We start from the raw sequence: 72,089 nt of genomic DNA on the forward strand, positions 1-72,089 counted from the left end.
GTCAGCCTTGCAATGCCTCATGGGACTTGTAGTTCGGCAACAGATGGAAGGCCACAGGTTGAGCACCCATGATGTACATGCTGGTGCTGCTGCTGATGTAACAGTTAGTCAGCAGCAGTAAAGAGTTAAGGAGAATAGCCACAGTATTACAATTTCTCCACAGCTTGTGTTAAAGTGGATTAATGAGCACCCAGACCTGTAGAAATACTTCTGTGGGCTTTTCAAAGCTTTATGCATCTCTACAATTCTTCTAAAGCTCTGTGGAAATGCTTTTGATTGAGACATGGCTCTCATGAACAAAATCATTACTGAAAGAGCACACTCTGTCCATCACCAAAGGTATGTGTGCCAGGACAACTTCAAACCTCACCTCAAACTACATCTGATTGATTGGAGTAGATGATTGCAAATGCCCTCATTTCATGGTATCCTTATCCTGCGGATATACTTACTACCTCCATCAAGAATATTTTGATTGTTTAACCATGTATTCAACATAGACATTGTAGTGAGATGAAAAAGAAGCTATTTATGACAAAATCCAGGTAACACAAGGATTTTCCAAACATTTTCTTGAATATAATATATATATATATATATATATATGAAATATATAAATATATATTTAATATTATATTTGGATTATGTCTTTGAACTGCAATTTTGTGCATATAAATAAAAAGTGGATTTTGAGACCGCTTTTAAAAACTGATTTGATGGCACTATTCCCTAAAAACGTACTGATGTAGCATTACTTTGCCACTTCCTGTGAGCCCAGCACATCACGGTTCCCCACGGATCTCACAGGAGGAATGCTGCATTTTTTTACTCTCCCCTCACTGCCAGGGAAGGAAGAGGGCAAAGAGATCTTTTGGTATCATCAGACCTGGCTGAAGATACTTGGATACATGGTATATTTACATTTTCGTGATTATGGAGGTGTGTGGATGTTTTACAAATAGGGATCCCAGAATCTACCTTTAGATATCTGTTTCTCAACCTTTTTTCACTAGTATTTCAGGGTTTCTCCTCTCCCTCAGTTCTTCTCTCTCACTAATGGCCCGTACACACAATCCGAAAATCATATGAAAAATACCACTTTCGTGATCATGCGATAATCAGATCGTTAGTACAGAGCTTTCGTGAGCCAATCCCGACAGTCCATCCAATATTATCCGATCGGACAAGCACAACATTTTTTTTCGTACAATGCCAGATCGTACGATTTTCATTTTAATCAGTACAGTTGTCGTCCAAAAATACAATACTAATACACTACAACACATGACATCACTTCTGATTTATTTTTTTATTCTTTCGTACAAAAATGTTCGTAACTATAGTTAGCTCTTCATGTTCGATATACGACTAGCATGCAAAAAAAAAAAAAAAGACGATCTGTCATCCGATTTTTGGATCGTGTGTACGGGGCATTAGCTGATATAACCCTGGTGCTGACGAGGGCGTCAGGGGAGAAGCAAACAAGCATGCTGTGCAGGTGCCTAACATCTTCGGTATCAACTCATGACCTCATTGATTGTTAGGACGTTGTTGACTGGAAGGTTGTTTCGGTGCACAATGAAAACCTGTGACTTTGTGTAACTAAAGGGCAGTCTTGAGCCATCCGCCTGCTTGTATGCATTTTTCGACAATTCTTAGCCCTTGTACACACGGTCGGACATTCCGACGGAAAATGTCCGATCGGACCGTGTTGTCTTATAATCCGACTGTGTGTGGGCTCCATCGGACTGTTTCCATTGGAATATCCGACGGACAAAGTTTTAGAGCTGGGCTATAAAACATTCCGACAACATGATCCGATCGGACTTTGTCTGATTGTGTGTAGAGAATTCCGATCGGACAAAGTGCCACGCATGCTCAGATCAAATTCCTAGACCAAAGCTATTGGCTACTAGCCTGAACGTAGTCTCGTCGTAAGGAAATTACATCATCACAACTTTGTCCGACCATGTGTATGCAACACCGGTTTCGGACAAAATCCGACGGATTTTGTTGTTGGAATGTTCGACCATGTGTACAAGGGCTTAGGCCAGTGATGGTGAACCTTGGCACCCCAGATGTTTTGGAACTACATTTCCCATGATGCTCTGGCACTCTGCTGCGTAGTTGAGCATCATGGGAAATGTAGTTCCAAAACATCTGGGGTGCTAAGGTTCACCATCACTGGCTTAGGCATTTTGCCAAGGCCCCCCTAAAGAAACTTGAAGGAACCCCAGGGAGAATGGGCACCCTTGTTGGAAAAAGGCTGCTTTAGATAAGTGAAGAGCTAGAGATGTAAGAATAAATGTAATACCCGTAGTTCGCAACAAAATGGTTTGGTTAGAGTCTGATTTGGATGGCTACAAAAATAGCTTCATACATAGTGTAGTGTTAAAAAAAAAATGTATAGACTACTTCTGGGAAGCTACCTACATCTGAAACCTTGAACCTTTTGAGGATAGAGAATTAGACATCAGTTAACTCATTAGATGCTAGATCAGAGTCTGGGTGCTCTCTGTTTTACGGTGTCAGTTTATAGAAATTTATAGAAGAGAGCCAGTATCTTTAGTGGTACTATGGGTTTTGGAACTAAAAAGGTTGTTATAAAAGGAGAGAAGTTCTGTGGGAATATCCTCAGTGGAAGATACAGTAGTTCCATCTCCAGTGGCTATATGAAGCATGTAATTGGAGGCATATACCTGGCAGTCAGCCATTATGGCCGGCATATAGGCTATTCACTCTCCCTTTTACTGTTGCTTAACCAACGTTTTTTTTTCCGTTTCTTCCCTTGAAAAGGGAGGTGTCCTTCAACAAATTCTGATACTCCAGCCATATGGATATGGCAGAGCTAGGATTTGTTACAACTCCAGTTCCAACTGTTGTAAAGAACTTCTCTCCTGAGAAGGCCCCATTCCATTCTTTTTTTAATTACTGTTTTGAATCTTTCTAAATATTTGCACTTTTGACACCTTCATTAGACTTGTATCTTGTAAGATTGTTCTGGCTATTGCGATTTAGAATTTTTGCCCAATATCTTGGTTTGTAAAAGGACCACCGTGTGTTTTTATGGGTTTCAGTGGAAGCATATTGTATTGATTTGGGACATATTTAAAATTATTAACTTGGTGCATTTTATATTCTGTGTTCCTTCTAGTGAACTTCTGTTTTATATTGCACACTTTCTAAAACAATTAAGTTTCGAAAAAAAAAATCATACAATAAACCTCCAAACAATATCTTAGATTAGAGCAGAGACAATAAGAATGATGTGATTTTAATTACAAAACCAGTGGAGCTTCACGCGTCTTTTTAATCTACATATCAGCTCAGGGTTACCGCCTACTGCAGAATTCAAATTCTTTCCTTATCCTTGTAGATAGGCAATACTGTGCCTGATATTGTGTCCTCCAAAGTTTGCCTACATGTTTAAAGCGGAGCTTTAGTAAAAATGCTAGGAGATTTATTTATTTGGCAAAAGAAACTACAAGTCTTCTGCTAAAAAAACCTTTTTGACTCCTAGTATTTTTTATTTTTTTAAATATACAATGCAGTACAGTGAACACTCCAGGTCCTTCATGGTATGTTATAGATACCAGCAATTATTTTAGGAGTGATGTAAAAGGACACAGGAGTTCAATCATAGCCTTAATGGCCAAAGAGGAGATATGGCAGCTAAAGAAAGTGGGAGAGAAGATGGTGATGCAACAAGGCACAGCATGAAATAGTTTTGACATATTAATATTTGAAAAGGGCAAAAAAGCAAGGTGATCTGCCATGATGTGCAATTATGAACATGCTTTAAAGCGGAGTTCCACCCAAAAGTGGAACTTCCGCTTATCTGTCTCCTGCCCCCCTCCGGTACCACATTTGGCACCTTTCTGGGTGAAGGGGGAACAGCTACCGATCCCCACTTCCAGAGACGGTGCCGTACCTCAGAAGTTCAGCCCCGTCCTCCTTCTGCCACCGCTGGGCCAATTGGAAAGCACAGCGTGCTTCGCACCAACGCAGTAGGGGGACTGGCTGTGAAGCCAAAAGTCTTTACTGCCGGGTTCACTTAGTAGGAATTGCGGCAGCACCTGACATATAATCTGAAAATCGGCTGGGATGCCAACATCACGGGAACCCTGGACAGGTAAGTATCCTATTATTAATAGTCAGCAGCTGCTAACTTTTTTTTTTTTTTTTGTGGGGGGCCGGAACACTGCTTAAAGCGGGAGTCCGCCGGGACTCCGGGTTTTTTTTTTTTTTTTAAGTCAGCAGCTACAAATACTGCAGCTGCTGACTTTTAAAATGGTGACACTTACCTGTCCAGCGCGCCCGCGATGTCGGCACCCGAAGCCGATCTCTAGATCGACACTCGGGTGCTGCCGCCGCCATCTTGGGTATGGGAATCAGGAAATGGAGCCTTTCGGCTTCATTTCCCGGTTCCCTGCTGCGCATGCGCGAGCCGCGCGGTGCAATCCGGACGGTCCCCGCTGCCTCTGGGAACTGTGTGTTTCCCAGCAGGCAGCGGGGCACTTGCGCAAAGGGGCGGGCAGTTGCGGAAAGGGGCGTAATCTACGCCCCTTTCCGCAGACAGCTATCCCGGAAGTGGGTGCAGTTACCTGGATTATCCAGGTAACTGCACCCCCCTCCCCCCTGAAAGGTGCCAATTGTGGCGCCGGAGGGGGGGGGGATTCCGATGAGCGGAGGTCCATTTTAGGGTGGACCTCCGCTTTAACCAATTCAGCCCCGGAAGATTTGGCTGCTGAATGACCGGGCCATTTTTTGCAATTCGGCACTGCGTCGCTTTTGCTGACAATTGTGCGGTCGTGCGATGTTGCACCCAAACAAAATTGACGTCCTTTTTTCCCCACAAATAGAGATTTCTTTTGGTGGGATTTGATCGACTCCACACATCCTGGATCACTTCCACTCACATCGATCATTCTTTTCATCTGTAATTCATAGGGTTATCCATTCACACACACATGGCCCACAAATTGTCTGTGCTTTGGCGACCGCCGTGCCTGGAGATGAGACCTTGCGATTTTTTGGCGACTTTCGATGCTGCACTGCTGATATATTTTCCAAGGTTTATCTATCTGATGAGCAGCTATAGGGCCGCGAAACCCATCAAGCCTTACATTTTACTACCATTTTACCATGGACCAATTTATATTCTCTATGGTTTTATTCATGTCTATAATCATTCAGTATATGAATTATGCTTATTCCTTTTTATTCCTTTTTATCTTTTATTTTTTATTTTTATGAATTTTTTTTCCCCCTCTTCTCATTTTTTTTGTTATATTTAGTTTTGTTTCTAATTTACCTATGTTTATAAAATGTATCCATTGTCTGTTTTACAACTGTTTCAATGATTGCGGACTACTATTTAACTTATTTTGTAAATAATCAAATGCTTTTGGAGGTTATATACCCATTTCGTTTTAGTATGTTAAATTATACAACATGAATAAACACTATTTCACAGTCACTTGACTTCCTTTTGTGCTACTGTGAGCTTCATATAAAGTCCCACCACTCGCTCTCAATTTTGTGGTTCCTCATTTAAATGCCTCATTTAAATTCCTAAAATTCCTTTTCTTTTCATTATATACTGTAGCACTAACCCCCCGAAGGAGCTGCTGGTTTGATTGGGCTTACCGTTACTTTCTTTTCCTCAATTCACGTCTAGGGGTGTCCTGTGGTAGATGGCCCAGCAATCTTAGAGGCTGATGATAGATCTGCATAAAGGGAGATTTTTTATTTGCAAAAACGTAAACAATGAACAGTCTCTTAAATCGGGATCAGAGGGTTGGAAAGGAAGTTCAGGTACTCTTAGTGTCAAAGTCAATAATGAAGAACTTACTTTGACTGAATCCAGAGAATAGCCATTCAGAACTGGATGTTCATGCAAGTTGGGCAGTCCCTCTCTCACAGGGTCTAGCAGCCAACAAGGTGCTTAAATTCGGGAACAAGTCTCTGCCACAGACGTTATTGTAGGACATACAAGAATAAGTCTCTGCCACAGACGTTGTTGTAGGACACGTAGGAAAACTAAACTTGTAGAACACTCGTGTGATACCTGGATCTTTCAGCCAGTTTGGCGATATCCACGAGACCGGATTCACTTTGGTACTTCAGCCCTTCCAGGCTCTTGCTAAGAAACCAACCCATACGTGGTCTTCTGAAGAGTCCTCCCCTGGAATGCTATGAAGCTAATGAGCACCCAAACAGCCTCAGAATTCTCCTTTTAGTTTCCTTGTCTCGGGCTAGTCAGCCCCGAGACAACAAGTTGGGTGGATCCGCACCCCAGGCCATAGCCTTCTTGGGGGCTGGTCAGGAGGACCAGGACCATGAAGCCAGCACATCCTTCTGGACCGGAAACCCCGAACCACGTGACATTTGCATCTTAAGTACCCTCTCTCAGAAAGCACAGCAATAGCGCCACTCCCACTGGGCAGGCTCCGAGAGAGGATAATCTTAAAGCACCCAACCAGACTGTAGTTCCATGCCTGCCAGAAGAGACCATGCCCCCTGTGGCCAGGCTGAACATCCCATAGTCCAGTCAGACTGATGCTGAGGTCCAAAGGTAAACAATTTCACCCAAACCAAACTGCAGTTCAGGCGTAACCTTAAATTTATAAAAACATATCGCGTGCTCTTCAGGAGCCGGCGCTACATACTATTAATAAATATGTGGTGGGCAAACTGATGCTATCTGGGATTGATGCTAATGCTATCTAGCGTCACCCGTGACACTAATACAGTGATCAGCAAAAAAATCTGTACAATGCACTAATGAAACTGTGACAGGACAGTGAACGGGCTTAACTAGGGGTGGTGGGGGGCGACCAAGGGGTTAAATGTGCTTATTAAGGTGTTTGTGTGCTTTTTTTACTCACTGTGTGCTCTGCTCTCTTCTCACGCTGGAACGGAAAAGGGCTCCAGGAGAGAAGAGACCATTTCCTGTGCCTGGGTTTTGTAAACCCAGGCCCATACCCATCTGTGATTCATCAGAACCAATCAGCAGGTCCAGACCTGAAGACTGATCGGTGCTGGATGGAATCACAGCATTGCAGGGCTGGTAGGGGCAAATGTCCCACCTGCCCCAAAGCGTGGATCATGTGCTAGGTACATTCACCTTAAAAAGGTTTAGCGCTGGAAAAAACGTTTTGATAGATAAAAAGTGCATTTTATATACATCAGACAAAAATGAGGGACAGAGGCGAATTGCTCCAAATCGGGGACAGTCTCTTGAAATCAGGGACAGTTGGGCGCTATGGATAAACTGGTGAATTCAGCAGAATTTTGTGATGGATTCCTGCAGACAGGCCTGCGGAAGGTACTTATTCTGCTTAGTGACCCCCTCCTCTTCACAGCGGGTGGCCGGCCTGTGTCTATAATGCACTTGTTTAATTTAGCTGCTTGTCTGAGAAAGGCTGGTCATGCGCAGCTGCAAATATTTTTGGAGCTTTGTGTTTAAAGCAGCCATTTAACATTTTGCCTATCAGGCACACAGCAGAGCCATCCTTCACCGCTTTGCTGTTACAGCAGACTAGTTAATGAGGACTTCACTATAGATATTCCAAATAAACTTAATCAAAATACTATCTGTGCTGAGAATAAAGATGGACAAATTCCATTCCAAAGATCCTCTTACAAAAGGCATTTACTTTTAATGATGCACGGAAAACACAGTGGTGTATATTAAAAGCTAGTTTGCATCCTTCCCTGTCATGCTGTACCAGCTGCTAAAAAATTACAGCTCTGTATTAGAAGGAATGCTCACTACATGTTGCTTTAGGGGGATCTAACGATTTAGGACACATATCAAAAACATCTAGGTGTCTTCACATAAACACTTATTCATGTTCCTGCTATTAATGCTAACTTTTACATTCAGAGCATCCAGCAGTTCTGATGTTTGTGAAACAGCCTCAAGCCCTTAGCAGCAAAAGTGGCACAGCTAATTGGCATGGAGCAGAACAAATATTGTACAAAAAATCAGTCTGCTTAAAAAAAGAAAACTGAAAATATCGCACAGCCCCATTTTGTAGCTAATCCTTAAGGGGGAGAAGCAACCTAAAGTGGAACTGTGGCTGCTGTGGTAGTAGGAACACTTTTCTTAATGTTCAGGAATGCACAGCATTTGTATCAGTGGTGGCTGGTGAAGTTTCAGGATGGGGGGGGGAAGACCCCGTCCTCCATGTTTGGGCCCTCCCACTTCTCATAAGCCACACTCCTTATAGAATCCACATCATATACCAGGCTGCACATTATACACAGAGCTCTGCACATCATATACCAGGCTGCACATTATACACAGAGCTCTGCACATCATATACCAGGCTGCACATTATACACAGGGCTCTGCACATCATATACCAGGCTGCACATTATACACAGGGCTTAGCGCATCATATACCAGGCTACACATTATACACCGGGCTCTGCACATCATATACCAGGCTGCACATTATACACAGGGCTTAGCGCATCATATACCAGGCTACACATTATACATCAGGCTCTGCGCATCATATACCAGGCTGCACATTATACACAGGGCTCTGTGCATCATATACCAGGCTGCACATCACACATAACTGCATTCTGCAACCTGTAAATTGCACATATCAGCATTCTGCAACATGTAAATCACACACATCTGCATCCTGCAACCTGTAAATCGCACATAACTGCATTCTGCAACCTGTAAATCGCACATAACTGCATTTTGCAACCTGTACAAGGTGCTTTGGGGTTGGGGTCGGGGGGGGCTGGCCGAAGCACCCACCCCCCCATGTTGAGGGCATGCAGCCTGGTACGGTTCAGGAGGGGGACACTCGCTTGTCTCCACCCCCTTTCCTGATCGGCCGGCTGCGTGCTTGGATAAGGGTTTGGTATGTATTTTTGGGGGGACCTCACGCCGTTTGTTCGAAGAGTGTTCCCCTTAAAATCCATACCAGACCGAAGGGTATGGTATCATCCGAGGGGGTAACCCCACGCCAATTTTTTTTTTTTTTTATGTTGGCGGGGGTTCCCCTCCATCCATCCTCAGCACACAAGTAGCACCTCATGTCGGAGCATAATGATCCAACCTCTGGTGCGACTTCTATTCAAATCAATGGGCTCCTATAGGGAACCATTGGTTTTGAATAGAGGCAGAAAAACGCCAAATGAGGCTTAACACTCTTTTTACAGCATTAACCCTTGTTTAACCTTTTACCGGTGTCTGGCGTTTTCAGTACTGCTCCTGAACGCAATTTTATGACGGTCAGAAAACAGCCCATAAACTCCACTGCTGATAAACGTCCAACAACGTCCATGTGTGCATGGACACATAGGATAACTTAGAGTGGAGTTTATGGGCTTTTAAAAGAAAAAACGCCCAAACTCCAAAAAAACTGCCATTTATGAGCTCTAGTGTGCATGGAGCCTTAAGATACGTTCTTTCTATAATTCCCAGTTTTCCCTCCTCCACCAATGAATCATGTGCTTCTCCAGTAGCATCACTGCCATGTCCTCCATGTTTTCCGCCACATATAGTGTTTTGCTTTTAGGGCAAAAAGTTAAATTTTGGTCTCATCTGACCAGAGAACCTTCTTCCACATGTTTGCTGTGTCCCCCACATGGCTTCTCCCAAACTGCAAATGGGACTTCTTATGGCTTTCTTTCTACAATGGCTTTCTTCTTGCCACTCTTCCATAAAGGCCAGATTTGTGGAGTGCAACAATAGTTGCCCTGTGGACAGATTCTCCCACCTGAGCTATGCAGCTCCTCCAGAGTCACCATGGGCCTCTTGGCTGCTTCTCTGATTTAATGCTCTCCTTGCCTGGCCTGTCAGTTTAGGTAGACAGCCATGTCTTGGTAGGTTTGCAGTTGTGCCATACTCCCATACTACCATTTTCGGACGATAGATTGAACAGTACTCCATGACATGTTCAAAGCTTGGGATTTTTTTTTATAACCTAACCCTGCTTTAAACTTCTCCACAACTTTATCCCTGACCTGCCTGGTGTGTTCCTTGGCCTTCATGATGCTGTTTGTTTTAGATTATCTAACAAAATCTCTGAGGGCTTCACAGAACAGCTGTATTTATACTGAGATCAAATTACACACAGGTGGACTCTTTTTACCAATTAGGTGACATCTGAAGGCATTTGGTTCACAAAATTTTATTTAAGGGTATCGGAGTAAAGGGGGCTGAATACAAATGCATGCCACATTTTTCAGATATTTGTTTGTAAGAAATATTGAAAACCATTTATCATTTTCCCTCCAGTTCACAATATTATGCCAATTTGTGTTGGTCTATCACATAAAATCTCAATGAAATACATTTACGTTTTTGGTTGTAACATGACCAAATGTGGAAAATTTCGAGGTGTATGAATAATTTTTCAAGGCACTGTATGTATTCTGAAATGACACAATCCTGGCACATGACTCCACTCTTGCAGTCACACAGTTGTCAATAGTGAACACTGCACTGTACATGCGCCACAAGCAGTGTACACCAAAATGATACTGCTAAATACTAGTACACACAACATTAACGTGGAGTTCCAGCTGTTTTTTTTTTTTAAATACCCATGTGATGGTCGCAGCTATATATATATATATATATATATATATATATATATATATATATATATATAATATATTATCTAGGTATGAGTAATAAATGTAAGTTTTAGCAGTCTTTCTTGTAAAAAAAGGTACTTCGCTCTTCCCCGCTCCCATCTTGTGTGTGGGCATCTAAAGCCCACTCGTTCCTTTTTCAGGATACAGCGTGTGTATATGCGTGTATCGTAGAAAGCATGGTGCACAAATTGCGAGGCTGCAGGCAGAGGATTACCATATGAGTTTGATGAAGCTCATATCCCAGGAGCCAATGCCCAGCCTTTGGCCGAAAATGACATAACTCGCTGTGGTGAGGAACAGCAGAAGCGGAGCATTGCCCCGTGAAAATAAGGTACATATGTTGCTGGAAAAAAAAAGAATGATAAATAGTGCAGTAGTCACGAACGCAGGGGCATAAAGTTGATTCAGGGTACTGGTATTTCCTTTGCATTCATATTTTGCGACGAAACGCGCCGGAAGGAGGGACGTGCTGACGTCACTGTGTTGTTTGATATCCCGGAAGGACGAGCATTTGATTTTGATTTTTTAACTGCCTGTTCATTATCTATGTTGATGTAAGTGCATTACTTTTCATTTGTTAAATGTTAAGTTTGGTTGCCCACTATGGCGAGTCTCTCTTTTTCGGATTTCTAATCACTGTACCTGAGTGATGATCCCTTTACCCAGCGGAAAGATATGCCTATCCAGACTCCCATTGTGCAATGAAAGCTCATCTAATCAGAATGCCATCTCTGATATCCTGTGAGGAAAAGGCCCTGGCTGGTTATTAGCCACAAGCAGTTCAGTTGTGTAAGCTGGTAAGCACGTTATTCATGTGGTGGTGGATATTCACTTTGTTAGTGTGATCTGATACATCACAAGGAGGATTTCCATTCATTATTGAATATTTTTGCACTCCTTATCTGTATGGTGGATATGATGTCATATGTTGCCCAATAAGGAATACTGCGTTTTTGAATTTTCATGGATTTATATTATAGAATAAGGCTCATCATATTTATTATCTTATTCATCACGGGTTTATATACCATTAAGGAATTTGTTTCTTGTTTTAAGCTATTAGAGTGCAACTCTATCTTTTAAACCAGGGGCAGCCCATCCATTAAGGGCGCATGGGTGCCGCTGCCCCCCCCCCCCCCCCAATCCATGCATCCAGCCGGTGGCGCATTGATTCCAATGCGGGGGGGGGGCTAGTTTTTTGAAGCACCGATTAGAGCTAGAGGCTTTAAAAGGCTTCAATATAGGGTGGACTCGGGTCGCAGAGAATGCGCTCCGATCCCAACTAGGTGTGTTACTACAGCAAAAGAATATTCGCTGTTGTAAAACTGATCCTTCTCCCAACCAATCAGGAAGCTGGTTTTGACACGGTCACCCGATTGGCTGAAAGGACAAGCAATCCTATTGGACACCTAGGAGGAGGAGTGGAGGAGCTGGAAGAAGAGGATGCAGAGCTACTGCCTGCCAACCGCCACGGTGGGGTAAGTGCCTGGCCGACCGGAAAACAGCGGGGGGGGGGGGGTACTCGGTGGTTGGTTGCCGCAACCCCTCCACCAAAAAAAACACCAGCCGCCACTGTTTTAAACATTCACAAGGAAGTGCATGGGTAAAAAAGGGCATCTCAGATGGTAACAAAGGCCCTTGTACATGAGCCCCAACAGGCATTTATTGATAAAGGCAGCCTCTTCTGCTTTAGGGTTTTTCTATAGGTAAATTAGGAGAAACCCTTCTTATTGACTGGGCTTTGGTGTATAGGGAGAGTTATCTGCAGTACTTTGTCCTTTTAGCTTTATTTACTGAAAAAAAAAATGAATTCTATGGTTTAATCTAGCAGTATTTGGTGAATATATGATTCACTGAAGGAACATTTATTTTTTGTTTCCTTTTAGTTTGTTTAATTTACCGTTAACATCATTCTGTTATATGATCAAAGAAGCTGACCCTGCCACAAATGATCTTAGCTGATATGTTCCTGTGCTTTCTGCAGCTGTTGAATGTTATTAGTTCCCAGCTATCTACAAAACTTCTACCTCTATGTTATGAGGAAGAGAAGAGGAGGAGGTGTTTTGTTGTCCTGTCCTAGGGTAACAACACTGCTCCACTGTGAGTGAGCTTTTGTTATGGCTGCGATGCAATAATAGCCTATGATAGTATACTGGGCTGTTGACAGCTTCCACAGTAAACGGATGTCTTCATTTCCAACTTGTACTACAAAAGGCCTCAAGTAAATGGGCTTAAAAAAAAATTTGTGCTGCCATGTTTTTTACTGGCAAACGATAGATGCACACACTCTCCAGTGCTCTGGGAATCCTACATCTAGATGGTATCACAATACAGAAATGGGCAGTCATGCTACACTGTAACCCTGCAACCATGTGGATTTTTTTTATCATTTTCTTCACACAAATAGAGCTTTCTTTGTGGTGGTATTTTAACACTTCTACAGTTAGAATCACTCCCTAGGATACACATTTAACCCCTTCCTCGCCCCCTAGTGTTATCCCCTTCCCTGCCAGTCACATTCACACAGTAATCAGTGCATTTTTATAGCACTGATCACTGTATAAATGTGAATGGTCCCAAAATAGTCTCAAAAGTGTCCGAGGCGTCCGCTGAAATATTGCAGTCATGATAAAAATTGCAGATCGCCATTATTAGCAAAAAAAAAATAACAATAAAAATGCCATAAACATATCCCCTATTTTATAGACACTATAACTTTTTCGCAAACCAATCAATATACGTTTATTGTGATTTTTATTACTAAAAATATGTAAAAGAATACATATCGGCCTAAACTGAGGAAAAAATCGTTGTTTTGTTTTTTTAATGGGATATTTATTATAGCAAAATGTAAAAAAAAATTAGTTTTTTTTCAAAATTGTTACCATTTTTTTGTTTATAGTGCAAAAAAATAAAAATGCAGTGGTGATCAAATACCATCAAATGAAGCTCTATTTGTGGGGGAAAAAATGTATAAAAATTTCATATAAGAACAGTGTTGTATGACCGCGCAATTGTCATTCAAAGTGTAACAGCGCTGAAAGCTGAAAATTGGTCTGGGCAGGAAGGGGGGTGAAAATGTCCTGTATTGAAGTGGTTAAAGATCAAAAAATACAAAATGCAGAGGTGATCAAATGCCACCAAAAGAAAGCTCTATTTGTGGGAGGGAAAAAAGACATACATTTTATTTGGGTGCGGCGCCGCACGACCGTGCAATTGTCAGTTGAAATAATGCAGTGCCATATCGCGAAAAATGGCCTGGTCAAGAAGGGGGCTAAATCTTCAAGTGGTTTTGGACCTGAAATGGTTACTTCTCTTCTTTTTGGATTCAGAAGGGCATTCAATGCAGTATGTTTATCGGGCAGCTTTCTGCTAACAGCTCACCTGGGGAAGCCAAAGAAAGGTCATAGGCAGCTGCAGAAAACATTTAGCCCACCATGGTTTCCGAATTCCGACCTTCAAACGTCAACTGAATTATTGGACTCACATTTAGATTCAGTGTTTGCAAAATGGCCAAAATAACTCTACTGGTCATATAAATAACACCTATGGTCATTTTAAGTTTCAGCTGATTAGCTTTCCTCATCTAAAGTAAACCCAATTGTTTGTTGTGTTGAATGATGTGGCTCATTTTGCCTACCAAGCTGCCAGGTCATTTTCTGCAGAGTAATGACACTTGGCAGTGCTTTCTGTAGTTGGAATAAGGCAAAAGTCCAGTGTTTTAGTCTCCTTACTAATTTTTTAAAATCTGCCGGATTCTCTGCCCCTACCGGGGGTTCTTCTAGCTGTCCCAAATCACATCTGCATTGCAAAGCCTTTTACCTAGAAAACGGCATTTCCTCAACGCCACTGAATCTCATTGAATGCATTTTTGTTTAACAAAGAAAAATGGACTGAGAATAAGGAAAGAAGACGGGTAAAACTAATGAGGTTGGTGAGCAGTCAGGAATCTCAGGGAGCGAGTCAATGTGTTGTGAAATCTATACCAGCCTCCTCGCAAAGCCACAAATCTCTGCAGAGCCGGCAAGCCAACCTAGCGCCCGCCACAATTTGCTGACAGAATGAACACACACAATTGCTGCAAATAACTGCCTGCGTTTGGCTTAAGATATAATTGCGTATTGGTTTTGTAATTCCAGACTGAGGTGCTGTAAGGATCAATGGCAGATCCTTATATACCGTAATTACAGGGTTAGATGAATGGAGGAAGCCATTATTTTTGGTGGAGCAACTATTCGTCTCCGCTTGGTTTCCTCTAACCTAGGCAAATGTATTTTACGGGAAGCAGAGAATGCATACTGTGAGGAAGAGAGTAGAAAAAAAAAATAGATACAACCTCAGTAGAAAATTGGATTTTTGTCGTCTTTAGTACTATAGATGTTTACATATGAGCTTACAGACGTCTGTTAAGATTATGTAAATGTCTACACTCCTCAAGGGCTGTTAAGATGCACTGAGAATTGTTCAGAACATAACATATTTCAACGTACCTATAAATCTACCTGCTGAGATTGAATTTCGGCAAGCTTCTGCAGATGGGGATGCTGAGCTGCAAGGCAAGGTGAAAAGTAGAGAGGATAGGCAAATCATATGCATATGCGTATCGGTATGCATATATTTTTTGTATCCTGTAATAACCTATGGTTGAGCATATTTAAAAACAGAGTCCATGTACAGTATTTTTCTCTGCAAGATTTTTTTTTTTTTTACTTTAGGTCTTGTTTACACCATAGGTGCATAGCAACTGATGGAAAAAAAAAAAAACACACAAATTTTGACTTGCGTAGGCTCGTGTAGAGAAGTGTATATTTATTATGTACAGTGCCTTGCAAAAGTATTCACCCCTCTTGCCATTTTTCGTGTTTTGTTGCTTCACAACCTGAAATTTGTATCATTTAATTTACAGAACATGCCCACAACTTTGAAGATTTTTTTTTTTTTTATTGTGAAGCAAACAACAAATAGGACAAAATAACAGAAAAAGTCAATGTGCATAACTATTCACCCCCCTAAAGTCAATACTTTGTAAAGCCACCTTTTGTGGCTATCACAGCTCCAAATCGCTTTGGATAAGTCTCAATGAGCTTACCACATCTTACCACTGGGATTTTTGCCCATTCCTCCTTGCAAAACTGCTCCAGCTCCTTCAAGTTGGATGGTTTGCGCTTGTGAACAGCAATCTTCTAAGTCTGACCACAGATTTTCTATTGGATTGAGCTCTGGGCTTTGACTAGGCCAATCCAACATATTTACATGTTTCCTCTTAAACCACTCAAGTGTTACTTTAGCAGTGTGTTTGGGGTCATTGTCTTGCTGGAAGGTGAACCTCCGTCCTAGCCTCAAATCACACACAGAGTGGTACAGGTTTTGCTCAAGAATATTCCTGTATTTAGCACCATCCATCTTTCCCTCAACTCTGACCAGTTTCCCAGTTCCGACTTCTGAAAAACATCCCCACAGCATGATGCTGCCACCACCATGTTTCACTGTGGGGATGGTGTACTTTAGGTGAGGTGATGTGTTGAGTTTTCGCCAGACATAGCGCTTTCTTTAATGCCCAAAAAGTAAAATTTTTGTCTCATCAAAGCAGAGCACCTTCCTCCATACATTTTGGGAGTCTCTCACATGCCTTTTTCGCAAACTCAAAATGTGACATTTTTTTTTTTGCTGAAAGTAATGGCTTTCTTCTGGCTACTCTGCCATAAAGTCCAACTCTATGGAGCATACGGCTTATTGTCGTCCTATGTACCGATACTCCAGTCTCCTCTGTGGAACTCTGCAGTTCCTCCAGGGTTACCTTATGTCTTGATGCTGCCTCTCTGATTAATGCCCTCCTTGCCCAATCCATGAGTTTTGGTATGCAGCCTTCTCTTGGCAGGTCTGCTGTTGTGCCATGTTCTTTCCATTTGGTTATGATAGATTTGATGGTACTCCTAGGGATCATCAAAGATTTGGATATTTTTTTATAACCTAACCCTGACATGTACTTCTGAACAACATTGTCCCTTCCTTGTTTGGAGAGTTCCTTGGTCTTTATGGCAGTGTTTGGTTAGTGGTGCCTCTTGTTTAGGTGTTGCAGCCTCTGGGGCCTTTCAAAAAGGTGTGCATATGTAATGACAGATCATGTGACACTTAGACTGCACACAAGTGAACATCATTTCACTAATTATGTGACTTCTGAAGGTAATTTGCACCAGATCTTTTTATGGGCTTCATAACAAAGGGGGTGAATACACACGCACATACCAATTATACGTTTTTTATTTCTGAAAAATAGTTTTATGTATATATTTTTCTAATTTTACTTCACCAGCTTAGACTTATGTGTTCTAATCCATCACATATGTTTCAGATTTAAAAAAAACATTGAACTAAAGGCTGTAATGTAACAAAATAGGTAAAAAGCCAAGGGGGGAGGGGGGGGGGGTGGATACTTTTGCAAGGCACTGTATCTGTATGTCTCTGCAAGGACTCAAAGCAGACTGTTGTTTTCTATGTGACCTGTACACACCATAACACTGGTATCACAAGCTTTTTTTTTTTTTTTTTGAAACATGTAACATAAATTCACTGCAAAAGGTACAAAAGACAAGTGTTCTCAATGTGCCCTGTTCACACCGCAATGTTAATGTCACTTCAGTTTTTTTTCCATGTAGAAAACTGCGTACACGTTGCAGATTCCTGCACAGAAAACAAACCACACATAATGCCAGTGTTGTGATGTATACAGGGCACATAGAGAGCAATTGTTTTCTTTGTGCCCTTGAAGAAACCGGCTCAGGTCTCTGCACGTGGTGTGAACAAGGCTTTTCTGTATGATTGGATGACATTGAAAATGAGTCCCATGACATAAACACTAGTTTAGAAAGGAATGCCAGTCTTCTTAACAATGGTAAGAAAAAAATAAAAATGTTGGACAGATGTCAAGGTTGCCTCTGATTTTTCTTCCCCACACTGAGAACAAGAAGTATTGCTTTATAAAAAGAAAAAAATATGTGTACACAGGTGAAAACAAATGCCTAATGAGTTAACAGTGGCTTAAATGAGAAATATGCGTTTGGGTTTTTTCCCCAATCATACTTATCTAGGTGGATGCTGCATCTGTCCTCTGGCACCTCTACACTGAGAACCGAGCGAATAAACACCGCCGATGGCTCAGTTATCATAGCTCCAGGAGCAAAGAATTGCCGACTGTCAATCAGCATCTCTCCTCTCTGCTCCTCCACACTCACTGGAGCACTGAGCTGTGGTGGGGCAGGGAGCGGCCATCTCAGGCTCTCAATGGCTCACTGAGAGCCTGAGACAGGTGTCACTCCAGGCACCTAAAGGATCCAGACTTCCATTGTTGGGATGACGCGGTGCCTGGACTGATTTCTGTGACGTCAGCAGAGAGCAGACTTCAGTCCACGCTCTGCTGAATATGGTTCACAGGAGTGCAAACTAATTGCACTCCTGTGACCCATAGGAGATGCCCAGCCAAACCAGGCTGGACTTCTCCTTTTTAATATTGTCCTTTTCAAGTGAATAATTCAAATAGTTGCCTCATTTTCTTTATTAAAACATCCTAGCTAGGGGATTTGGGTTTTAAAAGTGAAGCGAAGCTGTGAAAATGAACACTTAATAACATTCTAAAGATGTTGGAAATAAATTATATAAATATATATTCTGAAATGTCTACAAAGCAACAGGGCAGCACAGTGGTGTAGTGGTTAGCATTCTCACCTAGCAGTAAGAATCAGGTCGCTGGTTCAAATCCCAACCACGGCACTACCTGCCTGGAGTTTGCATGTTCTTCCTGTGCCTGCGTGGGTTTCCTCCAGGTACTCCGGTTTCCTCCCACAATCCAAAGACATGCAGGTAGGTTAATTGGCTTATGTCCAAAAATTGGCCCTAGCATATGAATGGGGACCTTGGATTGTGGGCTCCTTGAGGGTAGGGACCAATGTGAGTGTGCAATGTACAGGGATAGGGACAATTGTAGACACTCTGAGTGACTACACTCTGAGTGTCTACAATTGTCCCTATCCCTGTATGTTGCACACTCACATTGGTCCCTACCAGGCTGAACTGGATGGACTGGTGTCTTTATTCAACCTTACTAACTATGAAACTATAATATCTAAGTGTTTGGATATCCAAGTGGGCATTGTTGGTCTAATTATTAGGAAGCAGAAGTTGTCTTAAACTTCTAAATATAAAATCTGCCTGGAAAGGTTTATCCGTCAAAACACCCTATGTAAAGAAGTGGAGGACTAGTTAGAGGAGCCTCATAAAGACTAGTATACTCTTATGCCCCGTACACACGATCGGACTTTCCAACAACAAAACCGTGGATTTTTGTTTGAAGGTTGTTGGCTCTAACTTGTTTTGCATACACACGGTCACACAAATGTTGGCCAACAATTACAAACGTAGTGGCGTACTAGATGTAGTACGTGTTTTATTTTTCCAGCTCTTTAGCACCACCCTTTGCTAATTTGATGTTAGTAGAAGTTTGGTGAGTGTTGATTCACGCTTTTCTTTTTGCGGTTTTTATTTTGCGCTTTTATTATTATTATTGTTGATATCACTTGGAAAAAAAAAGCCTTTGAAAATTTGTTTGCAATAACTCCATCAGTATCACCAGCAAAACAGCTTCATTATTATCCCATTAAAGAAGAAGAAAATTGTGCATAGCATTTGGAGATTTCATAATTTGCCGCGTCACCAATGTTAATTCTCCATTATGAACAATAGTTTACAAGACTGGCCACTTCTGCTTCTGAGCATGCATGGACTTTTGTGCGACGGACTTGTGTACACACGATCGGAAAGTCCGACAACAAAATTTGTTGGTCGAAAATTTGAGAATCTGCTAGCCATCATTTGTTGGCGGAAAGTCCGACAACAAATGTTCTATGGAGCATACACATGGTCAGAATTTCTGCCAACAAGCTCACATCCAACATTTGTTGTTGGAAAATCCGATCGTGTGTACGGGGCATTAGGAAAAAAAACTACAGAGTTTAGAAGCTGAAGTGACTGAGGTGACCCTATCATGAACTGTAACGTTTAGGCAAACCCAAAACAGGACATTTTGGTCAAAGTTTGGAGCCACGTGTTCATAGAAATGTTACTCCATACCTACGTTGAAGTATGGTGGTATTATTCTATGGGGCTGCTTGAGACTGGGCACCCATATTTTTGGAAATGCAAAAGCTGTAAAGGATAGGAGGGTTTAGCTGCACTTTAATTATTTAGACAATGAGTCTCAGTAGTGGTCAAATAGTGCAAGGACCAAAAAGGCCATGTCATGCAGTGTCCCTGACATAGCTTTGGTTTAAATTGGTTGTAAAGATAAAAAGCTTTCTGTGTGCAGCAGCACCCCTAATACTTACCTGAGGTCCCTCTAGGGCCAGCGATGTTGTAGGAATGTCTCGGCTGTCCGGGACTTCCCTCCTCATTGGCTGAGACAGTAGGGCGGTGCCATTGGCTCCCGCTGCTGTCAATTAAAGTCAGTCAGCCAATCAAAATAGAAAGGGGATAGGTTCGGGCCACAGCTTTGTGTTTGAATGGACACAGGGAGCTGTAACTTCGGCTCGGGCACCCAACAGAAGGGAGGAGCCAGGAGAACTCAAGAGGGACCCAAGTAGAGGAGGATTCAGGCTGCTCTGTGCAAATGCACTCCCTGGGGCAGGCAAGTATAACCTGATTTTTTTATTTTTTTTTTATTAAGAATAACAGACTTTACAATCACTTTAACCACTTGCCGACCAGCCACCGTCTTTAAACGGTGGCAGGTCGGCACGGTATAGCTATGACAGCACGTTCCCACGAGCCGTCATAGCTATACGTCGGCTCCTTTAAGCAGGATCGCAGGTGTGCTGCTGCCGAAGGTGCGCGCACGCACTTGCTACACTGAGGGAGTGCGATCCTCGTGGCCAATGGTCGCGATGACCGCTGGCCACGAGCGATCACGGGCACGAGAGGCAGAACAGGGACGTGTGTGTGTGTGTGTGTGTGTGTGTGTGTGTGTGTGTGTGTGTGTGTGTGTAAACACACAAATCCCTGCTCTGTTCTGTGAGGAGAGACAGACCATAAGTTCTTAATAGCTAGGAACCATGATCTCTCATTTCCTATAGTCAGTCTCCTCCCCCTACAGTTAGAACAGTCCGGGAACACAGTTAACCCCTTGATCACCCCCTAGTGTTAACCCCTTCCCTGCCAGTGACATTTATACACTAATCAATGCATTTTCATAGTGCTGAGCGCTGTATAATTGTCAATCGTGCCGAAAAATGTGTCAAATGTGTCAAAAGTGTCTGATGTGTCGCCATAATGTTGCAGGCATGATAAAAATCGCAGATTGCCACCATTACTAGTAAAAAAATAAAAATAAAATGCCATAAATCTATCCCCTATTTTGTAGACTCTATAACTTTTGCGCAAACCAATCTATATATGTTTATTGCAATTTTTATTACCAAAAATATGTAGAAGAATACCTATTGGCCTAAACTGAGAAAAAAAATAGTTTTTTTAAAAAAATTGGGTATTTTTATTATAGCAAAATGTAAAAATTATTGTTTTTTTTTTCTTTTTTTTTTTATTGTTGCTCTTTTTTTGTTTATAGCGCAAAAAATTAAAACCACAGAGATGATCAAATACCCAAAAGAAAGCTCTATTTGTGGGAAAAAAAGGACATCAGTTTTGTTTGGGTACAGCTTCGCACGACCGTGCAATTGTCAGTTAAAGCGACGCAGTGCCGAATCGCAAAAAATGGCCTGGTCATTAAGCAGCCAAATCTTCCGGGGCTGAAGTGGTTAAACAAGATTCTTTTGTTGTTGGCCATGAAGTTGTCTAATAATAAAGCTATATTGAAACGGAAAACCTCATGAATCTCTGCTCTGCTAAAAAAAAAAAAAAGTAGCGTGGTGTCTTTGACTGTCTTTGTCTCAGGAAGATGCCATAGTTGAAGTTATTTTTGGACTGTTCAATAGAGACTGTAGAGTAGGCGGAATTGTAAGATTGACTCCATATGAAGTCTTTTTATCTTTCATTATTCTGAACAAGTTAGGCTTCCCAGTGGTAGTGTTGGTGATTCTTGATTTGAACACTAAAAATACACCTTCTCTATTAAAGAGGCATTGTCACAAGTTCCATGCTGTGCTGTAACTTGCTGCAGTTTAAACTGTACTGCTATAATCCTGTTTTGGGGCGTATGTCTATTTTGCATTTACCAATATGTCATATAAATTGGCTTAAACTTTTGCCTCCAATGATCATTGCAGGCACAAGATTTACCCCCTTCATGACCAGACCATTTTTTGTGATTGGGCACTGCGTTACTATTTTTTTTTTTTTTTATATATAATTTTATTTATTTATTTTTATATCACAACAACATATACACAAAAAAAGTAGACTGCATTATTTAACTGACAATTGTGCAGTCATGCGACACTTTACCTAAATTTTTGTAATTTTTTTTTCCCACAGAGAGATTTCTTTCAGTGGTATTTGATCACCTCTGCGGTTTTTATTTATTGCGCTATAAACAAAAAAAGGACCGACAATTTTGAGAAAAAAATAAATATTTTTTAACACATCCAATAAAAAAAAATAAAGTTTCTTCAGAGATTTAGGCCAATATACAGTGGTGTGAAAAAGTGTTTGCCTCCTTCCTCATTTCCTGTTCCTTTGCATGTTTGTCACACTTAAGTGTTTCGGAACATCAAACCAATTTAAACAATAGTCAAGGACAACACAAGTAAACACAAAATGCAATTTGTAAATGAAGGTGTTTATTATTAAAGGTGAAAAAAAATCCAAACCATCATGGCCCTGTGTGAAAAAGTGATTGCCCCCTAAACCTAATAACTGGTTGGGCCACCCTTAGCAGCAACAACTGCAACCAAGCGTTTGCAATAACGTGCAATGAGGCTTTTACAGCGTCCTGGAGGAATTTTGGCCCACTCATCTTTGCAGAATTGTCCTAATTCAGTTACATTAGAGGGTTTTTGAGCATGAACGGCCTTTTTAAGGTCATACCACAACATCTCAATAGGATTCAGGTCAGGACTTCCAAAGTCTTCATTTTGTTTTTCTTCAGCCATTCGGTGGTGGACTTGCTGGTGTGTTTAGGATCATTGTCCTGCTGCAGAACCCAAGTTCGTTTCAGCTTGAGTACACGAACAGATGGTCGGACATTCTCCTTCAGGATCTCTTGGTAGACAGCAGAATTCATAGTTCCTTTTATCACAGCAAGTCTTCCAGGTCCTGAAGCAGCAAAACAACCCCAGACCATCACACTACCACCACCATATTTTACTGTTGGTATAATGTTCTTTTTATGAAATGCAGTGTTCCTTCTACGCCAGACATACTTGGACACACACCTTCCAAAGAGTTCCACTTTTGTCTCATCGGTCCACAGAATGTTGTTCCAAAAGTCTTGGGGATCATCAAGATGTGTTGTGGAGAAATTGAGACGAGCTTTGATGTTCTTTTTGCTCAGCAGTGGTTTTCTCCTTGGAACTCTGCCATGCAGGCCATTTTTGCCAAGTCTTTTCCTGATGATGGAGGCATGAACGCTGACCTTAACTGAGGCAAGTGAGGCCTGCAGTTCCTTGGACGTTGTTGTGGGGTCTTTTGTGACCTCTTGGATGAGTCGTCGCTGCGCTCTTGGGGTAATTTTGGGCGGCCGGCCACTCCTGGGAAGGTTCACCACTGTTCCATGTCTTCGCCATTTGTGGATAATGGCTCTCACTGTGGTTCGCTGGATTCCCAAAGCTTTGGAAATGGCTTTATAACCCTTTCCAGACTGATAGATCTCAATTACTTTCTTTCTCAATTGTTCCTGAATTTCTTTGGGTCTCGGCATGATGTGTAGCTTTTAAGGATCTTCTGGTGGACCTTACTGTGTCAAGCAGCTCCTATTTAAGTGATGCCTTGATTGTGAACAGGTGTGGCAACAATCAGGCCTGGGTGTGGCTATAGAAATTGAACTCAGGTGTGGACAACCACAGTTATAGTATGTTTTAACAAGGGGGGCAATCACTTTTTCACACAGGGCCATGATGGTTTGGATTTTTTTTCACCTTTAATAATAAACACCTTCATTTACAAATTGCATTTTGTGTTTACTTGTGTTGTCCTTGACTATTGTTTAAATTGGTTTGATGTTCCGAAACACTTAAGTGTGACAAACATGCAAAGGAACAGGAAATGAGGAAGGGGGCAAACACTTTTTCACACCACTGTATATTCTGCTACATGTTTTTGGTAAAAAAAAAAAAATCACAATAAGCGGCACAACATTATAGCATCTACAAACTATGGTATGTATTTATGGATTTTTCTTTTTTTATACTAGTTATGGTGGTGATCAGCAACTTGACAATAAATGTGATGGAATGCGATTTGACAATCGGACGCTTTTTAGGAACCAGTGACACTAATACTGTGATCAGTGCTAAAAATAAGCGCTGTCACTGTACTAATGACACTGGCTGGGAAGGGGTTAAGCATCTAGGGTGATCAAAGGGTTAATTAACTGTATGTCTAGCAAGTGTTTTTGTGTACTGTGTTAGATGCCTTTACTAGGGAAAGAGATGGATTTTGTTCACTGCTATAAAGGAACACAAAGTCCACCCCCCCAATCAGATCGGAGATCTGGCTTGTTTACATAGGCAAGTCCCCATTCTGTGTATTTTACCTGCCAATAATCAGACATCCAGGGCACCCGCAGATCGACTTCTGCTGTGAATAATTGCAGCAAAAGCATCCCCTGCAGGCAGAAGTGCAGAATCGCGCGTGTGTGTGTGTGTGTATATATGTGTATATATATATATATATATATATATATATATATATATATATATATATATATATATATATATATATATATATATAAATTATAAAACCTGATTCTGCACAGGAGAGCCACCCTGTAGCAGAAAACTGCTATGGGGCAGTCTTCAAGTGGTTAAGGCCAGTGTGGACAGACAGGCTTTTATTCCCTTCAGAGCGGCTTCTCTTACCATACAAGTAGGGTGGACCGAAATTTCAGCTACCGAAAATTATCGGCCGAAATCGGTGTTCTTTTCATTCGGCCGAAGGGGGCGTGGTCCGCCTCGGGTGCCGTCCATTATGGGAGTGTCATCCTGGTGCGCCCAATCCTCCACTCCTCCCCTCGCCGCGATCTCCGCTTGTCATGGAGCTGAATTGCCCGGCCATAGTAACAGTGTCCCACCTCCTGTGATAGACGGCTAGATAGAAGTGATCACAGGAGGCGGGACATTGTTACTGTGGCCCAAGCAATTCAAATACAGCTCTGTGACACACAGAGATCGCTGCTGATGCGGGCACGGGCAGGCTGCATGTGACGGGCACTGGCGAAGCTGCATGTGACGAGCACTGGTGAAGCTGCATGTGACGGAAACTGGTGAGGCTGCTGGGCACAGGCAGGCTGCATATGATGGGCACTGGTGAGGCTGCTGGGCACAGGCACTAGTGAGGCTGTTGGGCACTGGTGAGGCTGTATGTGACGGGCACTGGTGAGGCTGTATGTAATGCAGTGTACAAACGACCGGTCTGACGGAATCATTCCGTCAGATATTATGATCGTGTGTGGGCTTCATCTGACTTTTTCTTCAAAAATTCCGATGGACCTAGAAATAGAACATGTTTCAAATCTGTCCGATGGAATCAATTTCTGTATGCTGGTCCGGCAGACCAAATATGACTCTAGGGCAGATATTGGCTACTGGCTATTAAACTTCCTTTTCTAGTCCTGTCGTACGTCGTCACGTTCAAAACAAACGGACTTTGGTCCGTTCATGTGTGGGCAAGTCTGTTTGGTCGGAAGTCCGCCGTAACTCTCTCGAAAGTCTGTCGGAACTCCGTTGTAAAGACCGTCTGACCTTTTCTGCTGTAAAGTCCGGTCTTGTGTAAGCGGCATAATGGGCACTGGTGAGCAGGCATGTACTGGCCGGTGGGCCGATGGCTCAGTGGGCCGGTTTCAGTGACATCCAGTGGCATCGCTAGGGGGAACTTTTGGGACTATGGCCTGAATCTGGGGCCCATAGCCCCGAGTCAGTCCAGGAGTCCCCAACCACAGGGTCCTGGCCCACTACCTGCCCTCTTTCTGGGGACCCTGATGTAAGGAGGGGCTCTCTGTGGATCCAGATGTAAGGGGGGCTCTGTGGGGACCCGGATGTAAGGGGTTGGCTCTCTAGGGACCCTGATGTAAGGTGGATGATCTCTGGGGACTCTGATGTAAGAGGGGCTCTCTGGGGACCTTGATGTAAGGGGAAGGCTTTATGGGGACCCAGATGTAAGGAATGGCTCTCTGGGGACCCTGATGTAAGGGGGGCTTTTTTGCGCAATTGCATACAGTTTATATACTGTTTTTTGCGTGTTTGCAAAATTTAAGTGGGCCGGTCTGGATGAAGTCCAGGGCCAAATTTTTGTCCCAGTCCAGCCCTGCTGGTGAGGCTGAATTGATCTCTTGTATCATGTCTGCTAGAGGTGCACCAAATGGAAATTTTGCTAATACTATTAGCAGTGTGTTTAAGTAAGAGATAGCAGACATGATACAAGAGATGGTTAGAGACGGTGGACATGATACAAGAGATGGTTAGAGACTGTGGACATGATACAAGAGATGGTTAGAGACTGAGGACATGATACAAGAGATGGTTAGAGACTGTGGACATGATACAAGAGATGGTTAGAGACTAGGGATGAGCTTCGTGTTCGAGTCGAACGTACGTTCGACTCGAACATTGGCTGTTCGGGCGTTCGGCGAAATCCGAACTCTTGGTCCGTTCGCGTCAAAATTCGTATGGCGCGCGCGGACCACAATGCACTGCGATGGCGCAGTGCATTGCTGGCTCATGATTGGCCAAGCATGCACTGTGACCCCGCATGCTTGGCCAATCGCAGCGCCAGCAGCGAGGAGAGCCATGATTGGCCACAGGCAGGATGCCTGTGGCCAATCATAGCTCAGGCTGTGTAGTGCACGCCCCACACTATATAAGGCCGCCTTTGAGGCGGCCTCGTGTAGTGTGTTGGCATCGGAAGCAGTGGGTGTTCTGTGTACCTTCAACACAGTTACACACCAATCGTTTTTGGCTGATTTCCTATCTTGCTCTTGTGTAGTGGTTATTGTCTGTGCCCTGACCGCAGTATACACCACTATATTCACCTCACCTATATAGCTAGTGATCTAGCTTTAATAATAGAGCTTGCAGTCAGTAGTGTCAGGAGATAGTGCGTGCTGTCTGCGTGCTCTGTACCCAGTACATACCGCTATAATCCACCTACATAGCTGTTCTCTATTTGGGCCCAATTGTCATCTGCAGGAGTTATTGGAAGTTGTGTGTGCTTCCAGCACAGCACAGTATACATCTGTATATACCCCTTTATCTCTGCTGTTCTATAAAAAAGGCATCTGCAGGAGTTAGTGGGTGTTGTGTGCCTCCAGCACAATATCAACTACCCAACTACTGTTTTACCCAACTCCATTCAGGCCATTACCATGTCTGGAAGGCCAGCAAGGAGAGGCAGACAGGCGCGAGCCGATAAAAGAGGGCAAGCAGGCTCTGTGTCTAGAGACAACAGTGCTGGTCGTGGACGCGGTGCATTGTCATCAGCACGTGGCCATGGGACATGCTTATGCATATTACCGCTGACTCATGGTCCAGCAGGCATGGACAGGGACGTTACCTGTCTTTCACGGCCCATTGGGTCACTCTTCTGGCTGCTGGGAAGGATGCAGGACAAGGTGCAGTAGTGTTGGAGGTTGTTCCGCCACCACGCCTCCAAAATGCTACTATTGGTTGTGACACACCTCTCTCCTCCACCCCCTCCTCTTCTTCTTCCTCCATGGCCTCTTCCAGTGCTCTGTCCTCAGAACCAGCGGTGCTCCGTAGGCGTCAGGGGCTACGCAAGTACACAGGCAAAACGATGCCATGCCGTGCTTGCGCTGGTTTGTTTGGGGGACAGGAGCCACACTGGGGCCGATGTTTTGTCAGCTCTGCAGGGGCAGGCCGAGAGGTGGTTGACGCCACGCCAGCTTAAGCCAGGAATGGTGGTTTGCGACAATGGCACCAACCTCCTCTCCGCCCTCTGACAGGGACAACTGACCCATGTGCCCTGTGTAGCTCACGTCCTTAACCTGGTGGTGCAGCGGTTCTTGGGCAGGTACCCCGGCTTACATGATGTCCTGAAGCAGGCCAGGAAAGTCTGTGTGCATTTCCGCCGATCATTTAATGCCTGTGCTCGGCTGGCTGAGCTCCAAAAGGAGTTGAACCTGCCCAAGAACTGCCTTATATGTGACATGCCCACCAGATGTAACTCAACATTGGCCATGCTGCAGCGGCTGCACACGCAGCAGAGGGCCATCAATGAGTACCTGTGCGACTACGGCACCAGGACAGGGTCAGGGGAGCTTGGTTTTTTCTCACCACGCCAGTGGGGCATGATCAGGGATGCATGCACTGTCCTGTCACCGTTTGAGGAGGCCACAAGGATGGTGAGCAGTGACAGTGCATGCATCAGTGACACTGTACCTCTTGTCCACCTCTTGGAGCATACGCTGCGTGGAATAATGGACAGGGCACTTGAGGCAGAACAGAGGCAGGAAGAGGAGGACTTCCTTGCCTCTCAAGGCCCCCTTTATCCAGACAGTGTTCCTGCTGTGCCACCCATCACACAGGAAGAGGGTGAGGAGGAGGAAGAGGAGGAGGAGGAGGATGATTGTGTCAGCATGGAGGTGGAGGCTGGCACTCAGCATCAGCATTAGCAGCAGCAGTCTTATAGGGATGATTTACAGTCCCAAGAAACACGTGGACTTGTACGTGGCTGGGAGGAGGTAGCTGCGGATCATGTTGTCCTTAGTGACCCAGAGGACTCCGGACCGAATGCCTCAGCTAACCTACGCTGCATGGCCTCCCTGATCCTGCAAAGCCTGCGGAAGGATCCTCGTATTCTTCGGATCAAGGAGAGGGACCATTACTGGCTGGCCATTCTCCTTGATCCACGGTACAAGGGTAAGGTTGCCGACCTTATCTTGCCATCGCAGAGGGAGCAGAGGATGAGACATCTCCGGGAGGCCTTGCAGAAAGCTCTGTGCAACGCGTTCCCAGAGACTGGGAGGTCACAAACTCCTGGTCCTGGACAACGTGTTGCTGAGGCATCAGTCAGAAGGAGCGGTGGAGAAGGTGGCCGTCTGACTGATGCTTTCAGACAATTTTTTAGTCCGCAGCCCCAAGGTATGATTGGTTCCAGCACCCATCGCCAGCGTCTAATTTACATGGTGCAGGAATACCTAGGGGCAAGGTCAGACTTGGACACCTTTCCCACCGAAAATCCTCTGGCTTACTGGGTCTTGAGGATGGATCACTGGCCAGAGCTTGCACAGTATGCAATTGAGCTACTGGCCTGTCCTGCATCCAGCGTTCTTTCGGAACGCACCTTCAGTGCTGCTGGTGGCTTTGTTGCCGATCACAGGGTGCGCCTGTCCACCGAATCAGTTGATCGACTGACCTTTATCAAGATGAATCAGTCTTGGATCACCCACAGCTACCAAGCACCTGAAGCTGATGTAACCGAATAATTTTTTTTGAAATATCACATCCCTTCAAGACTGCCTATGCTGATGCTGAGTGACTGTCCTGTTATGTTGATTGTCTATCCTCTTCCTCCTCCGCTGATATGTTGGAAGAACATTTTTGGTTCTGGGTGATGCCAGCAGCCCAATTTTTCTGCCCCTGTTTAACAGGGGCGTTTAAGTACAATTTTTGATGCAATGCTTTGCAGCAGGGCTAATTCCTGCAATAAAACTAGAGTATATGGCAGAGGTTGCAGTGTGATGGCACCAGTGCCTAAGGCCCAATTTTTCTGCCCCTGTTTAACAGGGGCGTTTAAGTACAATTTTTGATGCAATGCTTTGCAGCAGGGCTAATTCCTGCAATAAAACTAGAGTATATGGCAGAGGTTGCAGTGTGATGGCACCAGTGCCTAAGGCCCAATTTTTCTGCCCCTGTTTAACAGGGACATGTAATTACAATTCTTGATATAATCGTTCACAGCAGGGCGCTCCAGCGCCCACCAAGAGTCACTTTGAGGGCTTACAATGTTGTGGCAAAACCAACACCTTGTTCCGCCATTTCTGCAGAGCATATAGCCCCTACTTTCAAACATCCAACTTACAAACATCTCCTACTTGCAAACGCAAGGAGACAGCAGAAAGTGAGATGAAAAAAGATGGACGAGAAAACAAATTATACAGGGGTGATAACCCTTCCCTATGTTTTCCAAAAAGCTTAAAAAATTTTTTTTTGACTGGAGCTACACTTTAAAAATGTACCAGTTGAAAATTACAAACAGATTCAACTTAACACAACAAACCTACACAGTCCCTGTCTTGTTTGCACCGCCTGTATACTGCTGTTCTGAGTATATAGGGCCTGGGGGCCACACGCATTTCCTTTTTTTAATATGGGTACAGGGTTCCCCTTAATATGCGTACAAGACCCAAATAGGCTGGTAATGGGCAGGGAGGGCTACCCATGCCATTTTTCTGAATGATTTTCAACCATATTGCAGGAACCAGATATAACATTAAAACCGCAAGCAGTTTTAAATGGTGTTATTTCCGTTTAATGTCATCTTGTGCAGGGACTGTTCTAAACACGGGAAACAAGTGGCACTTCACAGGCATACTACAGACACCCCCCAGGCACCATATTTAAAGGAATATTTCACTTTTTTTTTTCACTTTAATCGTCATTAAAATCAGTGCTCCCGCCAAAACGGCCGTTTTTAAAACTTTATTTTGCATTGACCCATGTCCCCTGAGGCAGGAGTCAGGTCCCCAAACCCTTTTTAGGACAATATCTTGCATATTAGCCGTTAAAATTAGCACTTTCCATTTCGAACGTTCGAGTCCCATAGACTTCAATGGGGTTCTAACGTTCGTAACGAACGTGGGGTCCGTTCGAAAGTTCTGGTGCGAACCGAACCGGGGGGGGGGTTCGGCTCATCCCTATTAGAGACTGAGGACATGATACAAGAGATGGTTAGAGACTGAGGACATGATACAAGAGATGGTTAGAGACTGAGGACATGATACAAGAGATGGTTAGAGACTGAGGACATGATACAAGAGATGGTTAGAGACTGAGGACATGATACAAGAGATGGTTAGAGACTGCAGACTGCATTTTTCTTGACCTTTCTTGCACTAAAGGTGCCAAAATGGCCAACAATAAATTCATGCTAATTTAATCTAATGATATTAATTAGAAGTTGAATATAATACAATTAAATATAAAAATATAAATATTTTTTTAAAAACTGTCATTTTCGGTATCGGTTTTTGGCCTAGTGCATCCTTCTTTTTCAATTTTGGCACCAAAATTTCCAAGCAAAGTAGTTAAAGCATGTCAACTGCAAGTCAAAGGCACCTGCAGTGTATTGTGAATGATCTTAGAAGCATCTCAAGCTGATGTCAAAAGCACATTTCATTTGCCTATCGAAGCCCATGGACACAGGGCATTAAACCTGCATAGGGAAATGACAGTTTGAAAAGAATAGTCTTAGGCCGCGTACACACGAGAGGATTGTCCGTCCAACTTAGTCCGCTGAAACGTGTTTCAGCGGACAGTCCGCTCGTGTGTGGGCTTCAGCGGACTTTTTCAGCGGACAGTCTGGCAGACTAAGTCTTTCGGAATTTCCGTAATATTGTCCGCTGAAACACGTTTCAGCGGACAGTCCGCTCGTGAGTAGGCTAGTTCGACGGACTAAGTATGGCGCATGCTCAGAAAGGATTTACACGGCAAAAGGTTGCATTGCAGTGTATTGGACGTCGTATTTCTAGTCCCGTCGTACGTGCTGTACACGTCATCGCGCAAGCTTTCGGTGGACTGTCTGTTCATCGTGTGTGGTCAAGTCTGTTCATTCGAAAGTAGGACGGACTGTCTGTCGGATTGTCTGACGGACTTAGTTGGACGGACAATCCTCTCGTGTGTACGCGGCCTTAGGCTCATGTGTTAATAAAGAGGGTCCTGTGTACTGGTAAGAAGGGGGCTTTCAAAGCTAAATACAGACTGAATGTGGCAGCTCTCATGTTCAAATCTATCTTCTAGCTTTTTCTAAGCAGTTTTGCAATAGCTTTCTTTTCTTTTTTTGTTCCCTGCTTTTGACCTTGTTATGCAATACTGTTATCACTTCCTTTGAAACGTGTTTTTTTTCCACACTTCTTTCCGACACGTTCTTCAGACATAGAGGAATATTGTATGCTTGCGCAGAGCTAATTTTAAACAAAAGAGAGAATTCTTAAAAGAAGCTTCAAGCTTCAATTCCCAAAGCCTACCCTCCCCTTCACCATTTCCATATCCATGAAATTTTGGAAGAAGCCCAGAAAAGAGATTTTGTGGCAACTTCAGCAAAGGTTATTTTAGTGTTTTGGCATCTCCAATCATATAACAGGGTTGTTTTTAAGGTTCTGCACCATTTTCTAAAATTAGAGATTTAAATAATCTTACTAGTCCAGCCTAATGATTTTGAAAGGTTAATATGCATAATAGCATGACTTTACTGAGTAGATGAAATTGTAATTTTGTGGTTTCATCACCAATCATCAAGTGTTAATGCCAGCGTTGTACCCTTGCTATAGTTTTGTCATTGATTGTTGCATTTTATTTAATACAAATATCTAATAAAATATCTTCAGGATTCTAATAAAGTTTCCTCAATCATCACATTACTGCTCCTGCTCTGTAGAGCTCTATTTGCCGGGCTTAAACACTTTGCCCTTAAACAGCAGAGACGAGTAAAGTTTGGGATGTCTTATGATTTGCTGTCTTATGCTGTATACACACGAGCGGAATGTCCGACAGAAAAAGTCAGAAGGCTTTTTTTCATTGGATATTCTGATCGTGTGTATGCCTCATCTGACTTTTTTTTTTTTTTTTTTTTAAGAAAATTCTGACGGACCTAGAAATAGAACATGTTTTACATTTTTCCGACGGAACCAATTCCTATCGGGAAAACCGCTCTTCTGTATGCTGTTCTGACGGACCAAAAACGACACATGCTCTGAAGCAAGTACGAGACGGAAGCTATTGGCTACTGGCTATTGAACTTCCTTTTTCTAGTCCCGTCGTACGTGTTGTATGTCACCGCGTTCTTGACGGTCGGACTTTGGTGTGATCGTGTGTACGCAAGACAGTTTCAGCGGAACTCCGTCAGAGAAACCTTCGGAGTTTATTCTGATGGGAAAAACGGTCGTGTGTACACGGCATTAATGATGGTGACAATGAAGAGGTTAAGGCTCGGTTCACACAGGGGGCGATGCGAGGCGACACGACTTGCCTCGCCGCGACCTGCCGCGACCTCAGCGGCGACTTGCAAATTACTTCTGTATAGAAGTCAATGCAAGTCGCCCCGAGGTCGCCCAAAAGTAGTACAGGAACCTTTTTTCTAAGTCGGAGCGACTCGAGTCGCTCCTCTTAGAACGGTTCCGTAGTACAGAACGGGGGCGACTTGTCAGGTCGCGGCACGGCAAGTCGTGTCGCCTCGCGTCGCCCCCTGTGTGAACGGAGCCTAAATCTCTCCAGTACGGATACAATTAGATCGGTAGTAAACCGCTGCAATAAAAAACAAAAACAAAAAACTTTTCCTTGCAAAATAGAAGAAAGTTCTAGTAGACATGTGCACACACTGAAATATTTTGTTTTCGGAATTTCGGTTTTGTCTGAAAAATACATTTATTTGTTTACTACCAAAATCCAGTTTAGTTTAGTTAAAAAATGCATTTGTGCGAAAATCCGACTCAAGGTCGAATCTGTCAATTAAAGGCTTATGGTGTCTGTCGGATGTTCTAAGGTTCGACGAAGCAGCTAAACTGTACAACGCCAGGATTGTACATTTCCGGCCGATTGCTCCGCCCACAAGCTATAGTAGAATTCTAATGTTGTTTGACTAGTAATGATTATTAGTTATTATTACTAGTCAAACAGCATTAGAATTCTTCTATAGCCTTATAGCGAAGCATTTGACCGCAAATCTCCGCTCGCAGCGTTCGTATGTCTTTAGCTGCTTCGTCGAATCTTCTTGTCAAACGGTATTATACATATTTTTGATCGTATCAAATGATACCATACTTGTTTTGTTTCTGTTCACGTCGAAGAGTCTACCCCAACAGCCAATGAAATTGTGTTGTATCGAAATTCAAGCATATAACTTCCTTCCTGTTCGCTCTGCGCTCCTAACGCTTCTGGTTCACACTCCTACTTCTCCCACCCATTCCAGCAACGACCACTAACAACTCTTTTACTATTGTCTCTATTATGTCGAATATTTTCTTTCTATGTCAAATAATCTTGGACTAATAGAGATCGCTTAGGCACATTCAACCGCAGGTTCGATAGACACAGATCGCTTTGGTCACCTTCATGTCGAATCTTCTATCTATCTATATCGTAATGTTGTCGCAATGATACAAACATATAATGGACGAAAATAAAGCATTTTTTCATTTCGGATCTTTTGGATTCTGCACGTTAAAACGAACATGAAAATCCCCGATTTCGGACGATAACTGATATCTAGTATACATCGCATATTAGCACATTATGAAATGCTTACCTGAAAACTAAGCCCTCCAGCAGGGCACTGTCACTGCTGAGAGGGCTTCCATCTTCCCCTGGTCTTCTCCTGGTCTTCCATCCTGGGTTCAAGGACTCCGACTGTGTGAGTGACCAAGGCCACAATGACGTCACTCACATATGGCCCGATGTTCTAAGCACATGCCGCGGTGACAATACCAGCTGCATCCAAGGTAAATATATCCTAAACAGTGCACTTTTAGGAGATAATCATTTTACCTACAAGTAAGACTTATTATAAGCTTACCTGTAGGTAGAAATCACAAAGCAGACTTTACTACCACTTTAGAAAGGGCTTACAGATGTTCAAACCCTTCAACACTTTATCCAGAGCCAAAAAAGAAAAAAAAGTTTGGGCTTTAGAATAACTAAAAACTGTGAAATATTGGACCACAACCCTTGCAACCTTTATGCTCCGTCTCCATCTACATCTCTGCGTTCAGAAACGTGGGCGGAATCGCCGCAATTCTGCCCGTGATTCTAAATAGCGGCAAATTACGGGACACCCGTGTGTTCCCTGCCACTTTCAATAGCACACCAAACACAGCTCGATGTTGCTGCAATTCGACTATAAGGCTCCGTTCGCATCTTGGCGTATTGGGAGACAATCACGGTAAAATCACGCAAACAGAATCGCAAGATGCCTGTCACCCAAAAGAAGTACAAGAGCTTCTTTTGGGCGACAGGTGTCCTGCAATTCTGTTTGCACAATTTTACCGTGGTTGTCTCCCGATACGCCAAGATGTGAACGGAGCCTTATAGTCTTAGGTTACAGCTCTTCTGTAACTTAGTATACATATTATCTCCAGCCTTTCTTTAGAAAATCCTGAAGTTTTAAAGGAGAAGTAGAGCCTAAAAAGCTCTTTTGGCTCTACTTCTCCTGGAGATCACAAGAGTGCACTTAGTTCTGCATTCCTATATTCAGCTGACAGCAGGCTAATGTCCGCTGACTGCTGATGTCATTTAGCCAGTCCAGGCTCTGCAGAAATTTCTACTTTAGTTTCTAGATCTGCCCAGATGCCTTACCGTCAGCTGACCGTCAGTTGGCTCAAGCTCTCAGCATGCTGCTGAGAGCCTGAGACTAAACCTCTTTCTGACACTTGTTGCTTACAAACTAAAATCTGAATTTTTTGCTAGAAAATTATTTAGTACCGCCAAACATTATATATAATATATATATATATATATATATATATATATATATATTTTTTTTTTTTGCAGAAAACCTAGAGAATAAAATGGTGGTTGTTGCAATATTTTATTTTATGTCACATTGTAGTTGTGCAATTTTTTTGGGGAAAAAAATACACTTCAACACTTCAATGAATTAAAAAAAAAACCAATCAATATACGCTTATTGCGATTTTTATTTTTAGCAAAAATATGTAGACGAATACATATCGGCCTAAACTGAGGAAACATTTTTTTTTTGATATTTTGGGGGATATTTATTATAGCAAAAGTAAAACATTTTGCATTTTTTTCAAAATTGACGCTATTTTGAATATATATATATATATATATATATATATATATATATATATATATATATATATAGATAGATAGATAGATAGATAGATAGATAGATAGATAGATTTTTTTTTTTTTAGCAGAGAACCTAGAGAATAAAATGGTGGTTGCTGAAATATTTTATGTCACACTGTATTTGCACAGTGATCTTTCAAATGCAATTTTTTGGGAAAAAATACGCTTCAATGAATTAAAAAAATAAAAATAAACGGTAAAGTTAGCCCAATTTTATTTTTTTTGTATAATGTGAAAGATGATGTTATGTCCCGAGAATCTTTATTCTAAGCAAGAAAATTGTGCTTCTCATTTTAGCCAAAATCGTGCAGCTCTACCAAGCACACATACAATAGTCTTGTTTGTTTGCTGCTATTAGTTTGAATTACTTCCCAGGTTAAGGTTATTTATTATATTTTTTCTGACATTTTGTACTAAGGAAAGAGCCATGACAACCAATAGAAAAGGCAAGCGTTTACTTTCATCGTCGCATTGGTTTCACCTTGCAGATTAAAAAATGCCATGTAAACGAAAGGCAATGTGTATGTAGATGGCAATACTGGTAGAAAAGATACAAAAGGGGTAAGTACTGAAGCCAAACTAGGAAGAGCTGAACAGATGCGTTAAACCTGGTAGGCAATACACCTAAAAGTACAGCTTTTTTTTTTTTTGCGGTCTCTTTTCCTGTCTGGTGAAACCATTGTCATTGTGATGGTAATTAGAGGAAACCTCTCAGTTCTAGATAAAAGAAAAATCCAATAGGGGGTTCTAATCTCTTCCCACCTAAAGCAAAGATACAATCTGCAGATACTTACCTTTATTCCAGCGATGCAACCATTAGATCCCCCGCTGGGTGTTGACATCTCCTTCCTGGCTTCTTTCAGGGGCCGCTCTTCAGTCATCCTGCATACCTCCCAACTGTCCCTGATTTAGAGGGACTGTCCCTGATTTGAAGCAATGTCCCTCTATCCCTCATTCCTCCTCATGTGTCCCTCATTTTGCTCTGATCTATATAGATGTATATAAAATGCACTTTTTATCTATCAAAAAGTGTTTCCCAGTGCTAAACCTTTCATCTGATTTCTAAATTGCTGCATTGTAAACTCTAAAAGCCAATATAAAGGAATAGTAGTGGTAAAAAAAAGCATTTGTGGGTTTAACAAATCTTTTTTTTTTTTTTTGTACAATTCTCCTATAACCGTTTCAGCTGCGGAAGATTTTACCCCATTCCTGACCAGAGCACTTTTTGCGATTTGGCACTGCGTCGCTTTAACTGACAACTGCGCGGTCGTGCGATGTTGCACCCAAACGAACAAAATGGACGTCTTTTTTTCCCCACAAATAGAGCTTTCTTTTGGTGGTATTTGATCACCTCTGCGGTTAATTTTTTTTGCGTTATAAACAAAAAAAGAGTGACAATTTTGGAAAAAACGCAACATTTTTTACTTTTTGCTATAATAAATATCCCCCAAAAATATATATAAAAAAAACATTTTTTTTTCCCTCAGTTTAGGCTGATATGTATTCTTCTATATATTTTTGGTAAAAAAAAAAAAAAAAAACGCAATAAGTGTATATTGTCTACAAAATAGAGGATAGTTTTATGGCATTTTTATTCATTTTTTTTTACTAGTAATGGTGGCGATCTGTGATTTTTATCGGGACTGCGACATAATGGCGGACACGTTGGACAATTTTGACACACTTTTGGGACCATCTGCATCTATTCAGTGATCAGTGCTATAAAAATGCACTGATTACTGTAAAAATGTCACTGGCAGGGAAGGGATTAACCCTAGGGGGCGATCAAGGGGGTGTTCTAACTGAAGGGGGGAGGGGACTGACTAGGGGAGATGACAGATCGCTGTTCATACTCTGTATGAATGGATGATCCGTCTCTTCTCCCCTCAGAGAACCGGAAACTGTGTGTTTACACACACACAACCTGGTTTTTGGTATGCCCTGAGCGATTGCGGGAGGATCAAGGGGGTTAATTGTGTTCCCTAGTGTTTGTTCTAACTGAAGGGGGGAGGTGACTGTATAGGGGAGATGACAGATCACTGTTCATACTTGGTATGAACGGACGATCTGTCTTTTCTTCCCTCAGAGAACCGTAAACTGTGTTTACACACACAGATCCCGGTTCTTGGTATGCTCCGAGTGATTGCGGGAGCTCGACTGTGATCGCGACCGCCAGGCACTCGCATTGGCTCCGTGGGCGAGCATGGGGCACGAGCGTGCCGTCCAAGGGTGAAGCGTTGTTACATAACATCGTTTTGCCCAGCCATGCCATTCTGCCGCAGTACGACTGCGGCGGCTGGTCGGCAAGTGGTTAGGGGGCGTGGCAAGGGGTGTGTCCTATGACTGCATACTTTTGATAATAGGTTTTTCTTCTCAAAAAGTTGGGAAGTATGATCTTGGCCAATAGGAAATGTGAGTTCTAGGTATGCACACAGGCAGGGGAGGGCTGGCAGCCTTAGGCCTGGGGGGCAAATCTAGTCAAGTGGCCCATGAATCCACGAATCAGCTCACCATCAACAGTGCCCATCAATGCAGCCTCACCAATGCCCATCAATGCAGCCTCACAATGCCCATCAATGCAGCCTTACTAGTGTCTATCAATGCAGCCTCATCAGTGCTCATCAATGCAGCCTCACCAGTGCCCATCAGCTCAGCCTTGTCAGTGCCCATCAAAAGCTGCTGGATAACACAGAGCGGAGATCTCCCGCTTACCCAGTGCGGCATCTGTCATACGAAGTCGTGCCTCCTGGACCAGGTTCTATGATAGATGTCACCAGTGTGCTCTTTATCATAGGGCATCCTTGGCTTCCTGGCAGTACACTGAGGTACACGTCACCGAGGAGCCGATGCACGTACCCGGTTGCTGTGATGTCTGCCGGGCACCCGCAATCGCTCATGACAGAGCAGAAATATGGATCTGTGTGTGTAAATACACAGATCCACATCCTGTCAGGGGAGAGGAGACAGATTGTATGTTCCTATTATATAGGATTGGTCTCCTCCCTAGTCAGTCCCATCTCCCCCACAGTTAGAATAACTCCCTAGGTAACACATTTAACCCCTTGATTGCCCCCTAGTGTTAACCCCCTCCCTGCCAGTGATATTTATACAGTAATCAGTGCATTTTTATAGCACTGATTGCTGTATAAAAGTCACTGGTCCCAAAATAGTGTCAAAAGTGTCCGATCTGTCCACCGCAATGTCACAGTCACAATAAAAATTGCAGCATTACTAGTAAAAAGAAAAAAATAATAAAAATTCCATAAATCAATAACCTATTTTGTAGACGCTATAACTTATTACTGCTTATCGCAATTTTTTTTACCAAAAATATGTAGAAAATTACACATCAGCCTAAACTGTTAAGGCTTAAGTTGGCATATTATAGCAAAAAGTAAAAAATATTGTGTGTTTTTTTAACCAGTTCCCGACCAGCGCACGCCGATGTACATCAGTACAATGGCACAGGCAGGCATATTGGTGTACAGGTACGTCCAATCTGGTCGGGACCCATGTGAGTCCGGTCGCGGGTCCCGCGGACTCGATCGCCGCGGGCATACCCGCGATCGTCTCACGGGGCGGCTGAAGGGAGAAATGCCATTGTAAACAGCATCTCCCCATTCTGCCTAGCAACAAATGACGCTGATCTCTGCTTCATGTGATTGGAGCAGAGATCAGTGTTCACTAGATGAAAGCCCAGCCCCCCCCCCCCCCCCCACAGTTAGTAACACACCCCTAGGAACACTTAACCCCTACACTGCCACCCCCTGGTTAACCCTTTCACTGCCAGTGTCATTTACACAGGAATCACTGCATTTGTATAGCACTGATTGCTGTATAAATGACAATGGTCTCAAAAATGTCCGATGTGTCCGCCATAATGTCGCAGTCACAATAAAAATCACTGATCGCCGCCATTACTAGTAAAAAAAAATTATTACTAAAAATGTCATAAAACTATCCCCTATTTTGTAATTGCTATAACTTTTGCGCAAACCAATCAATAATCGCTTATTGCGATTTTTTAACCAAAAATATGTAGAAGAATACGTATCGGCCTAAACTGAGGGAAAAAAAATTTTTTTATATATTTTTGGGGGATATTTATTGTAACAAAAAGTAAAAAATAATGCATTTTTTCAAAATTGTCGCTCTATTTTTGTTTATAGCACAAAAAAAAAAAACGCAGGGGTGATCAAATACAACCAAAAGAAAGCTCTATTTGTAGGAAAAAAAGGACGTCAATTTTGTTTGGGAGCCACGTCGCACGACCACGCAATTGTCAGTTAAAGCGACGCAGTGCCGAATCGCAAAAAGTGGTCTGGTCTTTGACCAGCAAAATGGTCCGGGGCTGAAGTGGTTAAAGTTGGCACTCTTTTTTTGTTTAAAGTGCAAATAATAAAAACCGCAGAGGTGATCAAATACCACCAAAAGAAAGCTCTATTTGTGGGAAAAAATTTATTTGGGTACAATGTTGCATGACCGCACAATGAAAACTGACTTGGGCAGGAAGGGATGAAAATGCCCGGTATTGGAGTGGTAAATTAATGAAAGTGTATTTCTTCCAAAAAAAATTGTATTTGAAAAACAGCTACAAAAATACAGTGTGACATAAAATATTGCAACAATTGCCATTTTATTCTCTAGGGTCTCTGCTAAAAAAAAAAAAAAAAATTATATATAAATATATATATATATATATATATATATATATATATATATATATATATATATATATATATATATATAATGCTTGGGGGTTCTAAGTAATTTTCTAACAAAAGATTTGTTACTTGTAAACAAGTGTCAAAAAAGGTTCAGGCATGAAGGGGTTAATAATGTCAGCTCCCAGCTTGAAACAATGGGAAAGAAGTGAGAAATCTTCATAGTGTAAGACTTTTCTTTTTAATAAAAAATAAAAAAAAACACATTCACCAAAAAACTTACATTATCTGTGCTCTGTCCTCAGGATCAGCCTCATGGGGTGACAGTCTGCTCCCCCGCAGCCTCTCGTTTGTTCTCTTCCTGTGGTCAGGCTTGGGAATTTTTTGTGGCCAGGAATTGCTATTAGGCCACCGGGACTACATGTCCCACGATGCTTTGCAGCTGCTGGAGGCTCTGATGGGCTTTCTCCCTCTACCAATGAGGAAGCAGAGGAGGGAACAGAGTGGGCGGACGCTCACACAGGCTGCAGTGTTCGGAGGAGAGGAGGGGGGGGGAATCCCCCACACGAACTGACAGGTCAGGTTGGCTCTCACTCCACTGTCAGTGGATTAGTGTGAGCGCGACCGACGGGAGGTGCGGGAACAGAGCGGCCTCCACTACATAAGTGAGTGTGAGTGCCTCTTGAGTTTCCGCGCCCCTCCCTCTGCCTCAGCTTGCAGCCCCTGCCCTGACCTGAAAAGAAAAAAAATCATGAGCAGTGGCCGCCGGCCATTATGCATATATTGTTAGGGCAGCCTAGGGGGAAATTGCCACCCTGCCCCCCGGCCCAGCCCGCCCCTGCACACAGGAGTCATTCATCCCTGCACACAGGCACCATGCATTGCAGACAATGTTCCCTGAGCTTCGCATTCACAGTTCTGTGTACATTTAATAGAAGATTGAGAACAGGCAAAGTTTATTTTTTTTTATTTTTTTTTCACAAGGGACTAAGCACATCTCTTCTGCAATAAGAAGAGTTAATTTAGGACTGAAGTCTTTCTTGGCTGAATGTTCATAACAGGTTTTTAAAAATAAGACTACAGAGAAATATTCAAATGTGTTTTTCTGTAAAAAAAACATTTGAGTTACATAATTGTGTGTAATATTCTAGTGTCGTAAATGCAATGCATTAAAAAAATATGGCTTTCAATAGTTACTTAACACGTTTTAAACAAGCTGGTGTGTCCTTTACCCTGGAGAGACTTGGGAATTCACATAATCCATTTTTAATGCTGCCCTGCTGTGTTTGTTAGAGGTATTCACCAGCATGCCAGATATTACACAAATATGTTTTTATGGGACTGCTCAGCAGAGGACTATAAAGTAGATGGCCGGTTTAGTTATTTTTAAATATGCCTTTTTTTTTGTTTTTTTTTATGTTTTTATGCTGAGGCCATGCAATACGTTAAGAGCAGCAATTACATACAGAGCTGATGTGCTTAGTTTAAAGATGCAAGAAGTGGTACCTAACATTTTAGTAAATTTCTTCTTCATGCTTCGTGTTTCGGCCTGGCTTCGTGGCAACAATAAATTGAGGTCATTGAAGACTTATGACCAGGGTGCAAGCTTCAATATCACACTTGACTGGCTCTATTTTCTACCATAGGGTGTGATGTCTAGCCTCTTGCTTCATTCTAGACTTGATCATAAGTCACAGGTACTAGTTTTTAATCCACACAAAAGAAATACTAGGGGAAAAAAGTTTCAGATCATAAAAAAATTCGAGGAACTCTCTCAAAGTGTCGACGGGGTTTTCCTTTAGTATTCTTTTTCAGCAGAGTATGCAAGGCAAATATCTTTGCAAAGACTATACAGACCACAGCCTAGGAATATGCAATTTGATGTAGAACTGGGCAGTCTATGAGCATTTAACTATTTACATATTCAGGTCATTCCTCAGTACGGCATAAACACACAAATGTTGGTGCCGCAAACTAGACATGTGCAATTTGCTTTGTTCTGAATTAGTTTTTTAATGAATTTCGACAAAAAAAAAGTTTTTTCTGAATATTTGTAAATTGGAATATTCGCAAATTCATAAAATTTGAATATTTGTAAATTTGTAAATTCGTAAATTTGTAAATCCAAAAACACGAAAATTCGAAAATCTGAAATAACTATTATAGGTATTGGAATTTCCCTTCAAATTTGGCTGTTTGTGAATGTAACAAATAGGATTTTTATATACAGCTTACCTGTAAAATCCTTTTCTTGCGAGTACATAACGAGACACAGGAGCTCATTACATAGTGGGTTATATAGGCACCTCTGGTGATTGGACACTGGTTAACCCCAATTAAGGAGAATTCCTCCCCTATATAACCCCTCCCATATGGGAGGCACCTCAGTTTTGTAGCAAAGCAATAGGAAACCACGTAAAACCCAAGAGGAGCGGGAGCCCTGTGTCCCGTGATGTACTCTCAAGAAAAGGATTTTACAGGTAAGCTGTATATAAAAATCCTATTTTCTTGATCATACATCACGGGACACAGGAGCTCATTACATATTGGGATGTCCCAAAGCAATGCTCAGATTGAGGGGAGGGAGACACAGATCATAATTGTAGACCGCCATGGGCCGGAGGACCTAAACTGCAGCCTGCAGTACACTGCGCCCAAAGGCGATATCCTCTTGCCCTCTGACATCCACCTGATAGAATATGGTGAATGTGTGGACTGATGACCAAGTTGCAGCCTTACAGATCTAAGCCAGGGAGGCCTGGTGATGCACTGCCCAAGAAGCACTTACAGCCCTAGTAGAGTGCACTTTCACTTGAAAAGGGGGGATTTTCCCTTTAACACTATGGGCCTGAGAAATATCCTGTCTAATCCACCTTGAGAGAGTGGATTTTGATGCTGCCTGGCCCTTCCTAGGGCCTTTTGGCAAAATAAATAAGCAATCAGTTTTCCTTATCTGAGCTGTAGCCTGAAGATAGATACCGATTGCCCTAACCACATCCAAAGTGTGCAAAGATTCTTCTTCTGCGGACTGTGGGTCCGGAAAAAAGGATGGTAGGATTACATCTTGATTCAAATGGAATCCCGAAACCACCTTAGGTAGAAAAGACCTGTTGGGGCGCATGACCACCCGGTCCTTACGAACAATTAGATACAGCTCTTTGCTGGAGAGAGCTGCTAGTTCTGACACTCTTCTAGCCGTGTAAATGGCTACCAAGAAACCCAATTTTTTGGTCAAAAGAACGAATGAAGCCAGATGCAAAGGTTCAAAAGGTTGCCCCTGCAAAGCCGAGAGAACAAAATTCAGATCCCATGGGCATACCGGAGGTTTGACTGGCGGCCTTATCCGCATAGCCCCCTGGATGAAAGCCACTGAAAAAACACTGACAAGGCCGAAATCTGCACCTTGATAGTGCTTATGGCCAAATTCATTTCTAGGCCTGACTGGAGGAAGGCCAAGATCCTGCTAATGACATACTTTCTAGGATGCCATTCCCTGAGTTCACACCAGGAAATGCCCTCCAGATTTTGTAGTAAATAAGCCTGGAGGACGGCTTTCTGGCATTAACCAGAGTAGAAAGGACTGGCCCCGAAAGCCCGAGGTCTCTCAGAATGTGAGTCTCAGCAGCCAAACCGTCAAATTCAGACTGTGTAAAGCAGGATGGTAAATTGGACCCTGTGAGAGCAGATCTGGCCGGAGAGGGAGGATCCATGGCCTGCCTACTGCCAACTTCATGATCTCTGCGTACCACGGTCGCCTGGGCCAAGCCGGGGCTACCAAAAGAACCGATTTTGTCTCCCTCTTGACTCTTCCCAGGCACCGCGACAGAAGCGGGTACGGGGGGGGAAGGCATAAATCAGATTGTACTGATCCCAGGGAACTGTCAGAGCATCTGATCCCTGAGCAAGTGTATCTCTTGTTCTTGACACGAATTTGTCCAGTTTTCTGTTGAACCTGGACGCAAACAGATCTACGTCTGGAGTACCCCACCTGTGAAATATGTCAAAAAAAACATCGGGTGCAGAGCCCATTCTCCTGGGCACAACTGCTGGCGGCTCAGAAAATCCGCCTGCCAATTTTCCACTCCTGGAATGAAGACTGCAGAAAGGCATGGAACATGCCTTTCTGCCCAGACAAGTATGCAATTCACCTCCTTTTGCACAACCAGACTCCTGGTACCACCCTGGTGATTGATATAGGCCACTGCTGTGGCATTGTCGGACTGAACCCGAACAGGGAGACCCCGTAGTCTGGAACCACTTTATGAGAGCCATATAAACTGCCCGGATCTCCAAGACATTTATGGGCAATAGCTTCTCGATCGCAGACCATTTCCGTCTCCTCTAACACTGCTCCCCAGCCTGTCAGGGTGGCATCTGTCGTAATAACCTTCCATGGAAGAGGAAGAAAGATTTTGCCTTTCAGCAAATTCTCGGTTTGTAACCACCAGACGAGACTCTTGCGTGTCCCTGGGGATAGACGCATAGGAAGATCCAAGGATTGGGGCTTCCTGTTCCAAGCCGCAAGGATGCATCTTTGCAGAGACCTTGAGTGGAACTGGGCAAATGGAACGGCCTCGAAGGAGGCGACCATTTTCCCTAATGGTCTCATGCATAACCGAATGGGGGAAGATCTCCTGCCCAGAATTAGGCGCACCAGATCCCCGATGGCCAAGGCTTTTGGCCTTGGAAGAAACACCTTGCCCTGAGCGGTGTCGATAAACATACCCAGGTATTCCAACCTGGTAGCAGGCTGTAGGGACGACTTTTCTAGGTTTATAATCTAACCTAGGCATTCCAGGTGTTCTAGTGTTCTAGAAATACTGTGGTTCAGGAATGCTACTGTTTTCTCCATTAGAAGCAAGTCGTCTAGATAAGCCATGACGGCTATACCCTGAGCTCTTAGGTTTGCCAAGAGAGGGTCCAGAATCTTTGTGAAGACTCGAGGGGCCGTAGCTAGCCCGAACGGCAAGGCCACAAATTGAAAATGGTGCCGCTCTACCGCGAACCTTAGATACTTTTGGTGTGCAGGAAAAATTGGCACATGGAGATATGCATCCTTGATGTCTATTGATGCCATAAACTCTCCCCCTTGCAGGGAGGAGACCACAGTGTGAATTGACTGCATTCGGAAGGACCGGATGCGTAAAAACCAGTTCAGATCCTTCAGATCCAGGATAGGTCTGACACTCACATTTGGCTTCGGAACGTGAAGAGATTCGAGTAAAACCCTGAACCCTGTTCTTTTGGGTCCACTTCTACTATCACCCCTTGGGATAGGAAGTGATCTAAGGCCAGAAATAGCAGTTTTTGCTTTACTGGATCCCTGGGGATCCTTGACCTTAGAAAGCGAGAAGGTGGAATCTCCTGAAACTCTAGCTTGTAGCCCAGAGATACCGAAGAGATCACCCACTTGTCCCGAATCTCTTTCCGCCAGGCGTTGCAAACTGCCGAAGCCTTCCCCCCACTCGGCCGAGCGGGGGCGCCCCTTCACAAGGAAGCTTATGGGGTCTGCTTGGCAGGCTTCCGCCCCCAAGTCTTTTTCTGCCCCTGGGCCCGGCCCTGAGTCTTTCCTGTAGAGGAGGGTTGAGAAGGCCGTCGCCACTGCTTAGAGCTTGATGCTCCGGGACAGAGAGAACACCTAAATAATGGACGTTTGCTCTTTTTGACTGGAAGGAGAGTAGATTTACCCCCTGAAATTTTTTGGACGAATTTGTCTAATTCTAATCCAAACAGACGTTCCCCTTTAAATGGGAACCCAATCAAATGCTTCTTGCATGATAGCTCAGCTGCCCAATTCTTTAGCCATAGGGCCCTTCGCATGTGTACCAACAGGAGAGACAAACGAGATGCTTGTTGGACAGAATCCAAAATCGCATCAATCATGAAACACAGAATTTGAGGTATTTCTGCATAATTCTCCACTTCCTCACTGGGAAGGAGGCCAAGCATCTGCTTAACCTGTTCCTTGAGGAACTGACACAACCCCACGGCTGCGACTGTAGGTTGCACTACAGGGCCAGTCATGGAAAAGGAGGCTTTTAATAATGTTTCCAACCTCTTATCAGTTGGATCTTTAAATACCTGAGCATTATTCAACGGACAGGTCAGGTTTTTATTCACACAAGAAACAGCCGCATCAAAAGATGGGACCCCCCATTTCTTGGTGAAACTTTCCTCCAGAGGATAATGCATAGAAAAACTTTTAGGAGGAGTAAACAGTTTATCGGGATGTCCCCAATCCTCATACATCAATTTATCCATTAAGGGATGAATTGGAAAGGAAAAAGCAGTCTGTGGGACTTTCCTGACTCCTAGGGAAGAAACAGAGGACGTATCGACTTTAGCAGCAGGCATTCTGAATGTGGTACACACCAATTCAGTATAATACTGCACCTGTTTTCTGAGCGCCTGGGAGGGGACTCTCTCCTCTTCCTCTGATTCCTCCGACTGCTCAAGATCCCTGTCCCAAGATAGGGATCTCTCCTCATTGTCAGAAGAATCATCTGAAAGAGAAATCTCAGCAGAGGGAGGGGATCTACCCCTTTTCCTGCTATCTTTCAGGGAAGCAGAAATAAAATTCATGATTCTCCCTTCAAAACCATCCAAAGTAGCCCTAAGGGAGTCCTCAGTGACGTATACCGGGGCTGAGACATTAGGAGAGGTTGCAAAACCTGACAGGGACACTGACTCATCCTGTGAGGCTGGCTCCAGTCTTGCAGGGGGGGATGGTAACTTACAGGCATTTTTAGAACCCCTGGACCTAGGTGGTGATTTACCAGTGCCCTTGTTACCTCCCCCTGATACCCTCTTATGAGGAGACATAGTCCTAAGCTACAAAGCAGAGGTACAGTACTAGTATAAAGTGCAATTACTGTTGTGCTTAAAGTCTCACAATAAATATATATGCTTAATACTGCACAACCTGATGCTGAGTAGGTGTCTAAAGTTTGCCTGGATCCAATCCCCTGGGATGCTTACTGCCCACAGCTCCTGTGTCTCACACTTACAGCCCCCTGACGCTCTGGGCTTTTAAAACTGCCGCCTGACGCCTGCGCAGTACAGCGCCGTGCACACCAACATGCACGGCTAACAACCACACTCCCCCCTCCTCCAGCAGCCCGGGAGTGCGCTCGGCGCGCGTGCGTGCACGAGGACCCCCGGAAACCAGGGGGGGGATGGAATCTCCATCAGAGCTGCGTCGGACCCCCAGACTACGAGGGACCCCTGTATTACCTTGTTGTGGCAGGAACTGCAGTGGAGACGTGAGACCTCTGGAGAACCAGGCTTCACTGAGCGTGTGTACTGAAAGGCATGTAAGTATGCATCAGGCTTCTCTTACTCCCTCTAGTGGTGGAAACCAGGTAAGACATACTACTACTCAAAATGAAGAAATCCATAATATAATTATATATAGGATTAACTTGCCTTACCTGTCCATGTCGCAGGAATTGCTGAAACAGACAGATTCCAGCCTTCACCCATCACGGCTGGCAGAGTTTGCCAACCTTCAGGTTTATCTGGGGTTCTTTCACAGAAGAACCTCTTACCTGGACCTTGTAAAAGACTCTGCCAGAAACTTTCGTGCCACTATGTAAACAGTACACCAAGTCTGGTTTTCCCAGAGCCCAGTCTTCCAATAGGAGAGGACTTACAGGCCAAACCTCGTTTCTTCGGATGACGAGGCCGGGGTACCATACCATCTTGGGAGTCAAATATCGGCCTGAGATATGGATCCGGTTTGTTGTAGCCCTTAGGCCCCCGCAGGGACCTGCACAGAGCTTACTTCATAGCACATGTTTTATGTGACCAACCACCATAGACATTGGCGAAAAAACTGAGGTGCCTCCCATATGGGAGGGGTTTTATAGGGGAGGAATTCTCCTTAATTGGGGTTAACCAGTGTCCAATCACCAGAGTTGCCTATATAACCCACTATGTAATGAGCTCCTGTGTCCCGTGATGTATGATCAAGAAACGAATTTATCTGAAGTTACGAATTATCCAAAATAATGAATGCCGTACCTAAACAAATGGAACGTAACAAATTTAATAATAATACATAGTAATAATAAAAACATGGTGAAACTCAGTTTCGCCACCTCTGGTTAAGGCCCTCTGCTCTCCGCTTACCACTATCACTTGTACACACAAAAATCTGGCTTCTGTGTTTACAAGTGACAGCTTGTCTCCCAATGGTTCCCACAGGTCTGATCTCCTCAGTGGCTCCCACTGAGTGGAGGATGGAGACAAGGAAGATGGAGGTGCCCAGGGTGGAGTGTGAATGCCCACACCCCCATTGAAGGATCTCCCTGCAAGTGAAAGAGGAGGAGCCAGCTACAGTGTGTGGCACAGTACTAGAGGTGGCTGGAAACTTCAGCTTAATACAGCAACAACAGTAAGACATGTGGAAGATGGTGGATCTTTTAAGGAGGCGGGGTGGAGATGGGGTACAATAGAGGGGGTTGCATGCAGAGATCAGAGCTAAAGAAGGGTGAAAATGAGATGCGGATGGGGGATGTAGACATAGGCAGCTGTGGAAGAAGGCTGAACTCTGCACTCTGTGTGTAGTGCACCCCTAAACTCTGCACTCTGTGTGTAGCACACCCCTGAAATCTGCGCTCTGTATGCAGCACAACCCTGAACTCTGCACTCCCACTATTTATTGCAGTTTGGAGGGGGTGTGCGTGTGTGTGTGTGGGGGGGATGGTTTGTGGTTGAGGTCCTGTACCTATTTTCTCAGAACAAAAGCCCTGTGTGCACCTATCCTTATACCCACAATCAAGGTTTCTAAGACTCTTCTGAGGTCTGTACAAAGCATTAAATTGATGTGTCTTGTTTTTAACATCAGTTTTGGCTCGGAACAGCAATATTTTTCATTTCACCACTTAGCTGCAGAACTTTGGCAGTTCTGAGAGCACAAGATTTCCAAATGAATTTGCCTAATTGCTGTCCTAGCTATGTTAAACTATGTCTAAAGCCAAAACCATTTTTTCTTTATCGTTTGTGGAGGAACACAGGAAATTAATAATTCTTGGACATGTGGGTTATATGTAGCGACCTTCAAGAGCTGGATACTGGCAAACAGAAAAAAAAAGTTGAAAATCAGCCCCAGGTCTTGCTTTTCAGACCTGTGTGTACTGTTGGTTAGGCTGCACAATGCTATCCGTTGTACAGCACCTGGTTTAACCCAGTATCTGATGACTCCCTTTGTGAATAAGCCTCTGGTAGAGATGATAACCTGATAGGTCACATTCTGACACTGCATTGTAGCACTTTCCAGAATCTTGCTTACTTTGTATGTTAGCTGCAGAAGGTTCTCTAGTTCTGGAGCATTGGTGCAGCTTATGTTGTGGCCAAGTCCTTGTAGTCTCACTCTCTGAACGGGTCTCTGGTTGTGGTTAACATATCCTGACCTCTGGGCAATGGACTCTGGTTTATGGCACATCTCAGTCCTTGTGTACTGTATTAGTAACCTGCAGAGCATTTTCTGGTTCTAGAGGCGTGGCATAGTCTTTTCATGTGATCCAGTCTCTCACTTTAATGAGTATGGCTGGTTGGGCTGCAGTAATGGCAGTTACTTCACTGTTTAAAAAAAAAAAAAAATACACAAATCTTCGTTCATCTTATAAAACTTCATTTGGATTCTGATTTGATTTGCACACATGGGGATGCACACTGATTTGTGTTTTTTTGGTTAAGGGTTGGTCCCTTTGGTTCAGACTCAGTCCCACTATCTTCATCAGAGAACTCCATTTTTGCATGGACAGCGTGGGCCACCACTTTCTCTTTGTTCCCAGTAGCCAAATTCAGGTCTATTGGTGGTTGACTTTTCTCTTCCAACAGAGCCTCTTCTCGAACCTCCCTTATCAACTGAGGATAGATGGGTACCACCTGAGTCCTTTCCAGCAATAATTACAATAGGATGATTGGGCCCGGCCCCATGCAGAACCCGATCCAGATGGGCCTGGTCAACATCTTTAGGGTCATAGACTTTCTTGAGGATGATTTGATGTAGTATCTGGTCTACTCGTGAGATGTATTCAAACAGACTCCCCCTCTCTGCTCGTAAGTGTGGTTGAATTTATACATCAAATCAGAAGTAGTTTCAACTCTTCCAAAAACAGCACACAAGGCATTGATGTAGTCTATGGCAACACAAGTCCTCTTGCCAATCCTCAGGTTATGGATCACATCAGCCGCTGGGCCTTGAAGGCTCTTACTAAGCCGTTGTCATTTCACAGCCTCTGAAATACTCCACTCTTCCATAGCCTGTAAAGCTTGGCTTATCCATGTTTCAAATTTGTCTTCTCTCACAGGTGTCGGTAAATGTCCTGAGAAAAATCGAAGTCTTCGATGACTCTGATTAGAATTCCCAGACCCATTCTTCACCAGACTATCAACTAAGCGACTCATTATTTGTGTAGAAAGAGAGAGGAGGAGCACTGGTGCCTTTTGAGCCAGCTCCTACCAGTACAGGACTTTTCTCGTGAGTTTTTGACAAGGGTGGCTTCTCAGTCTGTCCTCTCTCCAGTTTGAGTGGGAACACCCTTGCAGTCACTTCTTTCATCAGATGGACCTCTGGCACCTCTTCCCGCCATTCTATCAGAGCCCCGACTTGATCCAACTCCTGAGGCTTCAATCTCCACTAGGTAGGCCCGGTGTCCGAGTTCTCATCCCCTTCCTGATCTCCCTCTCGGTGTGCTTATTTCCCAAGATCTCCAGAACGGTGCTTCTGTCAGCTGGGGTCACACGAATTCTACCCCAAGCAACCGCCCCATGATTCCCATGCAGATTGCAGCTCCAATCTAGGTTAGCTAGTGCCAGCTGCAGATAGCATTCCAGACGAGCCCCCCTGGGACTGCAACATTATGACAAACAGATTGGACACTTTTGAAAATTTTTTTGGACCATTGGCATAATTTATACAGCGATCAGTACTATAAAAATGCACAGATTACTGTGTAAATGTCACTGACAGGGAAGGGGTTAACAGTAGGGGGCAATCAAGGGGTTAACTGTGTTACCTAGGGAGTGATTCTAACTGGGGGGGGGGTGGGACTGCTTGGGTGAGGAGACCGATTGTTGTTCATTCTTAGTATGAACAACAGATCACTCTCCTCACACCTGACAGCACTGAGATCTGTCTGTTTACATTGACAGATCTCTGTTCTATGTCTGTGTGGAGCGATCGCGGGTTCCTGGCAGTCATCGTGACCACTGGGCACGTGCATCGGCTTTGGCATGGTGCCACGCGCTCCCTAGTGGTCAAAAGGCGAGCTGACGTTTAGCTATGACGGTTAGCCCAGTGGAGCCAACCTGCTGCAGTATAATTGTGGCAGCTGGTCAGGAAGGGTTTAAACGAAAATCATGCCATCTGTTATACAAGAAAAATTTTTTTTGTCCCTTTTGGATAATTTCAGATGAACTGTTGCCATCGGCTCTCGAATGCTGTGTACCAACGATCAGATCATCGTATAATTGCTTAGAAAGCGGTATTTTTTGATCTAATTTTCTCATTGTATGTACTAGGCTTTAGACTGGACTTTTTTCTTTAAAGGTTGCAAATGTGCATGACGGAGCTCAGTTCAGCCAAACTAGAATCCTCATCAGCAAAGGGCTAATAGTTTCACACTCCTTGGGCTGGAAATTGGAAGCTAATGCTGTACTTTTTGATAAACCTCTTTTTTTCACGGAAACGGTTTCATGTGAAGAGGATTTGTTCTTGTAATTCTTAACATGTGAACATACGCCAAACAAGACTGATCAGAGTAATATTCCCCAGAGGGATTAGGAGTCAGAAGTCTTCTCTGTGATGTTCTTGTTACACTATGCGACAATTGTCTTCCTATCCTCTGAAGAGGAAGACCTGTGGGAGATCATTCTATTAGGTAAAAGGCTTCTCTTAAGCACTTAGCTAAAGTAAAGCAAGTTGTTTCTATGAGACCTCCAACACAGCCGGTATGTTACTTGTTATTGTTGTTTTAGATGTATCTATGGTATATTTCGCTACACCAAATCCTGCAGCTCACCTCTGTGTCACCATCTCACAAAGTGTCCCTGATATATAGCTCTATCCCTACATGAACCCTTAACACTTAAAGCGATTGCAAAGGCAGAAGGTTTTTTATCTTAATGCATTCTATGCATTAAAGCGGGAGTCCGCCGGGAGTTCCGCCGTTTTTTTTTTTTTAAAAGCCAGCAGCTACAAATACTGCAGCTGCTGACTTTTAAAATAAGGACACTTACCCGCTCAGCGCGCCCGCGATGTCGGCACCCGAAGCCGATCTCTCGATCGTCTCTCGGGTGCTGCCGCTGCCATCTTGGGTATGGGAATCAGAAATTGGAGCCTTTTCGGCTTCATTTCCCGGGTTCCCTACTGCGCATGCGCGAGTCGCGCTGCGCTATAAGGATGGACCCACTGCCTCTGGGATCTGTGTGTTTCCCAGCAGGCAGCGGGGGACTTTCGGAAAGGGGCGTAGATCTACGCCCCTTTCCGCAGAGAGCTATCCCGGAAATGGGTGCAGATACCTGTACTGCACAGGTACCTGCACCCCCCCTCCCCCCTGAAAGGTGCCAATTGTGGCGCCGGAGGGGGGGAGGATTCCAATGAGCGGAAGGTCCACTTTAGGGTGGACCTCCGCTTTAAGATAAAAAAGCCTTCTGTGTGCAGCAGCCCCCCTAATGCTTACCTGAGGTCCCTCTCCGTCCAGCAATGTCCACGAGTGTCTCAGCCATCCGAGATTCTCTCTCCTGATTGGCTGAGACACAGCAGCGACACTATTGACTGCCGCTGCTGTCAATTAAAGTCAGCTAGCCAATCAGGGGAGAGGTGGCGGAGCTGGGTCAGGGCTCCGTGCCTGAATGGACACAGGGAGCTGTGACTTGGCTCGGGTGCCCCCATAGCAAGTTGCTTGCTGTAGGGGCACTCAACAGGAGGGAGGTGCCAGGATCATGAGAGGGACCCGAGAAGAGAAGGATCCATACTGCTCTATGCAAATCCACTGCAACAGAGCAGCTAAGTGTAACGTGTTTGTTATTTTTATAGGAAAAAAAACCCAAGATTTTACAGTCACTTTAACCCCTACCCCGACTGTGGCAGGTTGACTACCCTGCGTGAGGCGTCGTAGCTGTACGTTGACTCTTTAAGACACTTTAGCAGGTGGTGCGTGCAACGTGCACCCGTGATCGCTCGTGACAGAGCGAGAACCGGGATCTGTGTGTGTGTGTGTGTGTGTAAAGACACAAATCCCAGTTCTCTCAGGGGAGAGGAGACAGAGCGTATGCCCCTACTAAGTAGGAACACTGATCCTCCCCTAGTTAGTCCCATCCCCCTCACAGTTAGAACACACCTAGGGTGTTAACAGTTAACCCCTTGATCGTCCCATAGTGTTAACCCCTTCCCTGCCAATGACATTTATACAGTAATCAGTGGCTATTTTTAGCTCCGATTGCTGTATAAATGTCACTGGTCCTAAAAAAAAGTGTCAAAAGTGTCCGCCACAATGTCGCAGTCACGATAAAAATCGCTGATCATCGCCATTACTAGTAAAAAAAATAATAATAAAAATGCCATAAATCTATCCCTTATTTTGTAGATGCTATAACTTTTGTGCAAACCAATCAATATACCTTTATTGCGCTTTTTTTTTTTTAACCAAAAATATGTAACAGAATACTTATCAGTCTAAGAGCCGGTTCACACAGGGGCGACTCAGGTCCGACTTCAGGTTGCCCCTAGTCCCCTTAAGTCGCAATACATGTAAAAACCAATGTAAGTGAATGAGAGCCGTCTTAATGCACACTACTGAAGTCGCTCCGACTTCAGAAAAGGTTCCTGTACTAAGCTGATTAAGACTTTTTTTTTTTTTGGGGATATTTATTATAGCAAAAAGAACAAAATATTGTGTTTTATTTTTCAAACTTCATATCTGTGATATTTTTATTGTTAGTTATATTGTTAGTGCCCTGAAAAAACTAATGATTGAGTTATAAAGAATATTTACAAAGACCAGGGGTGCTCAACCTTTTGAAGAGTGAGGATCACTTAAGTCAGTGATGGTGAACCTTGGCACCCCAGATGTTTTGGAACTACATTTCCCATGATGCTCACCTACACTGCAGAGTGCATGAGGATCATGGGAAATGTAGTTCCACAACATCTGGGGTGCCAAGGTTCGCCATCACTGACTTAAGTGATTTAGTAACTGGTCGCAGGCCACAATGAACTATGGGGTTTCATAACCTCCCAAACCGCAAATGTAAACAAGCCCTTACTCATACACCTATTAGCAAAAGTATGTAGGCATAGGACACACCTTAAAGGACAATTGTATAAGGCCTCCTGCACACAAGACGCAGTTAAACGCGCGTTCAGATGCAGTTGGACAGTTTTTTCAACTGCCCCTGAACTCATTCAATGTTATCCTATGTGTCCATGCACACAGTCTCGTTTTTTTCCGTTTTTATGCAGTTGCGTTTAATCTCGTTTTTCCAGAAGCAAAAAAATGCGTTCAGAAGCAAAAATTTCCACGTTTCAGACGCAAAACGCGGCAAAACGCGGCAAAACGTTTATATGCGTTTTTAAAGGTGACCTTTTTTTTTACATGAAAAATCTCAAAAATGATTGCAAATTATGAAAAACTATTAGAAAAATATTTTAAACAATTGCAATTGCAAGTGGACAATCCACAACTTGTGGCAAGTGACGTGGCAGGTGGCAAGTGACGTGGCAAGTGGACAATCCACAACTTGTGGCAAGTGACATGGCAGGTGGCAAGTGATGTGGCAAGTGGACAATCCACAACTTGTGGCAAGGGACGTGGCAGGTGAAGTGGCAAGTGACGTGGAAAGTGGACAATCCACAACTTGTGGCAGGTGACGTGGCAAGTGACCTGGCAGGTGATGCGGCAAGTGACCTGGCAGGTGACGTGGCAAGTGGAAAATCAACAACTTGTGGAAGGTGACTGGCATGTGACGTGGCAAGTGGACAATCCATAACTTGTGGCAGGTGACGTGGCAAGTGGACAATCCACTTGTGGCAGGGGACGTGGCAAGTGACGTGGCAAGTGGACAATCCACTTGTGGCAGGGGATGTGGCAAGTGACGTGGCGAGTGGACAATCCACAACTTGTGTCAGGTGACGTGGCAAGTGGACAATCCACAACTTGTGGCAGGTGATGTGGCAAGTGATGTGGCAAGTGGACAATCCACTTGTGGCAGGTGACGTGGCAGGGGACGTGGCAAGGGACGTGGCAAGTGGACAATCCACAACTTTTGGCAGGTTACGTGGCAGGTGGCAGGTGGCATGGCAGGTGACGTGGAAAGTGGACAATCCACATCTTGTGGCAAGTGACGTGGCAGGTGATGTGGCAAGTGACGTGGCAAGTAGACAATCCACAACTTGTGGCAGGTGATGTGGCAAGTGACGTGGCAGGTGATGTGGCAAGTGACGTGGCAAGTGGACAATCCACAACTTGTGGCAGGTGATGTGGCTGGTGACGTGGCAAGTGGACAATCCACAGCTTGTGGCAGGTGGCATGGCAGATGACGTGGAAAGTGGACAATCCACATCTCGTGGCAAGTGACGTGGCAGGTGATGTGGCAAGTGACGTGGCAAGTGGACAATCCACAACTTGTGGCAGGTGACGTGGCAGGTGAGTTGGCAAGTGATGTGCCAGGTGATGTGACAAGTGGACAATCCACATCTTGTGGCAAGTGACATGGCAGCTGACGTGGCAAGTGATGTGGCAAGTGGACAATCCAAAACTTGTGGCAGGTGACGTGGCAAGTGGACAATCCACAACTTGTGGCAGGTGGCATGGCAGGTGACGTGGAAAGTGGACAATCCACATCTTGTGGCAAGTGACGTGGCAGGTGATGTGGCAAGTGACGTGGGAAGTAGACAATCCACAACTTGTGGCAGGTGATGTGGCAAGTGACGTGGCAGGTGACGTGGCAGGTGATGTGGCAGGTGATGTGGCAGGTGATGTGGCAAGTGACGTGGCAAGTGGACAATCCACAACTTGTGGCAGGTGATGTGGCTGGTGACGTGGCAAGTGGACAATCCACAGCTTGTGGCAGGTGGCATGGCAGATGACGTGGAAAGTGGACAATCCACATCTCGTGGCAAGTGACGTGGCAGGTGATGTGGCAAGTGACGTGGCAAGTGGACAATCCACTACTTGTGGCAGGTGACGTGGCAGGTGATGTGGCAAGTGATGTGGCAGGTGATGTGACAAGTGAACAATCCACATCTTGTGGCAAGTGACGTGGCAGCTGACATGGCAAGTGACGTGGCAAGTGGACAATCCAAAACTTGTGGCAGGTGACGTGGCAAGTGACGTGGCAGGTGACGTGGCAAGTGATGTGGCAAGTGGACAATCCACAACTTGTGGCAGGTGATATGGCAAGTGACGTGGCATGTGATGTGGCAAGTGACTTGGCAAGTGGACAATCCACAGCTTGTGGCAAGTGACATGGCAGGTGGCAAGTGGACAATCCACAGCTTGTGGCAAGTGACAGGTGACGTGGCAAGTGATGTGGCAGGTGATGTGGCAAGTCACGTGGCAAGTGGACAATCCACAACTTGTGGCAGGTGATGTGGCTGGTGACGTGGCAAGTGGACAATCCACAACTTGTGGCAGGTGGCATGGCAGGTGACATGGAAAGTGGACAATCCACATCTTGTGGCAAGTGACGTGGCAGGTAATGTGGCAAGTGACGTGGCAGGTGATGTGGACAATCCCCAACTTGTGGCAGGTGACGTGGCAAGTGACGTGGCAAGTGGACAATCCACAACTTGTGGCAGGTGACGTGGCAAGTGGACAATCCACAACTTGTGGCAGGTGACGTGGCAAGTGACGTGGCAGGTGATGTGGCAAGTGACGTGGCAAGTAGTAAATCCACAACTTGTGGCAGGTGATGTGGCAGGTGACGTGGCAGGTGATGTGGCAAGTGACGTGGCAAGTAGACAATCCACAACTTGTGGCAGGTGATGTGGCAAGTGACGTGGCAGGTGATGTGGCAAGTGACGTGGCAAGTGGACAATCCACAACTTGTGGCAGGTGACGTGGCAGGTGATGGGGAAAGGGGACAATCCACATCTCGTGGCAAGTGACGTGGCAGGTGATGTGGCAAGTGACGTGGCAAGTGGACAATCCACAACTTGTGGCAGGTGACGTGGCAGGTGATGTGACAAGTGGACAATCCCCAACTTGTGGCCAGTGACGTGGCAAGTGACGTGGCAAGTGGACAATCCAAAACTTGTGGCAGGTGACGTGGCAAGTGACGTGGCAGGTGATGTGGCAAGTCACGTGGCAAGTGGACAATCCACAACTTGTGGCAAGTGACGTGGCAAGTGACGTGGCAAGTGGACAATCCACAACTTGTGGCAGGTGCCGTGGCAAGTGACACGCTAAATACAAGTACACTGCAGCTCTCACAGCTGCTGCTACTCACTCTGGTCTCACAAAATTGCTGAAATAGTTAATAATACTGTTTTTTTGAGCTGGGGAGGGTCTATGATGTTAGCTTAACTAAACGCTTCTAGACGCAAACGCGGTAAAACGCCACTAAATCGCGGGAAAAATCGCGGCAAAACGTGCGTTTCTAAACGCCGGTTTCAACATGTGTCCAGCAGCGTTTGCATCTGCGTCTCGTGTGCATGAAGCCTAAATACAAATTGATTGGTTAAACCCACAAGTGCCTTTTACCTCTACTATTCCTTTATATTGGCCTTTGGTATTTACAAATGCCGCAATTTGGATGAAAGGTTTAGCACTGGGAAACACTTTTTTAAAGATAAAAAGATAAAGATAAAAAGTACATTTTATATACATCTATATAGATCAGACCAAAATGAGGGACAAATGAGGAGGAATGAGAGACATTGTTCCAAATCAGGGACAGTCCCTCCAAATCAGGGACAGTTGGGAGGTATGACTTATTGTCCTGAGCCCCCTATAAGGCTGTTTACACACTGATGTGTTCTGGTTTGCACCTTTCCTGCAGGTTAGCTGCACTGAACCATAGACTTCTACTACATCTTGAAGGTGTGGTGCCCCTTTTACACTGGGGCCGTGTTGGCGCTAAAGCACCGCTCGTTTTAGCACTGTTTAAGCAGGGCTTTTCAGCCAATAGCAGTGTGCTTTTAACCCCAAAGAAGGGGTTAAAAACACCAGTGTTGCGGCGCTTCTGAAGCGCTGCCCATTCATTTCAATGGGCAGGGCATTTTGAGAGTGAAAAGACACACTGAAATGAATGGGAGGCAATTTTCAGGCGCTATTTAGAGGCTATTTCTAGCGCTAAAACACATGAAAACCGGGGTCTAAAACTCCTGCATTCAGCAGCAAACCCACAGTATATAATAGAAGTCTGAGTCAGTGCAGCTAACCCGCAGGAAAGCCGCAGGTGCAGCACAGGATCAGTGGAAGGTAGCCTAATAACCGTTTTCTGTAAGTGCTGATATACCTATTTTTCTTTTTCAGCTTCTGCTGGCATCGTTTTCCAGGCTGCTAGAAAAGTCCCATGTGAAGTGCACTTGGTGTCACTCCGCCTGGAACAGGAGCTGGTGCTAGAGAAGAAGCATCAGTTAATGCGGCTCCTGCTTCCTCCTCTGCCAGCGCCATGTGCTCTGATGCTCTGGGATCAGCTACTCATTAATCGTGAACTGGGCTTGCCAACCCGCCATCCCAGAGCATGGGCATGCTCTTTCCTGGTTTAAAGTCACATGCCACATCAGAGGGCGCCACAGGTCGAACACCTCTGATATAGACTAAAACCACCTGGAAAAATTGAAGTTGTAGAGCTGTGACTTATCTTCAGATGAAAGACCTGATCTCATGTCTATTTTTCCATTTTGATTTAACTTAAAGCGAAGTTCCACTCGTTTGTAAGTTTATTTCTCCGCTGCGCCGTCATTGCAAGTGTGGCATGGCTGGGTGTGCACTGCGCATGCACGAGTCATGCTGCTCTCTTAGGGGCCATACAATCTTCTGGGACCTGTGACGTATCCCAGAAGATTGAGGTGACCAGAGCAGGAAGTGGGAGTTGGGTATCTGCCAAAACCTAGGTAAACCCCCCCCCCCCCCCCCATAAGAAATTGCATACCAAATGTGGCATGTCAGGTGGCAAAGAGTGCTAAAAGTGGAAGTTCCACTGTTGGGTGGTACTCCGCTTTAATCACTTAAGGACCGGAAGGATTTATCCCCTTAATGACCAGGCCATTTTTTGAGATACGGCACTGCGCCGCTTTAACTGACAATTGTGCGGTCGTGTGACACTGTACCCAAACAAAACTGACGTCCTTTTTCTCCCACAAATAGAGCTTTCTTTTGGTGGTATTTGATCACCTCTGTTTTTTTTTTATTGTTTGTGCGATAAACAAAAATAGGCCGACCATTTTGAAAAAAAAAAAGATTTTTTTTTTTACTTTTTGCTATAATACATATCCAAATTTCTTTTTAAAAAAACATGTTTTTTTCTTTAGCTTAGGGCAATATGTATTCTTCAACATATTTTTGTTAAAAAAAAAAATCACAATAATGCCGCGTACACATGGCCGGAATTTCCGATGGAAACAGTCCGATGGGAGCTTTTCATTGGATTTTCCAACCGTGTGTATGCCCATCATTTTTTGTTTTTTTGTCTGCATTTCCGACGGTCTTTAGATTGAGAGCCTGTTCTTAATTTTTCTGACGGAAAACCTTTCTATCGGATTTTTCGATCGTGTGTATGCAATTCTAACACGCAAACATCCGACGCATGCTCGTAAACAATGCGGTGTTAACTGTCGGAATTTGGTGTGACCGTGTGTAGGCAAGACAGTTTGAGCGAATTTCTGTCGGAATTCCGACGGGAAAACCATCAGAGCTTTTTGCAACGAGAATTCCGATCTTGTGTACGCGGCATGAGTGTTATATTGATTGGTTTGCACAAAAGTGATCACGTCTACAAAATAAGGGATATATTTATGGCATTTTTATTTATTTATTTTATTTTATATATATATAATATATATATAAATATATATATATATATATAATTTATTTTTATTTTTTTACTAGTTATAGGGGTGATCATCGACTTTTTAGCGGGACAGATCGGTCACTTTTTTGGGGCCACTGACTAAAAATAGCTACTGATTACTGTATAAATGTCACTGACAGAGAAGGGGTTAACACTAGGGGGTGAGTAAGGGATTAAATGTGTTCCCTGGGAGGTGTTTCTAACTGTAGGGGGAGGAGACTGCCTGGAGGAGGAGTGAGATTGCTGTTCCTAATCAGTAGGAACAGCAGATCTGTCTTTCCTCCCCTGACAGAACGTAGATCTGTCTATTTACATTGACAGATCTCTGTTCTGTTTCTGACAGGAGCAATTGCTGGTGGCCGGTGAGCAATCGTGCCTGCCAGCCACGCCACGACACCTCCTTGTGGGCTTAATGTGGCCGACGTACCATGACGGCGACACGCCCGAGGGAGCCAGCCTGCAGCAGTATAACTGCAGGGCCTGGTCCTTAAGTGGTTAAAGCAGAGATCCAGAAGTTTTTGAGTTTATTAAAAGTCAGCAGCTACAAAAAGTGTAGCTGCTGACTTTTAATAAATGGCCACTCACCTGTCCCACGGTCCAGCGATGCGGCCGCCTGAACCCTCATCTCTCTCTCCCTCGTCTCTCCACGGTGCCGCCATTGCAAGTATGGGCACTCGGCTGTGACAGCTTGCGGCTTCACAGCCGGGTTTGAACTGAGCATGTGCGAGTTGCGCTGCACCTCCTCAATGGCCGGGCAATCTTTTGGGACCTGTGACGTGTCCCAGAAGATTGCAGGGAGGGAGGGGGAGAGGAGAACTTTACACTTGAGCCGACCTAGGCAGCCCGAGCGGAAGTAGGAGCAGGTACCCATCAGCAAGTAAGAGGGTAAGGAGTGCTTAAAGCGGAACTTCACTTTTGGGTGGAGCTCCACTTTAAAGACTGTACAGATTTCGTCTAAAATTGTCCCAAGTTTTATTTATGTCCAAATCATCCTTTTAATAATTATAAGATTGTTCCTGTTATTGAAGGATCTTTCATACCAAAGATCTTTTACAAGTATGACAAGCATTGTCTTATGTCTGTTGGTAAGGCTAAGTCCTGTATATTTTTGGATATGGTGCACATTAAATGTAGTGTTTTATAGTGTGGGATGTGTTATACTGATGGCACACATGGCGGGTGCTACTTCACACAGAGGTCCAGGTGGTGAACCTGTAGTTTGGTTTCCATAGTGATGCTGAAATCTCTGCCTTGAGGGAGGACATGGAGAATTTATTGTTAGCTGCATCTTTTTTCTTTTTTTTTTGCGGACAACATACTTGAGTGGAAGAGAAACTAAAATTAACTAGGTAACTGCTAAAGCTGTCCATCAAATCTGGCAACTGTGCTAGAATTCGAGATCTTCTTATTTATAATCCAAGATTCATGAGATCCAGTACAGTGACAGTGTGGCAGTATTCTGGGTAGATCTGCCGCATACTGGCAGGGCGCTTTATTGTAGAGCAGCGGCCTGGGGGCTGAATGCAGCCCCTTCCTTGCTTTTATCCAGCCCTTTGGGCATTATTTCCCCCACTGTCAGCAACAATGGGCACTATTCCTCCCACTGACACCGATGATGGGGCACTACTCCTCCCACTGACACCAACAATGTGGCACTATTCCTCCCACTGACACCAATGATGGGGCACTATTCCTCCCACTGATATTAAAAATGGGGCACTATTCCTCCCACTGATATTAAAAATGGGGCACTATTCCTCCCACTGATATTAAAAATGGGGCACTATTCCTCCTACTGACACCTATGATGGGGCACTATTCCTCCCACTGACATTAATGATGGAGGACTATTCCTCCCACTGATATAAAAAATGGGGCGCTATTCCTCCCATTGACACCTATGATGGGGGACTATTCCTCCCACTGACACATATGATGGGGCACTATTCCTCCCACTGACACCTATGATGGGGGACTATTCCTCCCACTGACACCTATGATGGGGCACTATTCCTCCCACTAACATCAATGATGGAGGACTATTCCTCCCACTGATATAAAAAAATGGGGCACTATTCCTCCCATTGACACCTATGATGGGGGACTATTCCTCCCACTGACACCTATGATGGGGGACTATTCCTCTCACTGACACCTATGATGGGGGGACTATTCCTCCCACTGACACCTATGATGGGGGGACTATTCCTCCCACTGACACCTATGATGGGGGGACTATTCCTTCCACTGACACCTATGATGGGGGGACTATTCCTTCCACTGACACCTATGATGGGGGACTATTCCTCCTACTAACACCTATGATGGGGGACTATTCCTCCCACTGACACCTATGATGGGGGGACTATTCCTCCCACTGACACCTATGATGGGGGGACTATTCCTCCCACTGACACCTATGATGGGGGGACTATTCCTCCCACTGACACCTATGATGGGGGCACTATTCCTCCTACTGACACCTATGATGGGGCACTATTCCTCCCACTGACACCTATGATGGGGCACTATTCCTCCCACTGACATCAATGATGGAGGACTATTCCTCCCACCGATATAAAAATGGGGCACTATTCCTCCCATTGACACCTATGATGGGAGACTGTTCCTCCCACTGACACATATGATGGGGGACTATTCCTCCCACTGACACCTATGATGGGGGGACTATTCCTCCCACTGACACCTATGATGGGGGGACTATTCCTCCCACTGACACCTATGATGGGGGACTATTCCTCCCACTGACACCTATGATGGGGGACTATTCCTCCCACTGACACCTATGATGGGGGACTATTCCTCCCACTGACACCTATGATGGGGGACTATTCCTCCCACTGACACCTATGATGGGGGGACTATTCCTCCCACTGACACCTATGATGGGGGACTATTCCTCCCACTGACACCTATGATGGGGGACTATTCCTCCCACTGACACCTATGATGGGGGACTATTCCTCCCACTGACACCTATGATGGGGGGACTATTCCTCCCACTGACACCTATGATGGGGGGACTATTCCTCCCACTGACACCTATGATGGGGGGACTATTCCTTCCACTGACACCTATGATGGGGGGACTATTCCTCCCACTGACACCTATGATGGGGGACTATTCCTCCCACTGACACCTATGATGGGGGACTATTCCTCCCACTGACACCTATGATGGGGGGACTATTCCTCCCACTGACACCTATGATGGGGGGACTATTCCTCCCACTGACACCTATGATGGGGGGACTATTCCTCCCACTGACACCTATGATGGGGGGACTATTCCTCCCACTGACACCTATGATGGGGGCACTATTCCTCCTACTGACACCTATGATGGGGCACTATTCCTCCCACTGACACCTATGATGGGGCACTATTCCTCCCACTGACATCAATGATGGAGGACTATTCCTCCCACTGATATAAAAAATGGGGCACTATTCCTCCCATTGACACCTATGATGGGGGACTATTCCTCCCACTGACACCTATGATGGGGGACTATTCCTCCCATTGACAACTATGATGGGGGACTATTCCTCCCACTGACACCTATGATGGGGGACTATTCCTCCCACTGACACCTATGATGGGGGACTATTCCTCCCACTGACACCTATGATGGGGGACTATTCCTCCCACTGACACCTATGATGGGGGGACTATTCCTCCCACTGACACCTATGATGGGGGGACTATTCCTCCCACTGACACCTATGATGGGGGGACTATTCCTCCCACTGACACCTATGATGGGGGGACTATTCCTCCCACTGACACCTATGATGGGGACTATTCCTCCCACTGACAACTATGATGGGGACTATTCCTCCCACTGACACCAATGATGGGCGGGCTATTCCTCCCACTGACACCAATGATGGGGCACTATTCCCCCCACTGACACCAACAATGGGGCACTATTCCTCCCACTGACACCAATGTTGGGGGACTATTCCTCCCACTGACACCAAATGATGGGGCAATATTCCTCTCCCTAATAGCAAATAGGGTACAGTGTTTACTTCCACTGACACCATGACCTTTTCTGCTCCCACTGGCCACAGTCCGGCCCCCATGAAGTTTGTAGAACATTAAACTGTCCCTCTGTTTAGAAGAGTGTCCTGTTTGGAGATCCCTGATGTAAAGCATCATTCTCAGAGTATGTGGGTATAGCTGCATTGGGTTTAACCAGGAAAATGTGGGGAGAGTAAAATAGTGGACTGTTTGGGTAGATTTGTCATCCAGATATTTTTTTTTTAAGAAGGGCAGCATGCTGTCCTCTTATGCTTCTTTTAGGGCCCTGTTAAGTGAAGTAAACTCAGAAATTTTCTGTAGCCCGGCAAACTTGACCTGGTGTGAAATGTTTCGAAGAAGACCATGAGGAATAAAGGGACGCTGTGATGTGGTGTCTGCAGGAACCTGCATTGGTCTTCAGACTAAAACCTTCTTCCTTTGTAGAGCCCCCTTGGATTCTAGATTCATGCTATACATGGAGCCCCAACTTCTGTCCGAATCAAGATTAGGTCTCACTTCTTCTGGCACAATGCCCTCTCCGCTGTTCTGTAGATTTCATTACCAGAGACATTACTAGCCAATGATGGTTTGGCATTCGACAAAAGCCTTCTTGTTTTTTTGTTATTTTCAACATTTTTCAAATTATGATGCGCATTATTTTATCTTAATTCAAAACCTTTTTATATTTGTATTTTGGCTTAATTTAAATAGCAATTCAGCCAAAAACAACAAGATAAAAAATGAACAGCCCATTAAATAGTAAAATAACACAATCATCTTCTTCTGCAATGTTCATCTTTTAATCAAGCTATATATGTAAATCCACGCTAGGTCACCAATAATTAATCAGTAAGCAGCCACTTGAACAACTGTGATACCAGTCAATAATACGAATGAATAATAAAAAAGGAGCAATAAATGTTAAATATAACAAAACCCTTAGGGTTATGTGATTTGTGCTACAGTGATAGCAATCAATAATACTAGGTCTAATCCTAGTCTCTGACTTGTCATTTCAGCTTCAAGTCCAATCGTTGTCAAGTTTGTTGACTTCACCTCTGTAACATCTCTAAAATTCACCCCTTTTTAACAAATGAAACCACCAAGCTTCTCATTCACTCCCTTGTTATCTCTCGCCTTGACTATTGCAACTCCCTTCTCATTGGCCTGCCTCTCCATAAGCTATCCCCTCTTTAGTCTATCATGAATGCTGCTTCCAGACTTATCAACCTTACCAGCCGCTCAGTGTCTTCCAACCCTCTCCTCCAATCCCTACACTGGCTTCCAATCATCCAGCAAATTTAATTCAAAATACTAACCACAACAAAGCCATTCACAACTCTGCCCCGAGCTACATCACCAATCTTGTCTCCAAATATCACCCAAATCGCCCTCTCCGATCTTCTCAAGACCTCCTATTCTCAAGCTCTCTGTCTCCTCCTCCCATGCTCGTCTGTAGGATTTCTCCAGAGCCTCTCCTATCCTCTGGAACTCGCTACCTCCACCTGTCCAGCTATCCCCTATTCTCACTAACTTCAGGCCTTCAGGCGATCCATGAAAACTCATTCACTCATCCATGAGAACGAAGATTCGCAGTCCAAGGACCACGGCTATGGAACCCTCTACCCACTAACATCCGCATGGAAGAAAACCATCGGGCCTTCAGAAAAAACGAAAGACCTAACTCTTCTAAAGAACATGAAGCACAAGACGGATCAAGCGCCTTGAGGCGATTCAGTTCGCATTTGTAGCGCTATACAAATCTTTCATCGGGGGCGTGGCTTGGTGTCCGAGGAAGATGGACGCACGCTGCTAGAGCTCTCTCTCCCGGAGGTCCTGCGCTCACTCTTTCGGATACCCGTACTACGACAATTATGGGGAGCACAACGCAAAACCCCTCCGGCTTAACCCCCCGCTCTTCCAGGGGCCCGGACGCACACACCAGCCCGCAAATTCCGGAGATCTTCCGGGCGCGGCCTAGAGGCCCGGCGCCTGACACGCACGGAACTCACCGCGAGACCTCTCCACATGGCAGAGGTGCCCTCCGATCCAGAAGCCGCAGTCCGCAGGATCACTCCCTGGATCCACCACCCTCACAGGCTCTCAGTTTGGCAGACCTACGGGCCATGACAGCGGACATCAAAGGGGCCCTGGCAGCTGCAGTATCGGAATTACGCGCCGATTTTCAATCCATGGTATTAAGGGTAGAAGACATTGAGGAGACGCAGACCCGCCATGATGCCACTCTCTGCCACGTTCAGCAAGTCACCGAATCCCACGCGATCCACCTCAGGGACGTCAACCGCCACCTGGAAGACCTCGACAACCGTGGACGGAGACATAATGTGAGGGTAAGAGGTCTTCCAGAATCTATTGAACCCACACAACTCTCTCACTCTGTTACGGCCATCTTTAATGGCCTTTTGGAAAGACCCCCTGACACTCCTATTGTGCTGGAGCGCATACACAGGGCCCTGAGACCTAGGGGAAGGGACACAGACCCCCCTAGGGATGTCATATGCTGTGTTGCTGACTACCTCCTAAAGGAAGAAATAATGAGAAAGGCCAGAAACGGGGGTCGGATACACCATCAAGGTACTGAAATTAAACTGTTTCAGGATCTGTCAGCAATCACCTTGCAGAGAAGGAGGGAATTAAAACCTATACTAGATATACTAAGAGCCCGCGCAATCCCATACAGATGGAAGTTCCCTCTATGCCTGTCTGTTACACATGATGGCCATACTGTGAATCTCAGGGTCCCTGAGGACTTAGAACATTTTTGCCACACTCTCAACTTGCCACCTATGGAAGTTCCCGACTGGTATAGCGACTTCCGCCTTCCCTTGCTCCGCAGAGTTGACTCCATGGATGGAATAGCTGAAGCTGGCAACTTCAACATCGGCAGGCGCAGGAGAGCTCACCCCCTTGCCTCTCCCCCGAGGGCCCAGGGCAACCTACGCAATCACAGCCCCACCGCTTCTCCCGACCATAGAAAACCGAGACGCTCATAAAGGTCCTTCTAATGCCATCCCTGTATTTCGGATCACAGTAAGCTGCACTTGGTGCAACGTTGCCGTCACCACTTGAACCACGTTCAAACTTGTTCCCACTTTGTTTTACTGTTACCTTGATGCCGTCCACCCCTAACTACCTCCCCCTGCTAGCATCCTGAGAGGGGGATCTTCCTGTTATTAGAGTCTGACAGTGACATGTTACCTGCTGCCCAATCGATACCGGTTAATGTGACACTCTACTCCTCTGCCTCTGCCTCAATCCTTGGCTCACGCCCTTGCTCCATGCCTGCGGAACGTATATCCCCAATCTACCACCAACGATGGCATGAACAACTTCATACCCCAGATGTGCACAAATTTACTTTGAGTGTCTTGCCATCCTTTGCTGCCTTCCCTTGTCTATCTTCATTTTTATTTCTATTTTTGTGCTTCTTTGTGTTCCTTTCTATTTTTTTTTTACCAGCACCTGCTCGCCTAATGGGACATACGTCACGGGTGAAGGTATTGTACTTCTGCTCTGAATTGTGCTTTCTCCCATTTCTCTAGCTCTGCTTAGTCCTATAGCCGGCAGCCTTAATAACAATGCGTTATACTATATGTACTGTTACTTAACCCATTTTGTCAGCTAGATCCCCTCTCTAGCATTATTGGAAGGAACGTTGGACTTATCCGGGCCAATAATTTGGCTACTAAGCTTACTATCCTCATGTCTAGATTGACGCTCAGGATCTGTCCTACCAATGTTTCAGAATGTTTTATTACGTTTTGTTTGTGTGGCGGAATAATTGCTTACATGACGATCCCACAGTTTTCTTTTTCTTGTTTTGCTTATGTAATACAGATCCGAAACGGTTCTCCATAGTTCTTTGCTGAAATGTTTAGGTTTCAGATTCAGATGTTATTACTGTATGTATAGACTGTGTTAAAGTCACTGCCCTGGGGTTATGTAGTCATTCTATTGGGGTCCTTTCTAATCCTTCCCCCAATTATACGCAATTCTTGCCACTCAGCTGAGGTTAATGCTGCCTCACACCCCCCTTTACATAAGTCACCCTGGGTCCCCTTGATTTACCCTTGCTTTCACCAATTGGCCCCTGTCCATTTTCACACCGAAAGCCCGGCTTCCTTTAATATCACGATCCCCTCCCCCTGCATACACGCGGGTGCGCTGATGCTTCCATAATTTCGCCCTGCCTCCCTGTCCATCCATCCACTCCCCATCCGCTAATCATCAGGCTCCTGCATTGCGGGTATCCTCCACAATCCCTTTTCTTGACCTCAAGGGACATAGAGTTCACTCTCATCCTCGCTCGACCACCAATCACCCTCCACCACAGGAATCTCTGTGAGATATCCCTGACCTACACTGGTTCTGTGTTCTGTCAGGTAGGTTCTAATTAGACCTCCTGACCCCAGTACTCACCTCGCCTCACTCCATCCTTTCCCTCTCTCCCCCCTCCCCCTCTTCTCTTTCTCTACTCACCTTCCTCCCTCTTACCTGTTTCCATCTACTTCTTCTGGGTAGCCCCCCTCCCCCTCCCCCTTCTGTAATCTCCTTCCCTTCCTTACCCCTTCTTCCGCTGCTCCGTTTGTGACTCTGCCACTCGTCGTCTACGCTTCTTTAACCCCAACTGCATCCTCATCATCATGCACCCTCGTAATAATCGACGCTCCCCGGACTCTGACTCCCTCAAGATAGTGTCCTTAAACGCAAAAGGTCTAAACACCCCTGAAAAAACGCTCTCAACTTTTAACTCTTATGAAAGCTATGAAAGCGGATGTTGTCTTCGTCCAAGAGACACACTTCTGCTCTCAAACGGTTCCCAAATTTTCTAACTACCATTACCCAACCGGATATCACTCTACCAACCCAAACTCTAAAACAAAAGGTGTTTCCATTTTAGTCTCTAAAAAGACCCCTCTTCATATTACAGATACGGTGATTGATGACCAAGGCAGATATGTCTTCCTTAGAGGTTCGGTACACAACAAACCTATCACATTAGCCAGCGTATACAGCCCCAACACGGCGCAAGTACCCTTCTTTAGGTCGATTACGAATCAACTGGCGACGTTTCAATCTGGTATGTTGATCCTAGGGGGTGATTTTAATGTCCCCTTGAATCCTCAATTGGACACTTCTACGGGTTCCTCCCGCCTCCCCTATAGAGCCCTCAGACAAATCAAACTCTCTCTCCAATCCCTCCTCTTACACGACTCCTGGAGAACCCTCCACCCTATGGAAAGGGATTTTACATTTTATTCCAATCCCCATGACAGATATTCTAGAATTGACTATATTTTCTTGACACAGACTGATCTCCCGTTTCTCACGCATGCGACTATTGAACCCATGGTTCTCTCTGACCACCACCCCACGTCGATCACTTTGACCTTCCCTGTACCACACGAACGAACACCCGTCTGGAGACTAGATCCGAACATCTTAACTGATATTACACGAGCTTCGCAGATCCGACAATGTCTCAACGACTATTTCACAGAAAACAACACACAAGACACTTCCTTTATTACTCAGTGGGCCGCACATAAAAGTGTAATACGCGGGAAAATGATGTCTATTGCTGCCCAACTTAATAGGGAACGAAAACGCCATTTATCTGACCTTTACTCGAAACTTAAAAATCTCGAAACTGCACACAAACGTACGTTGGCCGAGCAGACCCTCCAAGAATTACAAAACGTTCGCTTCTCCATTCAAGAGGAGCTTGGAAAATCCATTAAGAAAAAATATATGCTTTCCCAGAAACTCTTTTATGAGTTCGGCAACAAAAGTGGTCATCTTTTGGCCCGAGCCTTGAGAGTCAAACAGTCAAAAAATAACGTACACTCTTTGCATACCTCCTCGGGCAAAACACTCACTTCTAACGCGGACATAGCTAAAGAATTTGAAAACTTCTACTCTAATCTCTATAATCTTGAACGATCTGACACCTCCTCATCCGCCGCTCTTTCCAGGCAACTGTCGATAAAACATTTCCTGGATAAATTTTGCCCGTCCATTCAAAACCCCGACACTATCTCTGACCTGGATAGTCCTATCACTTCCCTGGAATGGGCTAAAGCCCTTAAGCAGACGAAATCCGGCAAAAGTCCGGGCCCGGACGGACTGCCCGCGGTCTATTATAAGACCTTTTCAGACGTCCTACAAGACCCCTTTAGGAGAGCCTTTAACTCTATTTCCGACGCCACACCCCTTCACCAAGACATGCTAGAGGCTCACATTGTAGTCATTCCGAAAGGAGACAAGGACCCGACTAAGACTGGAAACTATCGACCCATATCGCTACTCAATGCCGACCTGAAACTATTTTCCAAGATCATAGCCAACAGACTTCTCCCACTCATCCCTACATTGATTTCCCCTGACCAAGTAGGATTCATACCGGGCCGTGAGGCACGGGACAATACGACCAAAGCTATCAACCTGCACCACTTAATGAATACCACTGGACAGAAGGGCTTCTTTCTGTCACTCGACGCAGAGAAGGCATTCGATAGGGTTGCATGGGATTACATGCAATCTGTTCTACAATCCATTGGTCTGGGACCCCGATTGTTACGCTTCATTAATGCCTTGTATATTTCCCCAAGAGCGAAAATAAGAGTAAACAATACCCTATCGAGTGCCTTCTCCATCCGAAACGGGACCAGACAGGGTTGCCCCCTGTCCCCTATCCTTTATGTCCTCACTCTAGAACCATTTTTGAATCACTTGAGACGAAACCAAGATATCACTGGAATTCGATCCAAACTAAAAGAATACAAAATTGCCGCATATGCGGACGATATCTTGTTGTTCCTGACCAACCCCCTGATCACGCTTCCATCCCTCTTGAAATCGTTTGAGCTATTCAATAGGTTATCCAACCTAAAGATTAATTTTAACAAATCCTACGCCCTCAACATATCCCTTCCCAGCACCACGACAGACCAATGTAAGCGTAACTTCCCCTTCAATTGGACTGACGATGCTATCACTTACCTGGGCGTACAGATTACAAAAAACCTGAACGATCTCTACAGCAAAAACTATATACCTACTTTACATAAGATCATAAGGGACCTAAAACTATGGGATAAGCCCATTTTCTCCTGGTTTGGCAGAGCTTCCATTTTAAAAATGAATGTTCTCCCTCGCATGTTGTACCTCTTACAGGCAGTTCCAATAAAACTCCCCTTAGCCTTCTTCAAATCATACAGACAGACCTGCTCAAAATTTCTCTGGGGTACGCATAGACCAAGAATTAGTTATCTTCAACTCTCTCTACCCAAGAGTAAAGGTGGTATAGGCCTCCCAGATATTTCCAGTTATTACAAAGCTACCCACTTGATGAGGATAATTGACTGGAACATTCATTCACCGTATAAAGACTGGGTCGACTTAGAAGCATCTTTCGTAGACTCTCCCCTCCGCTCCCTACCCTGGATCCAACGCAGACACGTTTCCCCCGCAATCAAATCCCATCCACTCATTG

This window comes from Lithobates pipiens, unplaced genomic scaffold, assembly GCF_037356315.1.
Source record: "Lithobates pipiens isolate NorthernLeopardFrog02 unplaced genomic scaffold, aLitPip1_a1.2 Scaffold_28, whole genome shotgun sequence".
In the NCBI taxonomy this organism is placed as follows: domain Eukaryota; kingdom Metazoa; phylum Chordata; class Amphibia; order Anura; family Ranidae; genus Lithobates; species Lithobates pipiens.